General features: G+C 39.1%; 2 protein-coding genes across 2 annotated transcripts; both read left to right on the forward strand.

The window, feature by feature from the left end:
* Nucleotides 1-3786: 3786 nt before the first annotated feature.
* On the forward strand, nucleotides 3787-10536 carry rbm7 (RNA binding motif protein 7). Its single transcript, XM_030744455.1, has 5 exons — nucleotides 3787-3965; nucleotides 4267-4429; nucleotides 6438-6513; nucleotides 9356-9449; nucleotides 9577-10536. Exons 1-5 carry the CDS (start codon nucleotides 3873-3875, stop codon nucleotides 9949-9951), a joined length of 801 nt encoding a protein of 266 aa, XP_030600315.1. The 5' UTR covers nucleotides 3787-3872; the 3' UTR covers nucleotides 9952-10536.
* Nucleotides 10537-13579: 3043 nt separating this feature from the next.
* Nucleotides 13580-24163, forward strand: barx2 (BARX homeobox 2). The gene is made up of 4 exons (XM_030744770.1): nucleotides 13580-13990; nucleotides 18879-19194; nucleotides 21973-22057; nucleotides 22686-24163. The coding sequence occupies exons 1-4, from the start codon at nucleotides 13804-13806 to the stop codon at nucleotides 22971-22973; spliced, it is 876 nt and encodes a 291-aa protein (XP_030600630.1). The 5' UTR covers nucleotides 13580-13803; the 3' UTR covers nucleotides 22974-24163.
* The last annotated feature ends 47249 nt before the right edge of the window (nucleotides 24164-71412 follow it).

Below are 71412 nucleotides of genomic sequence, written 5' to 3' on the forward strand. Positions count from 1 at the left end.
TTTGGCCGAATGCATTCACTGCAGCTTTTCTCCTACTCTAATATGCTCAGACATTTGCTGTAATCCATCAATCTTTGAGTCACCTCCACGGAGGATTATCCACACATAGCACATTTGCATTCTACATGGACTCAGCATCCATAAAGTACAGCACCACTACTATTGTTCTGCACTCCTGAATAATAAAAGACATCTACTGTACCACAAAAGTGGTTCTCCTGCTCTATGGATTTAAGTGTAATTGATCCATATATTGTTACCGGCACTACAGGAACCACACAAACACCACCTCTATCCATTGATTCTGTTAAATCTCAGATCAAGAGGTGTAAAATAAGATTACATATAGGTGGGAACTGCTGCTGGATAAGCTCTGAGTTGCACTTTAAAAAGTAGAAGCCATTAAGCTGTGTGCTGAATCCATTGACTGGGAAGCTGTTATGTGACATCATGCTGCCGAAGAGGGATGGCTCGGCTAAACTTTCATCCGACAAATATTCATGCACATTTAATGATCCAGAATCACTTTATTCCACATGAATTATGAATATTAATGAACAGGAGGGAAGGGCAATGGGAGGGTGTGTTGTGTATATGCTGGAGCCTAAAGGAAAGATTGGTGTTACAGAAGGATGTGTGCGGCAACCAGTCAATCACTTCACAGTCCCACCAAATGCTCCGGGGCAGAGGTCAGAAGTGGAATTAGCCTTGTGTGGCTGAATGGCCTTGAGATTTCACCCATATCTGACCAGACCATGGGTGGTTGCTGGTGGCCTATTTCTGGGATCCTGTCCTGTGACTTTTCCCCCTGGCAAATGCACATTTGGATTTTGTCTTGCCCTTGAGCATTGTTCCCATTTTACCATGTTTTTCCTTCTTCCTCTGTTAATTAAAACAATGCTGTGAAGTCTAACATAAAGGCATCTGGGAGCCTAGTCACATAAAAAAAAGCTGATGCATTAATCTTAATGTTGTTCAAGGGATGAAGTGAGGGGATTTAAGCTAAATTAAATATCATGGTTTCATATTTAGTTTCTAAAGAATTTCTGCTCTAAATCAGGACCTTGCCTTCCTGATTCTGCATTTAACACAGCCTGCCATGTTTTAGTTTATCTGAACATCCTGTCATAGGTACAAACTGGCAAACAAGGTAGTGAATGTTCCTGAAATTTTTGAAAAAGGCTTCAGTGATGGAAATATTGCCCTATTTAGAAATCTTTAATGTTAGAAGAAACCTGAAAGTGGGCTGCAGGCTGAAGGAGAAACATAAAAAGAGAATATTCCTATGACAATAGATTTAAATTCCTCCATGTAAAAAAAAGAGACTCTCACGGCATTGTCCCCCCCCCCCCCCCCCACACACACACACACACACACACAGCAACCCTCTCACATGCCTGCAGAAAAAAAAAAAAAAAGCCTCTACTACCACAGCTCTGCCTAAACAATATGACTGGATCAATGCTGCCATCTGCTGCTACTTTTCACACTCTTCAGCATACAGTTCAGTAAAAGAATTTAACAATGTTGATTTAAAAAAAAAAAGACATCCAATTCAGTTTAAAAAGCAAAAAAATAATTGTGCAATTTGTTTCTAATTAGCTTCTTTTTTTTTTCTTTTTTACAGATTTAATGTGTGTACCTGTTTTATCTTTCACGTCCTCTACCCTTTCCCATCACCCTTGCATACGTTGTCCTGTGCTGTACTTTTGGAATGCTTTCTTGAATTCCTTCCAATAGTTCTGAAGGTGTTGTAGGGGGATTGGGGGGGTGGTAGCATCAGGGAGATGTATGGGGTAATGCAATGTTGGAGCCAAAAATAGATTCAAGGGCTTTAGTCATCAAATAGCACACTGCACAGGTGTAGTTTTATGGTTTCTGCTCTTTTTTTTTTGTTTACTGCTTCCATTGCAACCTTGCAGTATTATAAATCATAAGCATTTTGTGGGAGCGCAGCTATGCAACACAGCACTGATTCCACAAGGCCTGACAGCCAAGATTTTGGTGTTAAATTGCAGTGTTTATTGCCAAATAACAGAAGTGATGGAAACACCACGTTACATGCAGTGTCACACAGACATACTGCAGTCCACAGTTTTCCTATGTATCGTCAAAAAGGAGGGTTAATAAAAGAAAAAGATGCTTGTCCAGTTATTGATGATAAACCATCCCTGTTTCTGCCACTTAAGCTTAATCATATAAGAAACTGTGAAAAGCTTTCCCAGGCATGAAGGGGAGAGTATTATATTTTAAATTGGTCTAAATAATATGGAGGTCTGGTAGTGACTGTAAAATTATCTGATTAAGATGAGAGTAAAGCCTCTCATGCTGCTTGCCAGCATCATATGCACTTGTTTCAGGTGTATGAATAAATGACCCAATCAGAATGAGCCACAAAACAAACAAACAAACAAACAAACAAACAAAAACAGCACACCCTTACATGTGTGCAAAAGAGAAGAACGACTTTATTAGCAAAAGGTTAAAAACAATCACGAGTGGTTGATGCATCTTTAAAGTGCTGCAGATTATTTTTCTTTAGGAAATTAAACCATTCAGTAAACAGAGCAGGTGAAAGTGTACTGTGTGTAAATATAATATTCATCTGTGGGGACTATTTATTTGCATTTGAAGTCCAACTATATTCTTTGTATTCAGCGTTGCCTATTTCACTGACGAAAATGTAATATGTCACAGTATGTCAGTAACTTGATCAGAAAAAATCAGTTTTTCCTACTGTGACACAGGCCTATTAAAAGCACCAGTGCAATTAAATATTTAGCTAATTGAATAAAAAATTTTAATGTCACGCTTTCAAGGTCATTTTGCATGCCGGCTCTCTATTAAAGCTGTAAACACTGTCAGTCAAAAAGTCCACTCAGAAAAAATAGGGCTCAGCAGCACAGCACCCTATCGCTTTTTTAATAATTACTAATCAACTGTTGAATTTAAAAATGTTGGTTTACAATTGGCAAAATATTTTGTCTCATAGAAACATGGATCGAAATGAGACAGCAGACATAAAGCCATGTAGTGTAATAGGCATAGGCAAGTCAAGTACAGCTTTTGATTAACCAGTCAGTCAGCAGTAAATTAACATGCAGCAGTCTGATGATTATGTTTCAGTACTTTATCAACATAATGTATAACATTTCTCTCATCTTTTGATAGGCCTATTTCTTAGGTTTGACTATGAGAACTCATGATAGGAATAGGCATACTAGCAGAAGATAGAAGATAGCTAGAAGATAAGTAAAAGAATAACTGTAGGTGAACATGTACTGATAAAGCACATTTTCAAATAAATTTAGGTTTCTGCGGTATGTAACGTTTCCTGTCCTCTTTAAATTCCCCCAACCAACTTAGTGACGTAGTCAGTGACGCGCGACAATATTGCGGCGACCTAGAAAATTACTATATATAAAAAAAAATCAATTATAATTTAAGAAGTAGCAAATTTATCCAAAGTTGTTCTGTAAAATAAATTACAACACTCTTAATTTTTTATTAAACCTGCTAGAAGTTGCTGTTTCGTGTAAATAGCTGGTTTCCATTTATTCACAGCAGCTCTACTGTTGTGTGTTTTTGCTACTGTAGTAAGAAAAATACCCTATAATGCATTATATTTATAATCAGACTGTGTATAGTAACTTTCAGTGTAGCGGTTTATATATATATAAAAAAGCATCTTGTAAAAGCCCGAAATTTGAAGAACAGACAGATATTTATATGTCGTGAAACAACCGCTGAAAGGATAACGGCATTTCACTTTACGGCAAGGTAGGCCTTCCGTTTTTATGTCGCAGAGCTGTTTTTAGGCTGGACGTTAAAGTGTGTACTGCTAGGAGACTTCCCTGATTTGCTTAAATACAATGGGAATAGAGGAGGAAACGGACCGGACCGTCTTCATAAGAAACCTAGATACAAAAGTGACGGAGGAGCTTTTGTTCGAGTTGTTTTTACAGGTGCCGTTTTCGCTAATGCTACACAGAACTGGAAAGTGTGGCTAGCATAACAGCTAGCTAGTGGGACAGAAAGCACGTACAGATAAGTGCCCAGAATGTGCTAACTAACAGGGAGATGTAGGTTGTGCTGTAACAAATGTGTCTCCTTTACGTATGTCGTGGTGTTTTACACATGCCGTGTTTGTAGTTCTTTCTTTTTTCTCTCTCTCTTTTTAAAATCACAGTTACTAGTTAGCTGTCGTTAAGATTTAGCTGTTGATTACAGACTTTTGTTTACGATATTCGCTGGTGCTTTCTGCAGGCGGGGCCTCTCGTTAAAACAAAAATTCCAAAGGACTTGGATGGGAAACAGAAGACATTTGGTTTTGCCGTATACAAACATGACGTGTCCGTGCCTTACGCCGTGCAGCTGCTCAACGGAACATCGCTGTACGGGAGAAATATCCATGTGCAGTTCAGATCGGGTGAGCTGACTTTGTGTTGTTTTTAGCTGATGAACGGTTTGATAGTGGGTGACGTAAACATGTTAGAGTATTTAGTGCATGTCTGTGTTTACAACATTGAAGGTTTCAATCACAGGTTGACAGTAAAAACACCAAAAAGCACCACTTTATTATTTTTTTTGTAAACATGTTTGCGATCTTCATGTAAACCGCCAGCCACTAACTTGATCATATAAGGAAATGGGCACCTTCGCTGAATACTAAGAATGTCCCGTGTACAGTAATGACACACCCTCCAGCCGTCCGACAGGTACACGTTGGTGTTGTGCACAGTTGTCTGTGTGCATGGCAGGTTAGGAGTAGAACTGAGTCTTAGTAACTTAGTAGCATAAATGCATAACCCCTTCAGTCATAAAATAGGAATTTGGTTGGAAAAATATTCATCTTCTGCCTCCATAATCTTTAGGAAGGAGCTGTTATGAATATTATATAAAAGTGATGTACACAGTTGTTGTACACAATAATCAAAGGGGTTATGTTAGACAAATCTCCAGAAAAACAGAGGTTTGAAGGTGTATTGACTTTTTAATATATATATATATATATATATATATATATATATATATATATATATATATAATTTATGTATTTTATTTTATTTTTTTTAGACAAGATATTACAATGAGATAGTACTGTTCAATAGTGTGACGCTACATTTTGCAAATAGTTTCTTTTTCACTTCATTGCTGACTGACGTTCCACTGTGCCTCTGAAATGCAGCTTGTCTTGTTTGTAAAGTTTTCCCGCAGAAAGTTATTTTTAGTATAATTAAAAAAAAAAACAAACAAAAAAAAAAAAAAAAAAAAAAACAGGAAACCAGGACCGACCCATGCCACAGTTTCACTAGATAATTTTACCCCCTTTAACTTTATGGGTAGCTCCCTCATCTTATCATAAGTTAGCAATAAACATGGTAGCCAACATCACTTGTGGGTATTTCATTAGAATTCAATTAAAGAATATCAATTTACATGGCTTAACCCAGGCAAACTTTAAAGGGAGTCTGGATGTCTGGGGAAAAAAATGTTGCTTCTGCTCTTGTATTGTGTGTAATTTGGTTCTTTTTGAGCACCACAATTCAGAGAAGCCATACATTTTTACAGCAGATATCTTCAAAACTAGGCAACTGCTGCCCAAATTATCTAGATGAATAACTGAAACTACAGCCTGGAGCAAATATTTTGAGGTGACCTGCCCCTTTAACACATTATCATAAACTGAAAATTGCATTTCTTCCTGCCACATAATATTTTCATTGGCAATGTTGAAGAAAAATGATTCCACAACCATTCACCAGAGTGCAACTTAACCAAAGGCCCAATGGCTGAGGACCAGTTTAAAAAAAAAAAAAAAAAAGTTAGCTGGAAGGCCACTACCCCGTTTGGGCCTGCTCCACCAGTTATAACTGCAGCTTCATGTGAAACAAACAGGCTGAAGAAGGCCACACTAACAAATATTTTTTTCTTTCTATTATTCTATTTTCATGTTAAAAGGCTAATGACATAAAGAGACTATTCTTGGTGGCATTTACAATATAAAATTAATTTTAAAGCTTTAGTTACTAAATATTTTACAGGTTTAGACTCTGATGTAAAATGTTTGTTTTTATTATGTTTGTCAGTGTTTAGGGCTATTGTAAATGAGATATTTGTTCTTTTAGTATAATAGTATGAAGTAACTTTTAGAACAGTCCTGCCATTCATATTTTTTTCATTTCATGGGTAGATATAAGAAATTATGCTACTGACTTTTAAGATATTGCTAGATATGACTTAATATTACCGTCATCCAAGAACTGAACTGTAACATTATAGGAAATGCAATAATTACAACAACCATTTGTAACAATGTTTATTTTTTTTTTTATAAAACATGCTAGTGAGTGTTTGTCTTTAATTATTAAGTGTGCCTCAAGCAGCTGTGTTGTTTTTCTCCTTTTAAATATGAATGTTGTTTGGCTCATTCATAGGCAGCAGTCATGGCACCAGTCCAGGGAACTCACAGAATTCAAGTCCTGCAAGCACCCCAAATCCCCACAGCCAGAGGTAAGAAAGTCTCATTAAGCTAGTCACACAACATCAAAACGACCGTCATTGAGTTTAGTTTATGACCGAAAATTAGCAAATTGTATGAGTGGATCAATGTAGCTAATAGAGTAAAAAAACATCTGTGTTCAGGCTCAGATGATGAAAGTGGATTTCTTTTTTTTTTTTAATTATGAATTTAAACAAGTTAAAATAGTGTAGTCTGTTCAGATCTGGCTGACCGGTGCTCTGTGAGTGGATGCTACTGTGGTCAAAACGTTCCTGTAACAGACCATAGAATTCTAAAATGTTGTTTAATCATGAGTGTGTATAAGATTTATGACCTTTATGTTTTGGTGTAAACAGTGTGCTTGTAAAATGGAATTAATAATAGTGGGTGAAACATATCTTGCTTGGTAGTGACACGCTGACTAGAAAGATGAAGCGTGCTAGTTTGGTGAAAGCTGTAAACTTTTGGTTAAAAAGTGAAGTGAAAATTTATTCAAGTTCATTTTTTTGGTCCCTAGCTTTTTGGATATGTGAGTCACTAGCTAATTTCTAATGTCTTAGTTATTCTTACTTCCACAGTTGTGGAGAACCAAGTGCCTAGATAAAAATGTCTTCAACATAAAGGTCATATTTCTGTGCTAAATTAGTTAAACTCAGTTTATTCCATGTGACACATGTCATCGTAAGCACAGGTCTGTCAAAGTGCAGCCAGAGCTGTTTACAGATGTAAACACATTGAAACCACAAACTGGCCTCTAGTCATTTCCATTACAACATCTCAGGAGAACATATTTAGAAGTAGAGAATAAAAACGAGACAATCACAAAAACAGTGTAATTGCCAAAAAAAGTTTATTATTAAAATGATTTTGTCACATTACGCTCTGTATACTCTTAGCCCCGATTTATGCTGCAGCGTTGAGTCTTTACGACCCTACAATGTAATTTACATAAATGACCAGAGGGTGTTTATGCTTGTGCAGGTGCATTATGTGTTAATTATCGAGCGGGAAATCTATGCTGTAACCTGACCTGCGCCTCCTGAAAAATATCAAATAATGTCCGTTATGTCCCTACCAATCACGGGGCATGATTAGCAAGGGACGGTAGGGAGCTGTCGCTACCAGTATTTGCTTCGTGGGTGTAATAGCACCGCATCAGACCACGATTTGTCACCGAGCCCGCCCTGTAAACTGACGTGACTCACGATCGCTAATTTATTTGGTTTAAGTAACTTGGTCCTATTTCTTCCTAGTATTATTGATCATTATAACTGGCACTGCCTTTCTATTTATTTATTTATTATTTGTATTTAATTTATAATGTATTTATTCATATTGCAATTTGTTTATATGTTGTTATATTTTATTTATATATTCTGTATTTTATTTTCAATCTAGTATTTATTTATTTTCAAGAGATTGTGGAAGTACACTAGATTTCAAGGTATTCACTTTTCTTTAAGTGCAATAAATGCAGTTTTTACAAAATCAAAGAGTAACCATGTTAATTATTCAGTGATTTCAATATTGACCAAAATAATCTTGATTATGATTAGTTTTAATTTTTTTTTTAACCTCATCCACCAGGTTGTGTTCAGTTTTAAATTTTTTCTGAGTGTTGTTAATTTCAAATTAGTCGACTAGAAAGATTTTCACTCCCTGGCCTTGTCAAGTAAATTGAGTATCTACCTGAGTTGAGAGTAATCATGCATTTGTAATGTTGCTGGGGAAGGCCAGCAACATTTCTAAAATATTGGTGCTGTTTTTTTTCAGCAGAATACTGAGCCAGTTATTTTATTTGAAAATTACAGTGTATTGTTCATTTTTTTTGTTAGTGCTAGACTTTTGTGATTCGCTCTTATAATGTTAGTTTGTCAGTGACATACTCACAAAAACTTTAGGCTCATCTTGCAAAACTAATTATACATAATTCTAATAATAAAAGTTGTGGACCATAACTTGTCATGCTGTCGTCAGTTTTGTCCTCTAGCCTTGCTGTCCCTTTTGGTTTGTTGTCAGCATAGTAACTTTATTGGACCAGGGATCTAGCCAGAATAAATTCACAGCCTGGCAGTATCAGAGGATCAGACGACCGGAGGTTGGGGTCCCCCCCTGGGTATTGGACAACTGCTTTTCTAGTGCTAATAGCTGCGCCCGTTTGCTAATTGTCGTAATGGCAAACAGTTCAGATGACTAATGATGACATTTTCAGCGCAGCGCAAGGTGATCAACTGCTGGCTAGAGCCCTTTAGACTCTTCAACTCTTCTAAATTTATTTAGAATCAGGAAATAAGAATCATAATACTTAAGTACATTTATTTTTTTATTTATTCATTGATTCCCCCTTGGTCATCCTCCCCTTCCCTTACAATATGTAAGTTGTTGGGGCGGCTGTGGTTCAGGAGGAAGAAGTGGGTTGTCTGCCAATCAGGAGGCCTGTGGTTCAATCCGCGGCTACTCCATTCTGCTTGTTGAAGTATCATTGGGCGAGATACTGAACCCTCTGTTGCCCCCAGTGTATCCATCAGAGTGCGAGTGTCTCTCCATGAAAGTTAGACACACTTAGGTATAGAAAAAACACTTGTAAGAATGTGTGTGATTTGGTGAATGAGGCTTGTAGTAAAAAGCGCTTTGAGTGCTCAGGGTAGAAAAGCACAATATATTTACCATTTATTTCCCTCTGTATTAGTGCTTTGCTTGCTTTACTGATTGTGGATGTTTGGTCTTTAAGAGAGGGGAAATATACCAAAAAAATTAAATCCTTAAATGTTGAGCTGAATTGAAGATCTTTATACATTGTTCTTGTGTTTTTATGGCATACAATATTTGACAACTGTTTGCACACTCTTACAGGACCCCAGTCCATTTCAGTTCCCCACCATATACTCCTCCACCCCAGATGCAGAGATCCTTCAGTTCTCCTGATAATCTGCAGAAACATGTCACGGTAACATTGTTTTATACTGTATTACCCCACCACTGCACAGCCACAACAGACCAGATTTCTGAGTGTGCTTCTGTTACTGTGTGAGCCATGTATAACACAGATCCTTTAATTTTTCCTCCACCTCTAGATGAACAACATGATGTGGCAGACCAACATGAAGCAACTGGAGCAGTTAAATGGAGTCTTCACCAAACCTCCGCAGCGGCAGACATTTGCAGGTGGAAAGTCCGGCAGTGGTGACTTCAGGCATCATGACAGTTCCCCCTATCGGCATCACACGTCCCAAAATAACAGCAGTGGCAGAAGCCAGCGCTATGCGGACGAGTCAGGCTCGGGCCGTCATCAGCAACAAAGCCACAGCCGAGAGAGCCATTATCACCATCATCACCACCAGAGCAACAGGAGTGGCAACCGTCACTTTGACAGCAGAGGCGGCAATAAACACTATGATGATAGGGGTAGCAACCGTGGCTATCAAGAGAGTAGATGGCAACGATACTGAGACGTAAAGGATTTCTGTACAGACTTAAGTTCTTCAGATCTGCAGACAATTTTCTAAAAGTATGTCGAGAAAATTATTGTGTATACTCAGGTTGTTTGTAAAGATCCTACCAATTTTAAGATTTAATTAATAACTCATGCCTTAGAGCCAGTTTTGGTTTTTTTGTTTACTTTGAAGGCGTTTTTAAATTTGTACTCTTCCTTCGTGTGAGTTTTTCGTCACAGATGTCGCAGATATTTTGAGGGGTGTAAACATTGTCACAAAAGCAAGGACAACAATAAGACCTGATTAGTAGTTATTTTTAGAATCCAAGAAAGAAAAAAAATTATGTATTTAAAAAAGATATTGGCCTGTTTTTATGTTATGCAAATATTTAAATGGTGCTGTCATGATTTCAGAAATTCTTCAGGTACTTTGCAAAGAAAGAACAACTTTCAGCTAAAGATTCCACCAGCACCAATTACTGGAACAGAGCACTGACTTTTTCTGATTGTAACGTCCTAACCTTGCTCTTTTCCAGAATATCTTTTTTTTTTTTTTTAAATTCTGATCTGTAAGACCATTTTAAAATGAACATTTTCATTATTATAAAGCTCTTTTCATTTGATTGTTGCATTGTCTTTTGTCTGGCTATAACACAAATAGTAGGGTCTTGGCTGTACACCGCGAACCTATTTATGTTGAGTAAGTTAACTAAGTAGGCTATTGTATGTTGATGGTGCATGCTGTAATGCATGCACACGAGGCCTTATCTGCGCCTATAAATGGACCGCGTGTAACTAATACGCTTGTGCAGTGGGTTATGAAGTAATCTACAGGTGGCGCCACGCGCAACCTTTTATTGAATCAATTAAGGCGGTAAATATAACTCCGCCACATGATCAGCTTCTATTTGACCTTTTAGGTTTATGATATTTTCAAGTCTATACATAGATTTGACACATTCGGTGTGCTTGACTACATCCGATTAGGTGCACTTCTTACTAATTAGAATTCAGCAAAGCTTCGGCTTGTTCTTCCAGCAGAGGAGGTTTCACACTTAGCGAGTGGCACTGGGTTTGGTGACTTTACAGAAATGAAAGGTAGGCTGCTGTTCCATCTCACAATTAGCAGCACTTTGATCCCTAATGTCTCATGTTGCGATGATCATTGTGTCCCAGTCTGTTTCCCTGTGCAGCGTTCATGAGATCCCCTAATGTTTGTATAGAGGTCATAATCTACCCTTCCGAAAGCGCTTATGCCACTAACAGCGGTGTTCCTCAGTAAATCTCCCAGAGTCCAAAAGTGGAGCTGTATTTGCACCATCTGAACCAAGCTCTGTCTTGCTTGTAATCTACCTAGCATCTGGTTGCATCCTGATGCTCCCAAATCGCTCTAATAGAGAGTATCCTCTGTTCGGTGTCAGTACTAGGAAGGCCTTTATTATGCTTCTGGCTGCGGCATAACTCTTCTAATTGGTTGATCTGCCTGGCGTCTCTAGCCCTGGAGCGGGCGGATTAGAGAGGCCACTCGGTAGCCGCTGCTGTGTGGACTTATATAGAAGCGTGCCTCCTGAAATGATCCGCTTCCAAACACCAAGGGACCCTGCCTCCCCTGTAGCTGTGCCCCGCAATGCAAACCCCCAATTTGACAAGATGCCTGCAGCCGTGACTCCAGGAGTTTGGCAGCACCTCAGGTTGTTGGGTTCACCGGGGCCTAAATCATCCACCACGGTCTATTGGTTTTATTCAGTCTCAGCTGATTTTAAAACGGAGCAAAATTATTGCCGTGATTTGCAATCGGGAGTGAAGTTAAATACAATTATTTTCTCGGTTTCTTTCAATTTATGTCACCAGATAAGAGCTTTTTTTTTTTCCTTTTTTTTTTTTTTAGAAAAGTTTTTTCTTTTCTTTTTTTTTATTTCTTTCTTTCTGCACCAACTACTTAAAAGTAAAACATGCACCGCAGCCAGCTCAGCAGTTGTTTTCACCTCCTCTTTGATCAAGCCATCAATCCTCTAAAAAGAAAGCTGAGTTTCCCATGCAGAGCTCCCATATTTCCTCCTCCGTAATCCTTCACACTTTGAACACGGAGGCTCTGGAGGTGCAAGTCGCCACTGAGTTAAATGTATTTCCAGTTGTGATCATAATTGCCCCCCCACCCCACCCACGCGCGTTCAGACACCGACTTTTCAAAGTTTACAGACTGCTTGAAACTCCGTCTGCAGCAGCTTTCTCCAGAAGCAGTCTGCTGTTCGTTTTATTGCAATCATAACGTATTAGAAATAAAAATCAAATAATGCAGAAAGCACTCTTAAACGTATTTATTCGTTAGTGGGCTTACAAAAAGTTGTAACCACCCTTATATCAGGACAGACTAATAGAAAAACAGAACATTGAGAAAGACACAAAAGATCTCTGTCGGGAGAAAATATGTAGAGATTATGCTGCGCGAGCTGGACGTGCCGGTAGCCTTCTACCCATTAATGTCAGAGTTGTCAGCTCGTGGCTGACACTCGTCCTGCATTTATTTGAGCTTACTGACAGATACTTTTCTTAAAATAGATTTCACCGTTGAACCAAACGAATTCTGTGCCAAGCAGGAACAAGTAGAGAGAAAGGAGCGTACAGGTGTTATTATTCCGCGGGAGTGGATTTTATTGGAAACTTGCTGTTAGTAAAACTTTTGTGTATTTCCCTGGCATGACTTGTAACAAATTGCACCTGCCGCAGCTTGTTCGGGACATTAATAATGACAGTTTAACTGACGGGGCCTTTAACGGCACAGTTTTGGGGTCCTTTATTTCCTTTAACTCTGCTTACCGTTTTATTTTACGCCTTTGTGATGATGATGAATATTTTATTATTGTTATTATTACTGTTATTATTGTTGTTAAAAGTGACAATTATTTTGTTGTGTGGGTATATAAATAATTAACTAGCTTTTAATAAATAAATAAATTATATAAAACTTAGAATGTCGAAAGAAAGAAGTATCCCCACACTCCGCTCCACCTACAGTATTAAGCTTAATGTTTTATTTCTCTGAGGTTATAGCTTATAACACAGTAAAAGAAAATATCTAATAATATAGTAGAATGCACTGCATATTGTGTTTCTCCGACAATTTGAATAAATACTTAGACAGTCGGTCTAGAGCTAAAGACAAATTACAAATCATTTCACAAAAGGCAAGAAGCGCCACCGATTTTACTTAATGTATAACTCAAGGATAAGATGTCTTATACTTGACCTGGAACACTACTAATAATACTAAATGTACTGGTATAATAGTATATTAAAAATAGTTTAATAGTACAACTTTAATGATTATAGTAGTTTCTATTCTGAAAATACAATTTTATTCTAGGGCTATAAGTGGACTAGTGTGTAAAATGCGAAAGAGAAACGAAGTTTATAAGCGGGCAGGAGGCGTTGTATGTACGTGAGTGTATTTATTTGTGTGTGTGTGTGTGTGTGTGTGTGTGTGTGTGTGTGTGCGTGTGTGTGTGTGTGTGTGTATGTGACGCACACTCATACAGAGAGAGAGAAAAAGAGAGAGAGGGGGAGTAAGTGGAGCAGCAGCGTTGTGTTAAGGGATGGTTTATATAGCAGTGGGTGTGAGCACAGATTGTAGTGAGTTCATTACCACTGTCGCGCGCTGCGCAGCTCAAGTTGAAGGCTACTGATCTTCAGCAGGAGACTTCAGGGAAAGCTAAACTTCTTCTTCTTCTTTTTTTTTAGTACAAACAATGAGTTGTTTTAGCGCATGAACTCCAATAGTCGGCTTTCAAGACGGTTGAAGCTGCATATGCTTAGAAATTACTGAACACATTGTGCAGGGACGATTGCGCACGGCGCACAGGGACAGATCATGCACTGTCAAGCCGAGTTGAGGCTCTCCTCCCCTGGGCAGCTGAAGGCTGCCAGGCGGCGCTACAAGACTTTCATGATTGACGAGATCCTCTCCAAAGAGACATGTGATTATTTTGAGAAGCTTTCTCTCTACTCGGTGTGCCCTTCACTCATTGTTCGACCAAAGCCTCTTCATTCGTGTTCGGGTAAGACGTTTCTTCCGACTGCTTAAGAAAGAAAAAAAAAACGTACATTTAAAAAATATATATATGAGACACACTCATTAATAGGTTGCAGATACTTTTACGCATTAAAATTCTAACACCTACGCAGTATCTCAGTATTATAATTGCTTTTATTTAAACGATCCATTTTAAAGCCGCATGATTGGTGAAATCTTATTTGTTGTGCATAAGTTGGTGGGTATATTAGACAGGTTAAACTGTACGTATACACTGAACAATGTTGAGGGTTATGCCTCTGTGTTGACAAAATAATGTGTTACCGTATAGCGTTCATTTGTTCAGTTTATTTATTTTTTTAATAATTATCATTTCCTGCGCGTACAACATTGCAAATGAATATCAGCATGACTGCACGCACGGTTTGCCTGATTTCGTATCCTTTTGAAGGCTTCTATAATTGTTTTATGGTGTAGGTTAATTACAGTTAATCTGGACTTTTTCTTATAGCTGTGACTTCATCTTCATCACTCTACATCTTTCATGATAAATCATATCATATCAGCTAAGCGTTTGATGTTGAAACCTAAATACATTCATCTTTGAACTTCAGTGATGCTTAAGGGCTTTTTTTTAATGAGCGGAGGATGATAAATGATTGAACTAATAAGTCTAGGAAGAGTACAATAGATAAAGGAAATGATAAAGGAAAATCTAACTCCAGAAACAGGTGGTTACTCAGCGGTAAGCTTCAGTCTAATTTATCTCATTTGTTTCGATGAATATGAGTTTTCTGGTAAGTCAAATGCTGTCCTTAATGTCCCTAATGTGCTGGATATTTACAGATTAAATGATTATGTGCTGCTAGACACATAGATGTGCAGAACAAAACAAAGCTGTAGGAACACAGAATGCTGATAAAAGAATAATAATAATAGTGTATTGATGTGTCTTGACTGATACTGAAGGAATTATGAAGCCAAAACACATTACTTAAATCAATAAGCCTTAACATTATGGCTCTTTTTGAGGTTAATCCGTTTCTTTTTGTATTTTAGTATTAAACACTCATGTCGTTAAAATCAGATAGATCGATAGGTCATTTATTCAGCGTTGAAAGCAGCCCTTTAAATGTGTCTTGTTGTGTTGCTGAAAGTTCCCAAAGTATAGTGTGACAAAGCTCGGAAGCTACAGCATGTTGCATCTTACATAAACAAAACTTTTCGCTTGACTTTACAGTTGTAATTTCAAATGAATCCTAACAAATCAAAGGCTACTGCACACTGGTAACCATTAGGATAATTGCTCTAAAGTCTGAAATAATAGCTACTGCAATTTGATGATGACAGCGATGGGGGGTGGGAAGTTGGAGGGGGGATAAAAATAGGGGGAACGATTCCCTCATCCCTCTGATATGGTTGGTGTATGCTAGAGGGCACTATGACTGGGCTTTGGCACCCCTCTGTTCGGATGGATAGTGTAACCCGCCCTGCATATCAGAACACTGTGCCCACTACTTATTTGTAGCTGCAGGGGTGTTAGACACAGTATATTCTCCAACATCAATGGCTTTTAGAGCTTGATATAGATGCTGGCAGGCTCATAGGTCCTGGGCCAAAAAGAGGTGGCTGGCCCCTGCACGGCCCCCTAACAGTGAAAGTTGACTTCTTCATTCTGTGAAGGAAAGGATGTTATAGCCTCCTGCTGCCAGTTGAGGCCGCTGAAAGACAGTGATGCCACCAACGTTGGCTGCAGGATGACAAATGAAATGTTAGTTTAGTCTGATTTTTTTTTTTTTTTTTAATTGCTCCTGTGTTAGTCAAACTTACCAGCTTAATGTTCTCACTGCATTTTGTTCTGTGGAACTTTTTTTTTTTTTTTTGTGTGTGTAAATCTTTTTTCCCCCCAGTGTCAAATGAAATCAAGATCTTAATTGTGTACAGTACTCATAGAATTTGTTCCATGTCAGTTACAGCGGGATCTGAGATAATAAACCCTGACCGGGTGCTGAGCAGTGAACAGCAGAATGGCAGCTTACAATATTTCATTTGGCTTTCCATCTCTCAGCAGGACCTAGGGTAGGGCTTTTAGTGGTGTTTTCTGGAAGAGGTGAGAGAGATTAAGATCAACTGTGTTGTAATCTCACCTGACAACATAATGAAAAAAAAAAAAAAATAGGAGTGTGTGAAGCCTGAGGGCTGCTGCATACTGGTTTAGTACTGGCTGAGGGCTTATAGGAGAAATCCAAGTGAGCAAAAGGTTTTTCGTCCCATCTTAAAACCTAATCCGCTGAAGACAATAAAGTCTCCCATTAAGTATAAAGTTGAGTTAAGAAGTATGAGTACACCCATGTCGACACACACAGGCAAGTATGCGTGCACACAAAGAGAAAACACACGTACGTCTTCCATCTTCCGTTAAGGATGATAGTTGACAGCTTGTCATCTCCTTGTCATTCCTGCATAGCCATCAGATTTTTCTGTTTCTAAAAAGGATAAGTAATACATTGTCTCTAAAAGTAGTGTATGCTACAGGCTAATTTCTGCTGCCACCTCTGTGGATCAGGTTTCAGGTTAAATCCTTAACACGCTTAACGTGATGCTTTTTTTGATAGATGGGCCGACTCTGTTAGAGCAAATACTTTTACACAGTTACACTCGACAAGACACTGTTGACACATTTCTTCTGTCGCATTGCATGACGTGCCATTAAATTCACGTAATCTGTCAGGTTTTGATAGATCACTGGAGCAGCGAGCGATGAAAAATAAAGGAACGACATCGTGTTGCACCAGGAACGTTTAACTTGTTCTCACATAGCAGGGGCAAAAGCAGGAAATCCATTTAATTGAACAATTTTCTAGTTGTCATCAGATAACGCATATGCAAAACATGGCAAATGCTCACGTACACTTGTCATAGCAAAGCAATGAATCATCCATACTTCCTCACCATTGAAAAAAAAAAAAAAAGAGTGACAGAAGGAGTGTAGATGTTATGATAGGCATCAATTGGTTCCGGGTTGTGACATTAAAGTTGCGGCATTAAAACTATTTTCCATGCACTTCTAAAAATAACACCCCACTCTTCACTTATTAATTAAATGATTGCAAATATGCTTTCCTTTTTCAGTGTTATGTCATAAAAAAAAAGATGTTATCAATAGAGAAAACAGCTGGTATTAAAAGCAGTGCTTAACAAACTGCTCTTCTTGATCTATTCTTAGCAGGTATGTCTTCTGTAATGGTTACTACAAGCATTTGTACCAGTGCCTACATTCCTACTGTGATTATCAACAGTATCAGTGTGCTTTTGCGTGGAGCTGAGCTGAGCTCTTGCAACTACTCAAACAGTTTATTTGTAGACTATTGACAGGACACTGGCACTTGTCAACAACATGTCAGAGGGATGGCTTTGCTGTCAGTGGAAAGTCACCATGAGGGCTGACATTCTCTGCTCTCTCTCTCCTTATCTTTCTTTGTTTTTCGTACTCCCTCTGGGGGACTGTCGGAAGACACCTTAAAGCTTTGTTGACACAAGATTTCCTGACAGTTGCGAAGACAAACAGGAGTGAGTTCTTTTGTCAGAATGCCATGACTGGCACGGCCCCCTTTTCCTGTAAATTACAGTTTAATAAATATTTACGCACGATTCTTTGTTTTTCGGATGCATTCGTCATTTCTGATGATTCATTAAATCAAAAATACAGATATGAAGCAGAGTGAAAGACAGAAACAGCGTAAATGGAAAGATATGAATATATGGCAGGCTCATACAAGAGGAGAAGAGAGGTCTTGTCTAGACTTGTTGCAATACCAGCAATCTAACATTGGAGGATTAGTGATGACCTCAGTGCCTTACCATGATGTCATGATGAGCCCAAGGCAGTGTCATGTATGTATGTATGTGCCTTTATATGTTAGCAGGGCAACAGTGGTTACGTGTATGTGCATTTGAACATGCATGCTTGCTATGAAGTTACTTGAATTTGCACAGTTTTTATACTTTAAGTCTCTTAGCTCTGGCATGTGTATATCACCGTGTCTGGGTTGTCTGTTGGAAGATGAGGAGTTCAAGAAGTCAAATCTGCCACAGACAACCAGAAACACATATGCTGGGTGTTTCTGTGCACGATTTCTCTCCTTACCAGTGGAGCATTTTATCCCCCTCCATATCATCCTCATCTACTCCCATAATACCTCTTGTGTCCTCTCCACTGTTCCTTATCAGCCCATGTATCACAGCCTGTACCATTCTGGGATCCAGTGTAAATTTTGGCTTTACTCTTTGAAGCTGTGAAGATTTTTTTTATGGCAGATATTATATTTACTCTACGTGACCCGCCGCATCCTCCGTGCCAACCTCCAGGTCTCCATCTCTCCCCCATAGGCTCCAGACAAGTGCTGCTTTTATCGATTCTGGCGTCTGCTGCTTCTGTCTTCTATGATAGAGAGTAAAAACATGTGTGTCTCTGTGTGTGTGCGTGCATAGTCTGCAAGAGTGGGAGAGAATGTAAGAGAGGGAAAAAGTTTATTATTTGAGTGGTGTCTGATTTAGTTTTTTAGATTTTATTACAGCTTATTGTACTTGCACTTGTCTGTGTATGTGTGTGTGTGTGCATGCAGTGGTTTTGTGTTGGAAAGCAGTTAGTGCTTAACAACCCCTGAAAAATAATCAGTCATTTGAGCAGTTCAGAGGATCAGTGTAAAACACAGCCTGCGTCATTGGGTTCACAGCCCTCTACGTGAGGAAGGTCACAAGCAAAACACTTTTCACGGCAAACATCGGTCAATTAAAAATGAACCTGTCTAAGCAATTACAGGTGGTCGATAATGGTATAACCAAGCTGCAGTGATTCAGGATATCTATTCTAACCACTGGACTTTAATGCATTTCTCTATTTTTCTGTCCAGGCTCTTCATCACTACATGCCTACCCGCTCCTCTCAGTGATCACACGGCAGCCGTCCAACCTGCCGGCCCACGTCCCGCAGCCGTCCTCCCCGGGCGCTGCCCATTCGCACCTGCCGTTGCTCTCCCCGCAGCATCCGCGAGGCTCCGAGCCGTCACCCAGCCAGACGCCCCTCAGCATTAGCAGCGAGTCGGAGACTGAGCGCAGCACGCCCCGCCTGAAGAAGCCACGTCGCAGCCGCACTATTTTTACTGAGCTGCAGCTGATGGGCCTGGAGAAGAAGTTCCAGAAGCAGAAGTACTTGTCCACACCTGATAGGTCAGTATAGTTCAGACACTTAAATCTGATTAGGTAGATTGAGTTGGAGAACTGAAACAACACAACAACAAAGAAATCAAAGATAACCAATGCACAGTTACCGGCGATGCACCAGCAGCGAGTGCGACGTAAGTGCCACTTAACCGTAATATTTTGACAACCTACATAACTTGCATGAAGCTAAATTTGAAAGTCCGTAACGCGCACACTCTCCAGCACATTCACAAAGCCGCAGATGCAATTATCAAGCAGCGGTTAACCCAGCATCATAATTTTTGATTTATCCTGTGGGGCATGTCCCATGTAATGTGAATTTGTTCAAGCCAGAGCATTACCTCAGCATTCCAGTTGAGACACGAGTAACGTTTTAACCCTGAGCTCTAGAACAGCAAAAGGCCCCAACAACGAAACACTGCCTTATTCAGTGAAACAGGGACAGTGGCCAACAAAAGCAAACACAAATGTATTACACTGATTTACTGCCAATCATTTCACACATCTGCAGGTGTATATAAAGTACATTAAATTTTCTACAATAAGATGAAGTAATCTATATGGTAATATCTGTCTTAAGTTCCATTCTGTGGGCCATTTTTGGGACCATATTTTCCAGTTAAAATTGTAGACCTTGCTTTTATATTTGGCCTGCAGGCTGCTTTTCCATTATAACCCTGAACAGCATTGAGCCATAAATGTTGTCAAAAGCGCTCCAAAAAAGCTTCACATGTGCAGCAGGAATTTTAAACTGCTTGTGAACCTTCAAGTAGAGATTTTGTGCACCTCATGTCCCATTATTTATTTTTTAATAAGCAATTGTAGGTATAGAGAGTAAATCACCGGTGATTAAAAGCATAAATAACTGGTGCAATATGTTCAAGTGTTTGCACGCTCAAATAGCTGCTCTTTTCAGGTAGATGCTGCAAACATTCTGTCCTCATTGCAATGTAATCGCGTGCTACATGCAATCTAAAAATGCATTAGCATATTTGGATTAAAGTAGATTTATTTGTCATTCCATTTACATCCTATCCTTGGGGGAAACTCCCACGATGCATTATTTAATATATCACATCTTGGCTTGCCTGGAGCTACTGGAAAGGTGCCATGCCTCATCTTAAAGCAGAAGCCCCGAGGCATAGTACAACTCAGTGATCAAAACCAACTACCCGTATGAATAACTGTGCCAAAATACTGTGTCCTGTCAAAATATCTGATTCTGACACTGTGTTGAAAATTAATTAAACACCCAGCTGGTGGAAAAACATCAACAGAGAAAATCCCCTTTTAAAACCCCACATCAAAAGTGTGGCATGTTCCTCACTTTGGTTTGTTATGATCCAAAGACAACTTAGCTTCCCTCTTCCTTTTTCTTGGCTTTGAACCTCTGCGGTTGTGAACTGAGAGTGTGTGTGGGGGCGGATGGAATCTAAACCAAAAATATTCCTGAAAAAAAGACTTTTGAGTATTTATATCACAGAGCGGGTAATGATTTTACGCAGTTCCCAAGTATTTCCATAAGTGTTTTAATGATTGTCATCTTTATCATCATGAACATCATTAAGAGGGATTCAGTTTCACCCAAGAGCCTCATGTGCGAGAAAAGAACAAAATGGCGGCCGAGTAGTGGCCTCGAGGGAGTGACTCAGATATTGTTTGTACTGATGTAAGTGTGTGGGTTTTTTCTTTTTTTTTTTGCCATTGAAAACTAATGACTGTAAATAATTGGCGAGGTTTGCTTTTCTGCAATTACTTTCTCCAGCCTCCAGTTTTTCCCCTACTCCTATAGAAATCTGATGGACAGCTCAGTTGCCCTTATGTCTTGTGTTTTTAGACATACATGCACGCACGCACACACACACACACTGCTTTTTGTATGGTGTAAAGTTATGTAGACAGATCCATAAAACTCAGGGATTTTTTTGTAGCTCTGTTTTTTAGATTTTGTTCACTGTTTTTGTGTGTGTGTGTGTTCCTGTCTTGGCTTTCACTGTCACCATCAAATGAAAGTCAGTTCCTATCCCTGGGGGATCCTGGTCTTGAAAAATCCTTCATCTGGCTGTTAAAGACCTTGAGAAGATCAGGGAAGAAAAGAAAAGAAAAAAAAAAAAAAGAAAACTCTGTTGCTTTGTTAATGGATGCCTTGTTCACTTTATCTGGCCCTTCCTGAGGTTTTATATTACACACCAACAAATAGCCCTATTAGTCATGGATCACCACATGTGGTGGATGCATTCGGAATTTTCTCCAATGGCTTCAATTATCCAGCTACAAGTGCTATGATGGGATTACTGATCTCATAGACGCTTCAAGCACTGTTTTCGTAGCTGCAGGTGTACAGTGTCAAAGTGGAGTTCCTGACATATAATCTCGGGCTTGAGATGTAGAGACAGAGTTAGTGGTACAAATCTAATACTGTATTTAAGTGTTGGTAACCTGTAGGAATAAAATTGTATTATATAACTGATTTTATAGTCTGTAATTCAGAGAGCACAATTTTCATGTTCTCATGAAGAGAAACTGATGTTTAAAGCATGCCAGCTACATCATATATACATGTATATATCTTTAGAGGGTTCCAGAAAAGTACTGCAACAAGTACACAAAAAAAAAAAAAAAAAAAAAAAAAAAAATATATATATATATATATATATATATATATATATATATATATATATATATATATATATATATATATATATATATATACACCACACACACACATATATATAAATATATAAAAGTAATATAAGTAAGTAAGTTTTGTTTGTGCTTCCGCAGGTTAGACCTGGCGCAGTCACTTGGTCTCACACAGCTTCAGGTGAAGACATGGTACCAAAACAGGCGTATGAAGTGGAAGAAAATGGTAAGTTCTAACGTAAAGCCTGGGATGTGTGGGAAAAATGGGCAATATGTTCACATTCTGCCCCTACCACTCTTACTTTTTTAGCATTTTTGAAAACTCTTTTTTATTTTATTTTCAGCAAACATTCTTAACCGGAAATGTAAAATTATTTGGTTTATGTGAAAAGGGTTCATCTGTATTTCAAAGTATTTCTTTTTAAAATCACCTGCACATGCCATTCAAGAATGAATGTGTTATTATGACTGCTTCCTGCATAGGCTCCAATAATGTTTGGAAAGAGGGAGAGGGAAAAATCTTTTTGTTTTTTTTCATTGCACACCAAAGCACTGCTACTGTTTTATGCTACTATAATGAGTAAATATAGCAACACGGAGGGAAGTGCAGGGTGTGGAAAGGTAGAGTGCAGTCTGACTGATGATGACGGCAGTGAGAGCAAACACTTTTTGTAGAAGGGTCGACAACTGAGAGAACAAAAAGACCTGAAATCGTTAAAGATAAATGAGTGCACAAGGTGGAGCCAGTAGCGATATGTCTTCGCTTAATTACTATAATAGCAAGCATCGCCTTTGACATCTGCTGCCATTTATCACCAGAGGAGGCCACTAAGACTGCCTATGTGTTATTCTAGGTGCTCAAAGGAGGTCACGAGGCTCCGACTAAGCCCAAGGGAAGACCCAAGAAGAACTCCATTCCCACCACTGAGGAAATAGAGGCTGAAGAGCGGAGACTGAAAATAGAAGAAGAGGAGAGGATGAGGAGGTTGGCAGAGGAAGCAGGGGTGGCGCAGAGTGGAGGAGAAGCACCTCAACTCGAACCTGAAGATCTCAGTTCAGAAAGTCACAATCCAGCCGGAGCAGTGGAGGGATCTGAGCGAGATCTGCCACTCCTTATGTCAGAAACTCACACAGCCAGCTAAGCAAGAACAAACCAACCAAAGACTAATGCCAACCTGAAAACAAATAGTGCCTCAGGATCACTGTAAAAAGCCTGTGTGGTGTTAAGAGCCAGATGCTTTAGCTATATCACTGGCTTCACGTTAGTGGCCTACAGTTTTTACCCAGTGTAGCATTGTGTTTTTGTTTGTGCACTGGAAATTGTGCCATACTGAGAGCAAATCTCCATAAATACTAATTGCACTGGTAAACCTTCTGCCTTTGGTCTGCAGTATAATGAGTAGATATCCAAAAAGGTCTGTCAGGCCTTAACATGTATCACAGCTCCTATCAATGGTGCCAAAATAGCAAGCATTGCCTTATTAAAGGGTGTCTATGAATCTTTGTATTATACATTACTTCACTGCCAAACTCTGTAATATGAAATTGTTACAGTGCCTTGTTGGTCTCAGAGGAAAGCTTTTTAAGTGTTGATAAAATAATATCAAATGCAGTATATTTTTTATAGTCATTTCTAATTATAAGTGCCATATTTCGAGACAGATTTGTAAAGTTTAAACTACAAGACCTCTATTTTTAGTTTGGAGTCAGACTGTAGAGCTTTTTAGGCACACCTGTGTTCATTATTTGCTTGTTTAAGCTTGCATTTTTATTTTTCTTCTTTCAAAAGATAAAAATAAATAATTCTGCCAAGCCATTCACTGTATCATACTGTAGAAACATGTACAAAATATATGGCCTTTTGGATAGAAACATATATAAAACAGAATTTTAATTAAAATCATTTCTATATATAACGTTTCAGCTGTTCCTGATCTTTTTTTGTTTTTTTTTTTCATCTCTCATGGAAGTCAAGATGACTTTCAGCCACAAGGACACCAAAAACTCTAAAGCAGTTGAGATTCACGGAGGTACACCCCTAACGTTGAACTTATAAACTCTCAAAGATGTTTTCAGCCTGCAGGCTCTGTATGACTACCCCAATTGGTACGTTAGACCTGAATTAAAATGACAGTTTTTAACTGCCTGTCAGTGACTTTGCCGTGTGCTTCAAACTCTGCTCTCTGTCCTGTTAAAGATCTCTAATTTTTAAGAGTTTCGACTGTTGAATTTTGCAGATTTACCTTTATTTGTCATTGTTTAATATGAAAAGTGCAGTATTTTTCCGATGTAAATAATGCTTGTTTGGTAAACTTGTTTTTTTGTTGGTTTTTTTTTTTTTAGGTTTGTGTAAAATTATTTTTACTATATACAAGTGTGTGTTTATGTACGTAAATACACTTAATAAAATAGCTACAGTTGAAGCTGTCATGGTCTTATTGGAGTGCTTTGAGGTTTGGTCTGTGCAGCTTTTTTTTAACTTTATATTTTACTCCTGAATTAAACCTTTAACTCAGAAGTCCAAAACAGCACGCTGTGACACACTTCCCAAGACTTTATTGTATTTACTTATTTGCACATGTAACCACAAACCAGTTTTGCTGTTTGCTCTGGTGCATCTCTTCATACATGAAATGAAACAAATTAAAGTCACACATGGGATCCATTTTCCAAATGTGCTGTCGCGTCATGCTAAGTATGTGTAAATCAAGCAGTTACAGTAGCTTTGTCAGGCTGAAGTTCAGGCAGATCCATTACTGATGGAGCTTATGAAGATGTATTAAATGCAGTCAAAGTTCCTCGTAAATCACATTCAGGAGAACAAAGCATTTAAACGCGCTGTGTTGTGACTTTTATCATCGTTTATCTGTACAGAGAACAAGGTGGCCTGCAGTGCACCTAAAAGCTCCTCTGTGTCGCTGGGCAAGTGAGGAGCAGTCTTAAGTGTATTTTTAGTGCCTGATACCGGACATGGATGATTTCTTATGCAAACAGCACAACTTGGCACTGAGTAATGTGTACTGTGTTTTAACGCCTTGTGTAAACACTCTTAAGTATGGTTCATATAGTATGTTAACCTATAGAAGCCCCCAAGCTGTTTCTGCTGGTTATCAGTTAAGCACAGAGGTCATTTCCATTCCTCTTTTCTTTTTTTTTTTTTGTATTCTCTTTCATTTCCTTGGCTTATTCTTTTAATTTTAAAAGTCATTACTGATCACTTCTTTATTTCCTTTTTGGCCGAATGAGCAGAACAACAAATGAATCTGATTAAACAATGTGTGAGAGAAATAGGGACAATTAAACCCACTGCCAAGTGTAATGGGAAATGTTTTCCAGATACTCTTTATTATTATTTTTTTAAGAGTACAACTAAATGTATTAGAGATCAATATTGGTGAAACTGGATTGGACATGTTAACTATTTATTACCCTTTGTTTCCCCCGCCATTTCTTATTTTTGACTAAACAAGTCCAGCTGCATGGTTGAGGTAACCAGTCTTGAACTAAAACTATCACAGTTAATGAACTGAAAGCAACTGCTTGTGTACACAATAGTCATTTGTTCAGAATGTCTTAAACATGGCTCATTCAGAATTTGTCATACCAGTTTCCAGGCCTATGTCGAATGGGCTGTGACTCAAGCTTCTCCACCTGGTTATATTACGGCTAAAATATAAAAGCACTTGGAATAGGTACAGTGTATCTGCGTTAATTGTAGCGTATGAGTGCAAACATTTTCCTCTTAAATATCCCTGTGAAAGCAGAAGCCCTGGCGGGCAGGCAGGGATGCAGGTCTCCACAGGCTGGAGAGCTCCTCCGGGCTAATTGTTGTGTGGCGAGGTAAGAAAGACTTCTAGAAAGAAACCCTGAGGTGAGACACTTTCGGCCTAATTGGAGAACCTGTTATTTTCTCACAGGTCCAAGTTCAGCTGTAGGTCACTGGAGTGGAGTGGCGTCAACCTTAATCAGCCCCTTTCCCCCACACACTAAGACATCCATCGCACACCTTCACCTGTCAGCTCAGCGTATGCTCAGGTAATTAACAGGAGTGGACAGAGATTTTTTTTTTTTTTTTGTTTTGACAGAGGAAGTCATCTCTAAACGCAGAGTGCAGGAGCGACAGCGAGGCTTAACCAAGTCAATAAAGGCGGATGCTTTTTATGACATGCACAATGCTCCCCATTGTCTTCCATAACTGTTGAAGAGAACCAGTCATCATGTGCGGCGGAGGAGGACACCTCCTTCCTCTCTAAGGTGCACATGGGAGACTGCTGTAGCTGCTGCTATGATTCATATGTTGAGTAACAGTGTGCAAGAAACATTTGCATTTATGGACCAAATTACTTCAGAACACAAACATAAAGCGTAATTGTTTTAATGGTGTAATTTTCAAAGTCTTGTTATCACTTTCAATACAGACCAGCCCAATATGAAGATGACATGCTGTACAATCATTTTATTTGTTAGATCTATGAACTTGAAGGCTGATCAAACACCAAAATACTACTTGGGAGATTGTACTAATATTAAAGTTGTATCTATGTCAGTGATTTTGCTTTTGGTCTTAAAATAACTGGTGATGGGTGCCAGGTTAGCTCACGGCAGCCTCAGGGCTGAAAGTCAGCGGCCCGGGCAAGACCCCGTCTTCCCTCGCTCTTTCTCCTACTTTCCTGTCTACTCTTCACTGTCACTATCAAACAAGAAGGCCAAAAAAAAAAAGATAACTGGTGATATGAATACTTTTTAATTCATAAGTAATGATTTAGAACAAAGCAAAGTGTTCTCTGCCTGTCTTAAACGCAAAGCATTTGAAACCAAAACTGGGAAACAACCCAAAGAAGCTTTCACAAGTTGTCAGGGCCTCGTGAGTCAGATTTTTCTTTGAATCACTTTTGTTATTTGCACAATCACCCTTAGCAAAGATGTTAGAAGGATAAATGCCCAAATCATTTCTCAATGCATCCCCTGTTGATGTACTGTGGGATCTTTCAGCCTAATGTATTTAGTGAGTTAATTACAGTGCTGCCCGCCTCCCTGTCTTTTCAATAGCTCATGCTCTGGTCAACATGTCTGGGGGACGACACGCTGCCTCCCACCTCCAGGCTCTCAAGCCAATAAATCAGGCACTGAGCATGTGTGTATATGTGTTTTGCTCCAAGGATATCGAAAGGCCTGTTATAGAAGTCATAATCACTCGCTCAGTGTTGTATATCCGCCTACTGAGGAAATAGATGATAATAGAACTGTCAGATTTGCCCAGGAGCTGCAAACTAGCACTGGGAATGGTCTAGAAATGTGTGGACTTGGGGGACTCCGCTAGTGAGTTTTCAGGTTTTTGCAACAGTTTTTTTAAGTTTATGCAACAGGTTAACTCAAAGAAACCTGAGTTAACCTGTGGCCAGTTTTCAAAGGCACATTTACATTGTTTTTTTGACATGCACTTTTCTTTCATTTAAACTAAAGACAGTTTGGCTCAAAAGTTCACCTACTAATGATACAGCGCTTTCAACCCAACCCATTATCCCAAGAGGTTGTGTTGAAATATTGTGCACTTCTTGGTTTACATCCAGTATAGCATGCCTGTGCAGGAAGTGTGTTCTTTGTGCAGCAAAAATAAAGGTTGTGGTAAGTAGATGGTGGTTAATGGCCCAGTAGCAAAAAAGCAAACTTTCTGTACTTAAGCCAAGCTAAAGCCACATCTTAGCTATATTGCCAATGCAGTGTCCACACATGACAGACTTATAAAATCCTTTGGATTACACACTGTCACTGTATGCTATTTATTATTTTGCAGAATTGTTCATCAAGCACTAGAGCCATTTTGACACATGCACTGCTGCCCTGAACCTTTGTAAAGACTGCCCGACTCAGGTGCATGAAAATGCGGTTGCGCAACACAAACGCTAACGGTCTTCACTCACACAGTACAAACTCTGTGTGATGTCGAATTGTGCCTAATAGAGCAAGTAATAGTCAGATGAACTCACTGTGACATGTTTCCTGCCTCTTGAACAATCTATTCAAGCAGCCCCCTAAACCAAAAGAAGTGAGCTGTCTCCTATATATGTGAGAACCGGCAACTTTGGATAAAGTCCCAACCTGATTCTGCTAGTGTGGTCTGTGAAAACGGCCTTAAGTCACACAGCATATATTTTGTTTCTTCAGATTAATGCAATAATAATAACAACAACAACAACAATAAAAATAGTAATAATAATAATAATAACAGTTTAGATAACAGTCAAATTGCCCCAGATATTTGTCACCACCCAACCACATGTTGTTTTTGTACTGTTGTTGTAGTTGCTGCTTTCCAGATATCAGCAATAAACCGTACTTACAGTATGTGTCTCTCTATTTTTTTCATGATAAGATATAAGCAAACATCAAAAGCTGAACAGAAACAAAACAAAACAAAAACAAAAGTGAGGGCCATGTGGGTGGTGGGTACTGTCAGAGTTTCTCACTGTGATCATAACTCATTCTCAGGGACAGCTGAGAACATGGGAGTCATCCATACAAAATCCAGCAAAGCCTGCTGCTCTGTTTTTTTTCTCTCCTTTTTTCCACTGTGACCTGGTCTGGCCTTTGAGCGATATACTCTCATTTGCCATTTAGACAGGGGATTTTATGGTGCTGTTCCTTACTTTGCTTTACAGCAACAAATCAGACCTATCAGATAAAAAAAAAAAGGCTTAGAGGAGAGACTGTTAGCAGCTGGGAGCAAGTCAGGTGGTGACAAGATGCTGAATATGAGGTTTTTGTTCCATACTTCTCGGATGTAATGGTCACTTTAAAGTTGAAGCTATCCTGAATAAAGTTTAATAACAAGATTTTACTTGTCCGATATGTTGCGTTTGCACAAACAATGACGTGAGAGTATGTAATGGTGAATATTTCAGACCTTTTAGAATCACTATATTTGAGTAAAGACATCTTGATCAAAAAGATAATTTCCTACTTATTCCTGTCTTTCTCTTACATTTCTCCCCCATTCTCCCCTCTAGTTCTATGCTCAGGGTGTCCCCCTATTCATAAAAAGCAGCATTTAATGCACTTAATCTAGGCTACATAACAAACTGATCTCAGTATGCTTATAATCCACATTTTACACCAAGACTTGAGTTTATGAAGGAAGCCGCTCTGGAAGCCAAGGAAATGTCAACGAGAGTTGGGGGGGAAAAGTGCAACAGTGCTCGCTGTGTAATGTGGGATCAACAGAGCCGCAGAATGACTGAGCAATTACGTATTTGCTGAAAGCTCATTTCATAGGCCTGTGCCCGACCAGAGCAAAATGAAGTCAACCAAGGAAATGTGTGTGTCTGCTTGTCTCTCTGTGTTTGTGTGTTTGTGTGTGTGTGTGAGCGTGCGCAGTTGGTTTCTTGTTTTCTCAAAGACAACGTGTGACACTGTTTATTTAGCTGATGTTTTTTTCTTCCCTGTCAGAGCAAAGAAAACTTCCTCCTTGTTAAAATTTCTTTAAGACTTTTTTTTTTTTTCTAACACAAATCCATGCTGCACAAGGACGCTTTCCTGTGCTGACAGAATCAGATTTTCTTCTTTTTCCAAGGGCGCACATTTAGATCCTTTTTCAGCAGAGAAACGTGTGTGTGTGTGTGTGTGTGTTTGTAAAAGGACTTAGTGTCACTTTAGTTGAGCTGTGTTGGACAGCAGGCAATAAGCTCAGGTGAGGGATCTGTTCTCTCGTCAAATATTTCCACTTGGGGGGAAAAAAATAGCGCAAGAAAGAAATGATGGGTATTGGTGATTGGCATGCTGCGAGGAGCTGCTATTTTCTCAATATGTTTAGCTTCCCCTCTGTCAGCCTCTCTGACAGCAAAGCATGTCAGTGATGCTGTGAAGTGGCTCTCTGCTTTTTTGCCTTGGCTGATGTCAGGGAGCAGATAGGGGTCAGCCGTCAACTCTAGGGGTGGAGCCGTCCCCCCCAGTCGCTCTGTTAAAGTGGCACCCTTTTGCTAACTGCTACTGAATCCGAAAGGTGGCTTTATGAACGAAATAAAAACTAATTTCATAACATCTACATGTTAATTATCGGTTATTTTCAGTCAAGGTAATTGCGCAGCTGTCCTAAGACGTTCCAAAACATCTGTGCTCATGGCAAGGCGCATACACGCCGCTACTTGTAAGGCAGAAGCGAGCATGACTAATCTGTGGGTTATTCAAAGAGAAATAATACCGCATATTACTCACGACTGTCACAAATGACAAGTGCAAATTACAAATCATGATTAGTTTAGTAAAAAAAAAAAAAAAAAATTCACACTTCGATGTTTTCATAACTTCCATAATAAGAGTTATTTCTTCAAAAAGTAACTCTAAGTAACAAGCGGCAAATAAGAAGGAAAAGGCAGAAATAACAATGGAAATGATGTAATAATAACAGTAACATACAATTTGTTTAACAAGGTGTAGTTTGAAACATAAATATAAGCTTGCAGACACAAATTATACCTAAGTAATGTGAGAGTATGCATTTAGGCAAGTTTATTGTGCACATTCAGTTCTCTCTCTCTCTCTCTCTGCTGCAGACAAAACCCCCTTTATGTGTGCCACACTCAAGTGAGTCAGTTCCTCTTGACTTGCTGTCATAAGCCATCAGAAACCACAGTTCCATGAAGAGCAAGACCTGCCAGCCTGCCAAAGGTTCATCCCTCTCCACCTGTTGTGGCACTGGTTGCTATAAACATTTGAGTAATTTGAATTGAGTATGCAATACTGTAATTTCTTCGAGATGCTATCTGTTTGAATCTGGCATTGTGCCATGCACTCAGGTTTGTAAGCACAAGCTGAAACCCATACACACTTAATCATACACACACACACACACACACACACACAGAGAAATGCACATTCAAAAGTTAGAAATGTGCATAGGAAGGTGGAGGGAAAGATGGAAAATAAGGAGGGGAGCGCAGCATGGATGAGGAGGTGGTATCTCTGCCCTTGGCTATGACAAGGTCAGCTCTTTTTCCCCCCCAGGACCGACTGAACAAACAACATTGGCGGCTGGTGAAGCAAAGGGAACAGGCTCTGAGCCATCCCTGAATATAGATAATTTCTTAAGCACTTAAAGGTGATGAAACATGAGGGCATGGTAGTTTGAAAAGAGACACACACACATGGGTGTAACTGACATAAAGACAGACACACTTTATCATGGCGTCAACTCGTGCCAAAAGGAAAGGCAAGTGAAAGAAAAACTTAAACAATGCCCAACACATCTCCAAACAATGCGTCTTTTGTTTTTTTCTAATGTTGGTCTAATCTCTGTTTAGTGCTTCAGCTTTGTTTGTTTTTTGACAGTCTGATACGGGCTGACACAGTGCTGTATTGGGTTGTGATTTGATCTTCTGCTCAGCAGTCATTCATTCATAGTTTCTACTTGCTTAATCCTTTTGTTCATTCATTTTTTTTTCTGTCAGTCCCCTTAATCCACCATTAGAGATGAGGCCCATTGCAGCATGCACTGGGTAGACAGAACAAAAACACAAGTCACAGGTCCAAGACTTGTCTTTGACAGCCACTTTAGAATCAACAGTGGACCCCTAGAGGGGCTGAGTAGCCCTAAAGTTGCCTCAAGTGAATTTTCGCTCACATGTCTGTTGCATATATTCTGGTTAATCTTGCTTTACACCAGACAAAGCCGCAGCACTGCTCCCAGGAGTCACACCTCATCAAAATACTCTAGTAATTGGTGCTAATTTCATTTAGTAGATGTGATGATGGGCCTGTTAATACAAGAGTTTCATCTGTATTCAGTTTTTCTAATGCAAGGTAGACAGAGAGCAGTGTTACATAATAAGTGACACTGAATTTTCCAACCATTCCAACTATGACATTAAAAAAAAAAGCTAGAAAAAAAAATACTTTTCAATAACATCAAAAATATTGATACATTTTATAATATGTCCCAAGACTAAGGGTGTAATTCCTCTAGAATTAAATGGAATTTCCAGGTATATTACCTGAAATTACAACACAATGATAATTACCTACAAATACTAGAATTATACTGTAAGTAATGTGCGTAGTGTGTAGTTAATTTTAAGTGTGCATAACTTCCGGGTATTATACAGGAAAGGAGACACAAATTAGGCTGTAAATAATTTTAAGTGGTGCGTAACTTCCAGCTATTTTAGCAGATAAACAAAATTTCCACATCTAACACTGTGAATATGGTGCACTTTTAGGGGCAGTAGCGGCTTAACCTTGTCTTTTTATTATGCATGATACTGGTGTACATCACGTATGCTCCACTATTCAGCCTCTCTATTATAAGTCAATTATATTTCATATAAAAATGTGATAAGGGCTGCTCTTCCTTTATCTTTTCCTTTTTCACTGAGCGGTAGTGAAACTGTTAATGTGACAAGTTAAAATAACAAGTTAAAATAACAAGAAATTCATGTTTTTTAGTAGTTTAAAATTCCGTGAGAGCTAAAAAGATAACAAATTTACAAGAGATCATTTATAAGGAGTGTTTAAAAAAAAAACACAAGAAAAAACAAAACTAAATCCTATTTTTTTAAAAAAAGGTTAATTCCATTTAATCGCACCCTTGGTTTTGGGCTGTGTTATAAAGATTTACAAAAAAAATAATTGCTCTTGCTGGTTTATTGTTTTTTTTTTAAAGTTAGGTTTACACAATAAAATTAAATTTAGACACTGAGTTTTTAGCTATCTTACAGGGAACTGAAAGTAGGTAATAACATCTGCTTGGCACAGTGACCATTTCAGATGGCAAAATTAACTGCTGCTGGTCAGAAGTGCAGAATCTTACTTTGTCAGGCAGCTAATGTTTAAAGAATTAAGAGGCATGCATCCATTTATAAATGTCAGTATTTGCTGCTGGAGAAACAAAAGCACAAAGAAAGACAAACATCTGTGAATATAAAATCTATACGATCAAATGAGCTTCAAATGATGAGGCATAAAAAGCAAATTTATATCCTATGAAACATTCTTTTAGTTTTCATATGTTTGGAAGGGTCTAATATTATGCAGAGATTTCCCTGTTAACTGTTATGATTGGATTAAATGCTGGAAAAAGTTCAAAGGTCAAATCACAAGCCAGCTTGTTTGAAGAAGATCAAAGCATTATCATTAAACCCTCACATCTGTTATAATGCATAATGGCAATAACTATAAATGCAGTCACAAAATGCATTAGGCAATGATGATGTTTTTCTTTCCTGTGGTGTGGGTGGTAATGATTCAATTTACATGATAAATAGGGACTAAGTGCTTCCTGATTAGTGAGCAAACTGGAGGGGGAAAAGAGGGAAAAAGAAATTAAGAAATAATGAAAATGGACTTACTATTAGGTTTGAGAATGAGGAAGCCAAGGCAGAACCAGGCTTGTTGATCAACAAGCCGATCAAAAAATGAAAAACAAAAAAATGTGTGAAAGAGAGAGAGAGAGAGAGAGAGAGAGAGAAAGTCACTCCACTATTTTTCTTCTACCAAGGGAACATGGCAACAGAGCCTCAGGAGGGATTTTCCTTGCAGTTGAGAGGCTTATTTGAATTGGATCTGCTGTTGATTGAAATGCATCGGCCCAATATCACAACTCCTTATAACTCGATCCTGGGCACAGATGGACGAGTCATCTGAGAGGACACTTTCTCTAATCCTCAGTCCTCTCATGTGCTACGGCATTCTGGGATGTCGGAAAGGGAAGAAAGAGGACTGCAGACACCGATGACCCTTCAGGCCCTCAAGAGTCTACGCACAAATCTTTAAACACACACACACACACTTGCTTATAGTCGCACACACAGCAATTCATCTAAGAGACATTTGTGACTCTTGGCTCTGGAGCAAACTGATTTCATGCTGGACTGAAGAATGAGATCAAAAATAACAGAAAGGTGTAGAGGAGAGTGTTTTCTTAGGTTTACTTCTCATCCAGCAGTTGGAGTTACAGGGTGCTGAAGTCAAAGGTCAGCTTGTCACTTGTAGTTGTCTAAATGTGGCGTTGACCCTTCTTCACCTCTACTGTGCTTGTTTTTCTTTCATTGTGAAAATAAACACCTATTTTTTGATTTTGATGGATGGATTTGCAACTTTTGAGGCTTATCCAAAGGAAAAAGAAAAAAATAATTGCATTAAAATCCCCACAGCTTCTCTTCTTCTTTTTTTTTTTTTTTTTGTTTTTTAAATTTTGGAACTAATTTCTTTTGGAACAACCCCTGGTATGTGAATCTTTTTGCTTCCCACTCCCTGCTGTTTAGTCAACCTTGTGCTGTCAGCACCACAGTTTCTGGGGCTCACACCCATTCATCCACATAAGCAGAGTTACTGATACATGATAAAGATAATGAGACAAAAAAACTGTAAATTTCTATACTGACTGCTAATGCATTGGGACCAGTGAAACATGCACAATCATTATCAGTTAAGCACATATAAGAAAAGAACTTCAGATGACAATCATTATTCTTAGCAATCCTCATCTATGGCACTCCTTTATATGCGTTATAGAGATCAAATATAAAATAATTTTAATTAGTAATTAAAGTCATTAAAATAATCCTAACACTGGGTGGAAGTTAACAGTTGTAAAGAACAACAGCCGCTGCAATAAAAGTATGCCGCATTCTGCAAACATGGATTTATGCACATTATAATACTGTAACTGTATGCTGCAGGCGGTCTGGGCTAGAAGTCAGAAATATGCTTTTGGATTTATTGGTATAATGTAATGTTTATTTTATCTTGTTGTAAGATGTTCAAACAAATTTAGCATTAATGTTGTCAGTCATGATGCATCACTTCATTTAGCTCTCATGATGACACAATGGAGACTATTGTTCAAAGATGGCCTTGGATACAGACTGGTGGTTGCTATTTTTTTTTTATCAACAATACCTCAAAACACAACTGGTAAGTTTCTGTTAGCTTGAGTGGCCATGCACAAAGACAGGCAGTGTTCTGTGTTGACTGACAAAATCTGCAAGACGTAAATGATTTACTTTGCCTTAAATACCAGGGCAGGGCACCCCTAGTTATGCAGTGTAACAAACTAACAAACAATTCAGGTCAGTAACCTGTTCATTCAGACAACTGAAAAATCAAAGGGAAAACTGGAACCCTGAACCACCCTGTTACTGCTGCCATTGTTGCAGGGTCCAGGTGACACAGTGGTGCTCCATCTGACCAGCTGTTTGGCCCCAGATGACCCATCCACAAGGCCTGAGGGATCACTGAATGGATTGATGAGTATGTCAGTCATACGCTGGCCATCATAGTCACAAGATCTTAACCCAATTCCACATGCGCAGCATGCTCTCCACCACTGTCATCATAATGCCAAATGATGAAATATTTTTGGAAGAATGGTGCTCCATCACTTGAATACAGTTTGAGAGACTTTGAGAATCAGTGCCAAGGTGTACCGAAGCTAGTCTCATGTTATGTGGTGGCCCAAATTCTTACAAACAACTTGTACTGTGGGCCAGATCAGCACAAAGCCCTCTTTTGGTGTCAAAATAATTTACTGTCTGAAGACAGGGTGACATCTCATTGACTGAAATGTGTGGACAGAATTATTTTTACAGCTGGCCTTATTGCAGAGGCATGTTTAGGAGTTTTCCTTTAGAGGATAAAATTTGGGACCACGAGTATTTTAATCAATCATGCAAATATTATTTTACTATGTTTTGGACTGAGAGTGCATAATAGGCATAGGTGAATTGCTTAAAGCTTTGACTGATTCTATGCTGTAGTTCATTATTGAGTCATCATCCTGAATGTTTAGAGCAGAGCCCCACGTATTTCTGGTCCTGCATACTGGTTTACAGTATTTGCACTGATAACGTTATGACCACCTGACCTCCTCTTAATCTTTGAATTCAAGTGTCAGTGGGACTGAGAAAACACTTACAATTTCATCCATCCATTTTCTTCTGCTTATCCTTTTCAGGAAGCGGGGCTGGAGTCTGTCTGAGATGGCATGGGGCAAGAGGCAGGGTACACCTTGGACAAGTTGTAATTATGCATACTGGTCCATGATGTAGTTTCAAGTAAGCTGTAAAGTAATAAGTTGCCACTGTTGTAACAAGTAGGTTTGTGAATTTTCTTCCCTCCTACATATTCTACGATCAAATATAAATGGTATTACTGCAATGTGGAAGCATTTAGTAACCACAGCAACTCAGCCATGAAGCGGCAGGCCATGTAAAGTTACAGAGCATGGTTGTATCAAGTCCTGAGGTGCACAGTGTGTAAACGTTGCCAGCGCGCTGCTGAGTTCCAACCTTCCTCTGATTTCAACATTAGCACAGAAACTGTGTGCTGGGAGCTTTGTGACATGAGTTTTCATAGCAAACCCTTTAGGTTTAACCTTTTGACTGGCCACACCCCGTCACGCCCTGTGTATATGTAGTGTTTACATTTACTTTTTTTTTTTAGATATACCATTTATTTATTTTGGATGTGTGGGGGAATCACTGAAAATGGACTGGGTGCGCCAGTTAACAAGTTAATGCAGAGATGCTGCTGAGACAATCCAGCAAATAACAGCAGGGTGCAAGATGCTAGCAGGCAGGGCATGCATGGAACACCATAATCAAGTGTGGCTGGCATAGTATACAGGAACATCTGTGCCGAGGACGGCCTGGAAGTCCCGAGGTCAAAATGGGACATGTCCCCAAGGGTGACTGAGAATGACCGAGCTAAGATCTTGTGGGACTTCCAGTATACATGTGAGCAGACTGATTTTTGTGCTTTCACATTAGTCTGATCAACAGACCTTTAAAGACATACATACGCATAAACAAGCACATGCTTGTTACTCTTGTAACAAGCAGAGATAATGCACAGATAATGCACATGCACAAGCATTACGCATACTTGGTATTACAACTTTATAGAGAAGGTGTGCATGTCATTGCAGGTCTTTGTCCATGTGCAGGGGTTACACAAACAGAGTGGCAGCCAAGAAATACAGTGCAAAACACCTGACTCCTCTGTGTTTTCCAGCTGTCATCTTGACACTCAAAACTTTCCACACACTGAGCACTTTTCTGTCTAGATTTAAATACACAAAGATGGTAAAAGTACAGACATTCTTTACTTATGTAGAAGTACAGATACTTGTGTTGTTGAAGTTGAAGCTCTAATTCAACTTCTTTACTCAAGTAAAAGTGAAAAAGTAGAGGCTCTGGAAGGTACTCAAAGTAGGAAAATAAATGTAACTCACTGGAGGACATTTCTTTCAATTTTTATACACAGCTAACTGAATCTTGTGAATTATTAATGAGTAATGAGTATAATTGGGGTTAAAGTGGGATTTGGCAGGTGGGGAACCCTAAAATAGTTTGTAGTAGCACTGCGTGGGGAAAAGAATCACAACTTCCTATTGTGAGCTCCAGTAGATTTTTTTGTGTGTGTGCAGGCTGTGATCAGCTGCCCTGTGCTGCTGCTGCTGCTCTGAGGTTTACTGCTCTTTGTGGATGAACTGAATTCAACGAGCTGAATCTAAGCATCATCAGCTTAAATTCAAATTCATCTCTACTACACAGAGCTTAACCACAGTACCTGTTTATCCTGCACTAAACTGCGGAGAATTTTCATGCAACTTTGGAATAACACATGGTATACAGAGGTTTGTTTTGCAGGATGTTTCACAATATGAAAAAAAGCATAGCTTCACATCATGCACAGGGCCAATATCTGAATTAAAAATGACAACATGTAAGCTTCAAATTTCCAGTTTTTCAAACGCCACTGAGCAGTCCTCACCTTTAATTATAACCTCTCTTTTTCCTCTCCTGCCCTGTCTTTCTGCCCATCTTTCTCCATCTCTGAGTGAAGTTATTTCTCATTCTGGGAAATACAGCAGCTGTTCCTTTAGCTAGCCGACACACTGTGTGACAAAATGCACACAAACAGTTTGTGTGTTTGCTGATAGAAATATTGCGATGGAAATTACCAGCGATTGAAATTACCTGCCAAAATGCATTGCTCCATTACTGCTGGATCCTATTCAGTCTAACTAGATGCTGAAGTACCACGACCACAACTTACAGACATCTGCACTCATTTCGACCCACTTTAACCCTCGAGTATAGCACTAAAAATGATACATCAATTATATGGTTCTGTTTCATCTCTTTGTACGCAGTAAGATTGATGGATATACCAGTAGGAATGTCTTTTATTGTATATTGTTCTCTCCTTTTCATCTCAAACCGGTTTGATGCTTGAAGGAGCGCAGTGATATGAAATAACACCCCTCAAATGCCAAGAGCCTAAACTAAAAAGTTGTCATAAAAATAAATACTCAAATAAAGTACAGGTACCTGAAAAATCTACTTAAGCACAGTAACAAAGTATTTGGACTTTGTTACTCCCCATCTCTGTAAATATATATGAATGTCTTGAATTCCTCATTGTATCTGCACTGAGTTGTCTTTAGATTTGTGCCACAATTCTAAAACTAAATGCTATGTTGGGTTTCTTAAGTGTTATTTTTTTTTTTCCTTTTCAGCAGTTCAATCAGTAAAGATTTATAGAAGAAGTATTAGGCTTGACTTATTGAGAACAAAGGTCTTGCAGACTTTTCTGGTACAATGCACACATAAATCATTGTGTTCTTAATTGGATTAAAACCTCAAAGTGAGTTTGGAGACCTCCCACATCCAAGCAATGGAAAAAGCAAGCTGTATCATTGTAGATTTCCATCTCTTAAGGTCTTCAGTTTCTCAATAGCTATTAGACAGGGATCTTTGTTACAAATTCTTTATTTTATTGAAGCAGTAAATCTATCATCTCTACAATACAGAAGGGAATACAAGCCTTTTTCCTTTCGCTCGTTTCCCCTCCGTAAAGATGTTCCATATAAATAAACAAATGGTATCTTCCCCATCATCTTCTGTAATTTTTTTTATCCTCCTTCTCCTCCCCTATCCTTTCCCAGGTGAAACGAGAATGTTGGCACATGTTCAAGGATTGCTCAGTCATGATGTATGAACCTCTCTGACAGTAATCCGGGCTGATCTCTGTGTTTGTGTGTGTACCTAGGTGTGTGCATTTGCTGTATGTTTGTGTTTGCTAGTATGAAATTAACTTAGGCACCTGTGTGCTGACAGCAACCTGCTGGGTGAGCTTTTGTGCTCAAAAGGAGTTGAACTGATGACACTGTGACACATGTCAGCAGAAAGCATCCGGTTCAGTCAGCATTCATATATAACTACTTACTGGTACATGATCAGGAAGTTGAACAAATATTTGAAATGACAAAGATTTTTGTTGCAAAAATAAACATGCATTTTTACACCAAATATCTAAAAATGAAGTTGATTTATCATAGTGATAAAAATGTTAATGAAATAATAATAATAATGCGAATATTAGCTGTACGTATCAAGGCCTGTAACTCACTCAACCATGAAAAAGAAGAAAAAGAAAACAGTAGCAACAAGTAGCAACAATACAACAGCAGTTGACACCTAAAGTCCCACATGTGGATTTTGGGTGAGCATGATTAAAATAGATTATGAAAATTATACAGACGTGAATGAAAAAAAGAAAAAAAAAAACGTGTGCCAGGTTTTCCTTTGAGCTCAGTTTAGACGTTTTCAGCTCTCACACACAGGCAAAGGTTTCCACTTGCTCATCTGAAGAACCCAATACTCTCTGAATTATAGGGAGATTAGGCCTGGATTATGCCGCCTCTAGAATCCCAGCCAGAGAGCAGCTATCATATCCATCAGTGGAGACACTGGGCCGCACCTGTTGCCCAACAGCCGCATGGAAAGGGACAGTTTAGGTCCCATTTTTTTTAGAAATACTGTGGACATTTTAAAGTAAGAAAACCTCAATTTATTATTCATACAATAAAATTTTGTGTTGCTTTAACCTTTTATATTTCCTCTCCAAAGGAGCAATTGTACTTTAATGCGCTGTATGTGAAACGTGTTTTGAATTTTATAACATTACTTCATACCCTGGCAAAAGATGCCTCCAAGAGTATGTGAATGTGTGCATGGCCCAAGAGGTTCTTTATCGTCCCTGCAAGCACTTTACAACCAGCTGTATGTGCAGTAATTCACTTGAATGCAATTATCTTGAAAAAGAGGACCATAAAAAAGGCAATTTCAAGAAAATGGTGTCAAGAAAAGTTAATAAAAATAGGAGTTATTTACATGGATAACGACTGCTAATGCTGCTGTAATGGAAGGGAGGAGGTGGCAAGCACTCACAATTAACTACTTCTCTTAAAAGTGCAGCTGACTTGCAGGTGTAACACGCAAAGGACTGTAAATGCAAGCTTTTGGGGGATTTGTTTTTTTCAATTACATATTATTGTGTACTTGAGTTAGTTGATCTTGTACCACCCACCAAGCACGACACGGCCATAGATGTTGGTCAGTCAGTCACGGCCTTTAAAAAGACAAGTGAAAGTTTATTAGATGTCTACCTCACACCTCACTGTTGTTTTCTATGTATTTTTTTTTCAATATGACCTTTGATTGACATTTTATTTGGCTGTGATCAGTCCACAGCCAATATCCACTCTGGCTACACAGACACAGATGACATTTTAAAACTATATAGCTGGCAGTGGCAGAGTTGAAGATACTAAGCTTTTCATTGGGAGCGATCGGGATGGACAAGATTAGAAATGACTGGATCAGAGGGACAGCTCAGGTTGGAGACAAAGTCAGAGAGGCAAGGCTGAGATTGTTTTGACATTTGCAAAGAAGGAATACACATACTGGACAAAGAATGCTGAAGATGAAACTGCCAGAGATAGGGTCAGATGATCTACTATGGCGACCTCTAAAGGGAGCAGCTGAAAGAAGAAGAAGAAGATATAACTCATTTATGTGTATGTGTACATTTACATTATGTTTCTCATTGTGCAGGGCTTGTTGTGTGTTGCACGGTGAGCTTATTTGTACAGGCCTCTGCATAATCAAAACTGTGTTACAACCACCTTTCACTTTTTAATTACACGAGCGGTCTTCAACATCTTTACAGTTTCATTTCAACTCCTTTTCAACAGCTTCCTGCCGGCAGGTTATCTGTGACACAGGCGCTTATGCTTTAAAGCAAACATAGCTCACCGGACTCACGTTGCGCTTGCTGACTGAGAACTCATTGAAGACAGGATAATTAATGGCAGGAATAAAAAATTAGATTTAGTGATTAAATAACAAGATAATAGGAGTATTAAAGGATCCAAAAGGAAAGCCTCTGAACACACCCTCATGCATTTTCTGCTCTACAACACAGATTTCACAACCTTAGAATGACCGCACCTAACTAGCAAAAACTTTACTCTGCAAAGAAAGTATTTACATGGACAATGGAAACAGTTAAGTCATGCCAAGATGAATTGTGCAAGCATGTAATGGTTTAACACAAAAGCACTGCGGCTGAATCGGTGAGCCCCACGGCCTGTCAATCAGAGCACTGCTGTGCTTTTTGCACTGTTTTGATACGAAGAAATAAAGTGACATGAGACAGCTATTTCAGTGTTAAAGCTTATAAAAACACAAAATTACAAGGTATATGTTAACCGAAATACTGCAATTACCCCAAATCAAACAACTACTGAAATGGGAGTGCACTTGTAATGTGTTTACAGTGTTTAGAAAGGGTGTTTTAAACTGTTTGCGAGAGATGGTCTGAGTGCAGGCACACAAAAGCTCGTTCTTCACCAAGATGCAACCAGTCGTCCTCTGCGCACATACAACAACGACATTGGGCAATAAATAAGATGAAGCATTCCACCTTGCTTGTCAAAAGACAAACAGGACAGGTAATAGTACATACTGAAAACAACCTGAAGTTGCTAAGGAACTGGCAAACAAACAGAGCAAAGTCAAGAGGTGGTTGGGTGTAAATCAGCCTGAAGGGACAAGAGCCCAGTCACCGAAGCAGTGAGCCAGTTTCAAGGAAAGCCTAGCTCAGTATTCCTTCCTGTTTCTTTCACCCATGTTGTTTTTCTTGATAGCCATCAGTCTCTTTGTCATTCTTCTAATGAATTAGAGCAAGAGCACCTAATCATTTCTACAAGTTTTTCTGTGTTTGCAAGTTTCTTTAATTTGGCATTTTTAAAATGTGGTTCATAGAAAACTGTCCTTAATCACTTTCAGTAACCCCACCCCATGCCCCCCGATGCTGGCTTAAGGGTGCAAACTTTAAATAGTTTATCAGTGACAAAGATTTGCTGTGCCGTTTATGATGAGCCTGTGCAATTAAGGTTTGCTTCTAAACATAGTCAGTGTCTGCAGTTATTTCCTAGCAATAATCTTTCTTCAAGAAACGTGGCAGCTTGAAATTAGCCCATCACATTTTAATCATAAATCTTAATTATTGCTCACTTAGCCCGTTCTGGGTCATTTAAAAGCAAAACCATTTCACTTTGGCACACGGAAAGTTAACAATTTCATTTGACCCCTTCAAGCTCCTGCATGATATGCTTTTTACATTTCAGAACAGCCTTGTAGCAGAACACGTGAACTTTGCACGAGGCATCAGCCCTTATCGTACAGCATGTAATTTTCTTTTCGCTTAAGTTGCTCCAGCAGTTGACAGAAGAGCTAAACGGGTAAAATGAAAAGCATGTAAGATGTAGGTATCTGCTCCTAACCTCTCGGTATCGCTGCTCAGCTTAAGTGATACTTGTTCTCCAGTTTCGCTGGAGAGTTCGGCTCGACTGGATGGACTGGGGACATTCCTCAAATGAACAGGGCACTCTTAAAAATACTTGCACACACCCCTGTCACAAGTTTAATTTATATGCACAGAGACAGTGACATCTTGTAATGTGTTTCTCTTCTTGACATGCTAAACTGTGAAATGTGCGTGAATAGATCGTTAAGGCTTCAGTAAAGCTTAGTTTTTGCAGTACCTACGGATCATCTCAGCGCGACAGGCATCCGTAAATGACCACACGCACCATTTGCAACATTTGCATTCCAAAGCGAAGCATTTATTGACCGCTACCTCGGTCAAGCAGATTGTTATGCAATGTCAGTAAAAGAAGCTTAGATTTCACATACATTCATATTTACATTCATTCAACTGGATCAGTCTTAATTGTAAACAAAAAACAAACAAACTTTGTTCTCTAATTTTGTATCTGCATGGTACATTCTCAGATAAAACTTCAAACAAGTTCACTCCCAGATTCCCACCTAAAGCAAAGTTCTAGTGATCTCAAAAATATGCTTACCATTAACCTGTTCTATTTATAGACTGGGAGGTAAAACATTTTTTTTAGCAAAGTTGGCATGCGGGAAATGCTAAAGAAAAACTCTGCCCAGGCGTGAACATGTGCTTGTTTATCAATTACAAGCCACACTTTAGTTTCTCTGTGTTTCACCCAAGAAAAGGAAATCTGCTGGTTGCTTTTCTTTCCATATCACTCCTAACCTCATGTGAGCTGGATGTTGTTAACCCGTGCTGTTAACCCAGCTGCTGGCAATATCACTCTGCACCAGCAGCATGGTGCCGCGCTGCGAAGTGAGCTAATGGGCCCCGAGTTACTTCATCGCACTTCTAAGTGTTGCTCCATTTAAGCGATGCCGGAATGACTGCAGAGGCACTAATAAAGCCATTCAGAAGAGAGAGTGTCCCTTGAGATTTCATGGCTCTACTTGAAAGTCGTTGACAAGTCTTTCCTAAAGGCCCAGGTGTATCCTCGAAATGGAGCTTTCACTTTTCTGCTGCTCGCTGAGATGCTCTGCAAAGGCCTTGAAGGGTCTCTAGCAGATGCAACTGCTCAGCTGAGTGTAGTAACTTCAGGTGCAGATTTTCTACTTGTTTCTTAAGTAGATTTGTTTCTTTTTTTTTTTCAGTTCTCTAAAGATTAAATCAGATTTCATCAGAATTTGCCAAACACACAAATACATGCTGTGTTGGCTTTAATCGTCAAAATGCAGTTATTTTAATCAAAAAAGTAAATTAAATTACAATTCAATCCAGTTACTTTCTGTTGTAATGCAACTATTTAAGCTGAAAGCTGAGCAAATATAAGATTGAGTGTTGCAAGAATATATATGTGGTATTATTTTCTTGCCTCCAGGTAGCTTCCCCATAGCTATACATAAGTAAGCGAGTGTGTTGGGACCTGGGACAAATTCTTTAAGCACCGCAAACCATAAAAAATGTAAAAATGACATAATCATGGAAATTGATACACCTGTCCTCAATGTAATGTGATATTTATTTATTTTACATGAACAGGAGCATCAGTCATCCCCATCTGGGGTGAATACGTGCAAAGTGTCACGCGACCCACGCACAAAACCCCCTGTCACTTTTGTCTGCAGCGAGCTCCTCGCAGCCTGCTTTTGCAGCTCGAGCTTTGCCTCTGAGGCATCGCATGTCTATAAATTAAATAACAAGTATACGACTGGTTGACAAAACACAGGGTTTGTGCATCTGTGTGAAGCTTGACATTTTGGCATGGCTGTCAACACATCGTGCTGGGTGTGAGCAGCAGTTTGTAAATCATCCTCTCTGCAGAGAGAGAGAGGTGTATTGCTCACGGCAGAGCTTTGCCTCATGATACCTACAAAATATCAGCACAAATGAACTCCAAGTGTCATTTTTTTTCCTTCTTTGCAGTTACAGTAGCCTTTTAATTGATCTCATATCAATAAAGATTATCAAAGGGGAACAAGAAACTGTGCTTGTCTTGATTTTGGATGGAACATCTTATGGCAGCTATTATCAAGTATAAACTGTTTTCCACAAGCTTGATCAGACTGGTGAGATCACCGCATTGGCATTGATACTCAGGACTGGACACGCTCAGTTCTTTTCTCACCAGGTGAATTAGAGGTTGTCTTTATTTTACAAGAGGGGTATACTGTGTCTTTTTCCACTGATCCGTGTTATTTTTCACTGTTACCGTGATGTCAATTTTCCAAGTGCATTCACAGGATCCCATCCTTCCCTGTTAATGCCCATCACTCATGTTTTTTTGTTTTTTATTTTGACAGAAAGACTGATGGGATTTTAGGAGTAATTGCTAAGAAATGATGCATAAGAATTATTTCCACTCACAGCCATCAGCCATTGTTTTACTTGACAAGTTAAGAAAACTCACAAATATGAATGACGTGAGGATGGGGAAAAAAAAAAAAATCAGAGTCTTGTCTAAACAGTGAATAGTACTTGCCTTGTACAGATATGCATAGTTGAGAATAACTAGAACCTTCTGATACTAGTGCAGGTAGACTTAAAGGATATTTTACAGTAAGTTTCAATAATCCATTGAGGACAGATTTGTTCTTAGGCAAATATAATACAGTAAAGACCTTGCTGCAATCAGCAGTGACATTTATCATCACATAGGTTTATAATAGGACGTGACATTAGCAAAGACAGAATAACTTATAATGGTTGTTAGAATAAATAAAAGTCATTGGATAACACCAGATGCAATAAAAAAAAAGCACAGCAGCTATGAAATAAATACATGTTATTGCTTATTACTGTAAAGATTTAATAGTATTTTTTTTTTAATGTAAATGTAAATGGTTCAGTGATAGACTTTCCCATACCTTACTGGTTCAGGTAGAAGGAAACTTACATTATTGAGACCCTTGAATGCTTCTTTATACCTACACCACACTGCTCATTGAGGAAAATATGCGTTTTACTCCACTGGGAACTTTAGTTACTTTGAAGGTTCAGATTTGACTAAATCAGTCAAATGAATCCTGTGACATCAGGATCATTAGACTGGTAAATGTCATTCTGCTACATTAATAAAGGCAACAGAGTGGTGCGGTGGTTAGCACTGTCACCACACAGCAGTGACGTGCGGTGAGGGTCGTGACTGGTGAGGCACTGACGTCATCTAATCAGATTTACAAACATATAGCTTATTCACCATTTGATTGGCAACAGTTGTTTTGTTTAACATTAACATAGTCTGAAGCAAACCTTTTAGCTCCGGTGTTGGTCTTCCTTTAATTATTATCTTCTGCTTCGATTGAAAGTCCAGTTTAGAAAATTCTTTCAGTTGAGTTATGTAATCTTCCATGTTGAACATAAGGCCAAGCAACAGGAAAAACTAACTGGCCTTGCTAACTGTTTATGGTAGCTTGCCACCGAGGAGTCGTAGAGTCCCTGGGATCACCAGCGCCCCCTACCATGAGGCACGAGAACTGCGTGCCTCACCTAGTGTCTCTTCGCAGCAGTTTCATGATCACTCAACACAAGAATGCATTACACACATACAGTTGTTAATGAAAAAAACAACAAAAAAAAACTGTGCATTATATACACCAGCTAAAATATAGAAATTTAGTTCATATAGTAAAAGTGTTAGAACATTTTAATAGCCACATGCAAAGGGAAAGTAATCCGGTCTCACTGCATAGCATGCCAGCACAGTTAGTAGTCATTGGCAATGACTATACTGAGCCGCACCACGGATTGCGCAATCCGTGGTGCGGCTCGCCGGGCTGGTGCCTCACCGTTCGTCTCTTAGTATTTGACCGGCAAATGCAAAAATTCAGCGATTTTGAAAAAACTAATCTAAAAATGGTGTAGTTAAATGGAAAAGAACTTTAAAATACAAATCACTGAATGAATATAACCATTTAATTTATTTTTTAATTTTATATTTCCACAATGACAGGTGAGGCCGTGCCTCACCTGCCTCCCCTGACTGCACGTCACTGCCACACAGCAAGAACTTCTTGCTTTAAATCCACTAACTGGCTGGGGCCCTTCCTCAAAATATTAACGTTAGTTTAATTGGTGATTTGAAAATGGCCATTCATGTTAATGTCAATGGTTGGCTGTCTCTATATAGTAGCCCTGTCACAGACTAGTGACCTGTCCAATCTGTACCCCACCCTTTGCCCAGTGACAGTTGGGTTAGGTTACAGACAAGCCCAATTTATCTGATAACTTCAGTAATATTTGTAATGCAGGACTGTTTTAAGTTACTCTTTGTAGTTGTTTAGGTAGTGACTATGTCATACGCAGAAAAGTGCCTCACACATGTGGATATATGAAATATTACCACTGTAATTTTTGGCTTTTGCTGTGGTATTACTCCTTTTATTTCTGAAAGGGTTGGATCTGTCTGAAAGAATCTATGAATTCACTTTATATGCTGAGCCAGTTATTAAACCTGCAAAACTTTACAGATAAGCTTTCTGGTAGCTTTTTTTTTTCATGTTTGCAGCTGAAAGTCAAAAGCAGCACTGGAGTCAGAAGACCTTCAAAGTGAACATTTCAGGGGGTGACTTTGCACTAAATCAGCTTTTGCAGAATTTATAAGATTTGTAAAAATAACAAAAACTTTAATATTTGAGTGCTTAGTGTCTCCTACCAAGTTCCACACAGGTTTATTTTTAGGAGTTCTGTTGAGGTCAACAGACAGAGATTTAAGGCAGCTGCATTGAGGAAAAGGGTTGTGAGAAAATGAAAACTAGAAGAACACCTATGCCTACCTGTTAAAGAAAAAAAAAAACAGCTTTCCTGCAGGCCTTAGCTGCTGATAGACTTAATGCCCATTGACTGATAAGGTGGTGGAAATCTTTCAGTATGCATTCTCCTGTGGGGCTTACTCAGAGAAACATACTATTCACCAGGAGAATCTGCTATTACACACATCCATCTGTCTCTCGTGGCGTACATGAGGTGAGCAGTGGCATAAATAAAATAAAACCTGTCAACCTTGCCAGGAGGACCGAACAGCTGTCAGCAACTAAGAGTGAAATGCTGTGCACATTGAGCATTAAAAAGCATAAGGAATATAAGAAAAAAACTAAAAGAAATGTTTTCATCCTGTGTGCAGTGCTGGGGAAAAAAAAAAAAAAAAAAAAGAGAGAATTGATGAAAAAACTTTAGCTTGGCTCTGAGCCAAGATTTGTCGGGCGCACATCCAGTTGGAATGATGTAATAGTAGTTCGGCAAGCTGTAGGAGTTGGAGAGAAGCTTTGTGTTTTTTGAGGAGGGTGACTTTGCAGCAGGTGAAATATAACAACCGCTTGATTCCTCTCCTATTTTCCCTCAAAAGGGGACAAAGCCTATATCTGTTGGCCCAAAGCTGTCTTTGCTTCCTTTCTATCCATGTCTCCCAGGCCCACGTCCCAGATTCAGTTGGTTGTGTTGGATGTCTCAGATAGTAACTTGTGCAGTCTGTTCAAGACCCACTGTCCTTGTCATCCAAGATTCAGACTCTTGACCATTAATCAGTCTGACTGATTGCTTGACCTCAGATGTATAGCATAGAGAACATTGCTATATCCCCCACTGAATTGCCTGCATAAGTGAAACCCTTGACAGAAACAAGCAAAATAAAAACCCTGCAAAAACATTACTCACTACCGTCAATAAACCCATTCAAAAGGCTAACCAGTGCTTCATTCATTTGCTCATTCATTCAATCAATCAATCCGTCATCTAAACAATAACTCAGTACACACCTCACAAATTATACACCTTTGTGTCAACCATGCGAGCATGCATTCTCTATAACCCCTAAATAACAAATGTGATTGTTGGTGCATGCAGGCCTGGAGAAAATGAAAAGAGGCAAGGTGGGGTATTATGAGAGTGAAAAAAGCTTCCACCTTCTGTTTTTGTCCTTATTAATTTTATTTTGCAGTTATGACGATAATGCATCCGGCTCTGTCATAAAAGGCGGTTAGCATTGTTTTAAAGTATGGCTACACCAAACCTGAACTGCACGGTACAAATCAAGTGAGTCACAGATGTGAAATGGAAGTGTTTATACAGTAAGCAGGTATGCTGATTGCAGGGTGCAATCAGAACAGGAATCTTTACAAGTTGCATGATGTAAGAGATGAAGCACCACAGATATGAAAAGGTTAAATTGTTTTGCTGTGCGTGCTGTTTATTGCTTCGGGAAGTTGAAAAAACAAACAGGCAAAAAAAACAAAACAAAAAAAAACCAGTTTGTCACCTAACAACGCACAATCAAGATAATCCACACACACAATCACATGCAATCAAGATAATGATAATAGTTAAATCTGCGAGCAGAGATATCTGTGATGCAGGCAATATTTAAATATGCATGAGACAAGATTACCAAGGTGGACGATTTGCTTACTTTTTCATTTAAGAATGGCTTTTGGCATCTTGGGATAAATAAATTAAGCTACTCTGTGCAAAATGTATCACCTGATGTTACGTGTCCGACAAAGTATGCTCCACGAGAAACACAATAAATGTACAGTGCTAATATTTGATTGGTTTTGCTCATCAGTGGTCTGACTCCTGGTCAGCGGGCTCAGAGTTCTAAAACCTTATGAGAGGATGCATGTAGCATAGTTGTTAACCAATGCAGCCTTACTCTATCAATACCGTGTCTCTATGAATGCTGGTAATTCAAAGGCAGTTCTAGTCAGTTATGTTAGCAAACAGTCAGTGTTACCAGGGAAACATTTAAAATGACTGTATAAAAGATTGAATAATAAATAGAATTTAATGTCAACTGCCAGAGGTGCCAGGTAGCCCAATATGACTTGTTGGTCAGAGCCTCTGCAGTATTTAAAGCCATTGATATTAATGGCGGTGGAGGGAAACATTATCCTTAAGTCCCATGGTTGAATTGAGCAGAGACCAAAGGGTCTGCCAATACATATGCAGCTAACCCAGTCTAATATCCAAATTACATTATGGCACACTCAATCAGCCTGTGGGCTATTACTGGTCACAGGAGAGGACACAGGCACATTTGCGGAGAATGGTTTCATTTATGAAGCAGGTCGTAAAAAGTTGGTTCTGGGGGTGGTGGAGCAGGGTATTAAAAATATCTGAACAGGGGGACATGTCATTGCTGTTGCAGCACTAACTTAGCCTTTTAATCTGCATTGAAGTATGTTTACTTTTCAATTATGCTGAAGTAATGGGCTTCAGTAGATCAGAGTTGGATATTAAAATTATGAGTCATGTGCTATTTAAGAAAAATACTGAACAGACTTTTGACAGCTTCAGTGCGGAAAGAAAAAAAAAAAAAGAAAGAAGATGCAAAAAGCTCCAGAAAGTGAAATGAAAGTCTATCATATATCTTTGCTAACATTTGAAATTTTCTTGGCTGCAGTAAAAGCATTACCTCGGTGTATTTTTCCTGGTGGCGTAGAGGCTTTACAGCTTTCCTACAGTGGACGCATTGCAAACCTCAGAATGATCTCCAACAACAACAGAGACAGTCCAAATTACTTCGGCTTCTACTTGTCTTTAATTTGAAAATAAATATTTAAGATCTCAAAAACTAAGTCACATTCAGTACACCCAAGACATCTGAATGCAGTTTTCAGTGCGGGTTAAATTTATTAAACCAATCCCTTTGCAGTGATGATTAAGTTACCCTAATTACATGCCCAACACACAAATGACTTTTAATTCAGAGGCCTTTTAACAATCGCAAAACAAAAGGTATTCACAGGTGGATATTCACGGACAAAGCTGCGACATCCTTTTTTTCTTTGCTAATATTACATGAATCAGTTTGAAAGGCTCATTGACCTCAAAAGCCAAAGTTCTATTTCAAATGAGCGTAGCATGAGTGCCGGCATTAGTCCCCTGCTTTAAAATTCAAGTCCTTTTTTCTTTTACAATGAAGAGAGGATTTGCAGCGTATTAAGCCATTTTGCTTCACTGTCATTTAGCAATTACATGTCTGCTGAGGGGAAATAGGAACGGAAATCCTCGCTAGGGAGATGAAAGGCCGGCTCTGCATCAGAGGGACTGAACTGAAACCCATGACTTGCACCTCTTTTCTCCTCATTCATTTTTCTCTTACAGCCCCCCTCCCCTCCCCTCCCCTCCTAGACTCTCACTTTTTCTCAACAGCGTTTGCCAGAAGTGGATACCCTCTTGAACCCTCCCACCCCCTCAGCTCTCTCCTGCAGCCCTCTCTGCGGACTGTCAGCAAGTGGCCACCTTTGAGCATGGCACTGAGCTGCTGTGATCTAACAGCTATAAAATGCCAAATAAAACTTATGGACAGCAATTGCCAGAGAGCAGAAGCCTATACACCACAATGGATCATTGTTATGGAATGGGTGATGTCATGACTGTGCTGCTCTGTGAGCTGCTCTTCTTCATTTTCCCCCTCTCTGTTCTATCTCTATGTATCTTTGATGATGTCATGTCTGATGTTCATGAAAGCTTTCCACACGTGTGTGACTGATGAAGAAACCGTTCAAATACAAAAATAAGAAAATTGATACGGTCAAGAAATAGGAAATATTCAACACTCTTGAAGAATAAGTTCCCTGCTGCTTATTGATATTATAAATATGCTGACATACACATTTATAACCTGACAATCAGTGAACTATTATTTTGTACTTGTTTAATTTACTTTAATTTGGAAACATTTAAAGTATTGTGTCTTTCGTGCCCTGAGTGCAATTTTTATGTTTTAATTTTTGAAGTCAGATTTTGTGAAAGCAAACAAACATCTAAAACAGTATCTAAAAAAGTGGCAAAAACCAAACAGCGGAGCCAAAATCCAAAGCTGGATAAAGCAAACTGGCCCTGAATTACAGTCTCAGTTTGGTGAGCCTTCACATTTGGTGTACACTTATGTATTTGTTATGTGGTGAGCAATTTTATAATACAACACTGGCTTTAAAAAATAAAATAATTGCATACTTCCCTGCCAGCATCCTCACTGCAGCAAATCATAGCAGTCTTGTTGTCACTGCTCATTTTGCAAGCTAAGTAATAATTTGATGTGTTGGCCTGATATGTCAATGTCTGCATAATAAGTCACTTGAGGAATCATTGGGCAGGTAGTAATTAAGTAGATCAGCCATAAATCTTTCCTCTGAAATTCAAGTTCGAGGCATCCTGCAACAAAGGTTAAAAAAGGTTTTCCGTTTTCTGTCCTTGCTGAATGCTATAAATTATTTTGGAGAAGTGCATGTTCCAAACGTTGCTGGGTGAAATGTAAAGGTGTTTATTATACACTGCTCCTAGCTGAACAAAGAGCCCTTTACTGTTCACACACACACACACACACACACACACACACACACACACACACACACACACACACACACACACACACACACACACACACACACACACACACACACAAAAAGACTCTGGCTTGAGCTTTATGCTCGTGTGCAATCAGCTTGTCAAGAACAAATGCAAGTGCTTTACTGTGAAAATAATATCCCGAGTACAGCTCGGGATATTATTTTCACAACTACAGTACATTCACCCATGCTCACAGTACAGCTTGGATTATGTTTAACTGTGTTCACTGGCAAGTTTTAAAGAAGAATAAGGATGGATTTGAATGGAATTAAACAGCTCTGATGCACCTCTATTCTTTGTTCAAAAATAATTTTGTATCTATGAAATTGGTGTATAAAAGGCTGCATTAACTGTGCATCCATATGAGTTTGTATCGTAATTCTGAGTGCCTCCTGCCCTGCTTGTGCCTGTGTGTATGTGTGTGTGGGGCACGGTGGCCTGGGAGGGGAGGGGCGGGGGTGTGGGGTGTGGGGTGGGATAACCAGACAGCACAACAGCATATGCAGGACATACAACCACTGTAACATCCTTAGTGGTCCCCAATGTTCAATCCACAAGCCCACCAGCAGGACCAGTCGAGCCGTCCACCCTTCAGCCATCCTGCGCTCCGTCACCCTGGCGTCGCATGACATTCTTTCCCACAGGCAGCCACATAGTTCCAGCGTCTCCTCATGCGAGGGGGCCTGGGACCCTGCAACAGGCGGGGAGCACTTCAAAGGCTGGCCGGCCCACAGCTGCAGCCTGTCGCTCCAGCAGCCAGCTCCAGTTTGTAATCATTATTAAAGGCTTGACCTCAGAGGCATCTCTGCCGCTGTTCACACCCCCTTCCCACCCCTGATAACGCTGCACTGGGCTCCTCTCAAGGCGACTCCAGTTACCCATCAGTTGAGTGCACTGAAAGGGATGTGGCATCGGTATTGTTTCTTGCTGTTGTGATGGAGTTGATGCTTTTATTCTTTAAGAACCCTTTAAGTGTGAGCGTCACTGGTGCTGTTGCCTTGCTGGAGTCTTAACATGTCTGATGAGGGTTTATGCGTCACATTATGACTTTGCACTGAAAAACTGACTCATTCTGCTCACCTCACATTCACATCACAGTGTAGACTTAAATACAGCACAGCATGTTATGCTTGCTTTTCCTTATGAGGGTCCAGAATTCCTAATAAAGTCTAAGGAAAGGCAACATGTAAGGAGAACCAACCCAAGGCAGTTCTGTTATTTTGTTGTCTGGCTTAAAGCTACACTTTCAAGGCAACAAATGTAACACTGAGCCTTACCTGTACACCTGTGATATAGGCTCACCCGGCTGCCCCCCCTGCCCTGGTCACAAAGTGGTTATTAGCTTGTTAGCCCTTGTGTGATGAAGGAGGAATTTGTGCAATTTGCAGCCTATGCCATGCAGTCCTAAAGATGTCAGACCCTGATTCATTCAGTAAAAGTTTAGTCCCGCCTTAAGCAGCTTTATTTGTATTTTTCCCCATTTCAAAAGCTTGTTAATTTTTAGTTAGATTGGTCACAACCAGAAAAAAAGGTTTTAGCCACGAAGAAAGTCATGGCAAAAAGAGGGCAACATTCATGACACATATCCTCATCGCTCAACAGGTCAGCTCTCAACAGCTGCCCATGTAGATTGTAAACAACACTGTAAAAAAGAGGAAAAAGAAATCGGTTGTCTATGTCCGTAATTACGCGTGTCATTTGCGCTGATAACAATCATCAGAAGTACACTGTGCTCTCATGCTTTGGTAATTCCTCAAATCTGCAGCCAGATGTTAATGTGTCAGCAACTGGGACGGCATCCTTTCCTTTTCTCATTAATTCATCATGCTCTTTATTGGCGAAATGTACTTGAGTCACTCCAAAACAAGAACAACAGCAGGTGTCCAGTAATGGCAGGCCTGCAAAATGAGTAGGAGGGATCTTTACCAGGTGTGCTCCATTGGTAACAAACACTGATAACCCTTTATTAAAGATTCCATAGCATGTACGGCACCTGACCTGAAACTATAATCAATCCTCACGATAAATCCCTGGTTTTATTGGGGCTTTTTTGTTGTTGTAAAAAGGGTTTGGGTGTTTTAAAAACTGACATTCTATATCCAAGTTTATGGCTCTGTTAACAAGCAATAAATCTTCCGTGACAAGTTTGTGTCAAGCTTTAGAAATCATGCAGTTAATTAGCTGAATCATTCTTTCATAGCAAAGCTCGATGAAAGAGACCAAAAAAAAAAAAAAAAGAAAAACTTTACCGACACCTCATTTAAAAACTTTTAAATAATGTTGTTATTAATGCACAAATGGCAGATATACTTTATCCCCTTTTTGCTCGTAGTGCTGGGTTGTGTTCAACAAAGTTTTAATGGAATATCAAATGTCAAGTCATCCATCAGCGGGAGATTAAAGAGGCAAACTTTATGCTGCGAGTGCTTGAGCTGAAACCTCATAACGGATGGGTCTTTTAACTAAAGTCTTAATCCTGACCACCTCTGACCTCCTGGTATATCTAAAAAAAAAAAAAACATCTGAAAAAAACTGACCTTTGAAAAAAAGAGCAGTAAATCTAAATCTATTTTATTTCCTCAAGCACTTATTTCTGCATAATGAGAGGCATAAAACTTGTGAAACGTTTTCTTTGGAAGAATTCTAGTACCCTGCTGACTACAGCCGATTCATTGAGATTCGTCTAAACTATTCTCTCTTTCCATGGATACAGTCATAACAGTGCAGCAACACATCCACTGATGCCATCAAAACATTTAGATTGATCTCATGGGATAGAATCATTTCATTAACAGAGATAAAGAATAGATACTACAAAGAAAAGTCAAAACAGAGATGAAACGCTAAGCTGTGTTTACATTAAACATTGTCGTATCAGTAATCATATTTATCATTAAATTCAACGTGCCAGGAGACGGTATTGATCTCCATAGCAGATTAGTTATGTCCGGTTTCGCTGTGCTTGAACAGACAGGTTTTTATGAAAGTCTATTGAAGTTAAATAAGACGGCTCTGAAACAATGGGACCTTCTGATGCATAACATGCTGTGCAAAACATTACGCAGAAATTTGCTGTTAGGTTCTACGTCAGACATTTACTGTTTTTTTTTTATTTTAATTTTAAAAAGTCGCTTCACTGGTGCATCATATTTTAGTTATGAAAATAGTTGTGACTGTGATCTGACGCACCCTGTGCTGTCTTGTGTATTTTGGATCATCATAGTACTGAAACAGCATGCTAGGTTTTTTTTTTTTTTTCTTGACGGTCCTGTACGCAGCGTGCGTGGGTAAGCGGCGGTGAGTGGATCCATTCAAAAGGCCAAAGGCTGACGGCTCCAAACAGATGGAAAAGCCTGTCTGTCCCATGCTGCCTACTCTCTTTGTCTGCCTTTCTCCTTTTGTTTTGTTGATTTGTTTATTTTTGGTTTCCATACAATCAAGAGACTGTTGAGCTCCGAGCACAGAGAAGCCTAGACATAATATGACTGTGCCAATAGATGAGTGGGACAGTATGGGATAGGACCCCCCAGGCGTGCTGCAGGGGGCCTACTCAAGCAGGATGCCAGGAATGGCTCAGGGGTCCCAGCGGCACGAGCCTCTGACACTTAACAAGCGCCTTGCAGTTGTCCCCAGCCTTGACCCTGTCTCGTCTTAAGACACATATGGAGCTTAGGCAGCATAGAGCCTTTGGGACAAGATCAATTACACTGTCATTTTATAAAAATATCCCCAATAGGAATATTTTTTAATCAGGTTTTCCATTACTTATTGTTGAGGACGGCTTGGCACGTATGAAGTGTGTGGCATTTCTCACTGATTAATTCAGATGAGAGATGAATCAGACTGAATCAGAAGGTTAGCGGTCATATAATTGTTTTAACCTGTTTGAAAGAATAATTATTTATGAGAAAAGATGAGAAAAACTAATGGCAATGCTGTGACTTCAGGAAATAAGACACCACTCTTAATACAAATAGTAACATCACACTCCTGTTTAAATTCTGCCCTTTTACTCTTGCTGCCCCTTCCCTTGAGAAAGACTGGGGATTTCTGACAGCCATGGCAGTAGATGTCTCAGCTCAGGGCTTCTTGTTACAAGACCATAAAAGACTTTGCTTGGTGAGTAACAAGGACACATTCCCTGGCTCATTGCATGTCCTCTGGGAGGCTTTGGATCACGTACAGGAATCAGTAGGCAGGTATGTAGGCTGCAAGAAAAAAAAAACAAAAAAAAAAGAAGGCTTTATCTGTAATATGGGAGGTCATATTCAACACAATCACGCAGAGCGCAAAAACGCATTAGACTAATGGCATGGGGTCCCTTCGATTCTACTTGAAGCAAAGCTAGCTGTTTGCCAGTGCTGCGCACATTGCGTGACACTGATGAGGGATGACTAACGCTACTGTTTTTATTTTAAAATGCTTTAGAAGCTATAAAACACCAAGCTGACTCAAGCCCAAGCCTGACAGTTTTACTGTCTTATATTTCATCAGTCAAAAACAAGGAAGATGCAAGACTAATGTTTTATACCTCAGTTTTATGGCTTGCCAAAAAAAAAATAAAAATGATAAGGTGTCATTTTTTAACGCTGTAGATGGAATCAGAAAGTCTAAAAATACTAATATAAATTTAATAGAATTTAGCTCAACAGAAAGCATAAAAAGTGATGAGCCACACGTGACAACAGCTGTCTCGGCTCAGTGCAGATCGAGAACTTGTAGTTTTAAGTATGTTGCATGCTTTAAACAAACAGTATCAGAAATTATGTGGAAGACATAATTCCCATTAATGTGATGCATGTTTTTAACATGGATGACTTCATATCCAAATACCAACTACACAGCCATTCCTAAAAGCTGAACCATTAAGAATCAACACTTCATATACCAGGCAGTTAAAGCAGTGGAAATTTGCCAAGTGTGGATTCCATGCAAACTGATCTGCCCTGTGTCCTCTGTTGGACTGGGAATACACAAAATGCCCCACATGCATTATGTGACACTGAATTGTGCTTTGGAAAACGTGCCTTTTAATGTTTCCCTAATTGGGGGGCATTAATCAATTGTGCTCCATCAGCAGAGGCTAAGAGGGCCTTTAAGCATCTGCCCACCATCCAGCTCTCTGACCCAAGACCAGCTGGCTCTCAACCCACGCTCTGCTGCAAGAAATCACTTTTGACTCCATCCATCAAAGCTACATTAATATTCTGTCTTAAGCAGCCCACTACTTGGACTGCATTCATGCTCTTAATTACCTTAGGCCTTGCCAGAAGAAGGTGACCACAGAGGGCAGAGCAACTGTATCAGCTCTCCCTCCTTGTCAGTTACTATACATTTATACTCCATCAGGGACCGGTCACTCTTTCAGGCTTGTCCGCTTTGGCTCGTACATACCGAGTACAAAGGACATGGGGGTGGGTTGGGTATCACAAATTGGGGACAATGGCAACAACTGCACATCTAATTTAGCTCCTTGTTTATCACAAGTTTGTAATCAGATCCTCTGCACAATGCAGGGGAGCACAAAGGAATGGTGATCAGGGAGCTATTGTTTTTCAAGCTAATTAGGCCCCAGCCATACCTCTGAATCCTCTGAGGTGTACAACCCTAGGGTTAAATGTGGCTAAAAGTGGCACACATCCCTGGTACCTTTAAAAAGAGCCTTACAAGTCCATGGTATTTGGAGATGTAATGCATGATGGCCTACTTATCTGCTTATTACATTGCTCATTTCAACATTGTGCAGTACTCTGGGAGCCCAAAAGCCACATAACAGTTGCTTTTGCTCTAATGTTTTCTATTTATCTGTTATGCTGCAGAGTATCACATTGTCCTGGCCACAATTCCCACTCTAGCTAAGCTCAAGGATAAACATGACACACTGGGTGGTGTGACAACATTAAACATTTCCAATAACATGTATTTTTCAGTGATGATATTCTGTATCACAGAGCTCATACTGTAGCAAAACAATACCTAGAGTAAAGTTTGACTACTTAGACAGCATATTCGGCTGCCCACACACTCTCCAGTTAAGTGCATCTCATTGATTGGTCTCAACTGTTGATTTAAACATTCAGCACTAAGAATGTGAACTGTTACTGCCAGAGAAGGCATGAGTTCCAAATCAGCCTTGTGGAATCAGCTTTTGACCTTAAGGCATTAACCTCTGACCTGCAACAGGTGGAGACAGTGTCTTTCCAGCCAATCGTACCAAGTGCCATGGGTTTTCTAGCATCTACTCTCAGCTCTTTGGCCAAATATTATCATTTTGAAGAGGACCACTCAAAAAAAAACATGGTGTGGACTACATGTGAGGTCTAAGAGCACATGTTATTGTGGGTGTAAATGCTGTGTCTAGGACTAGTAGGGGTTTCAGCAAGGTGGCCGAATGTGAAAACAACCCAAACACCTGTTTTGCACTAACTAGCGCTCCACAATACTGGGAATCTGATTTTGAAAAATGAGGGCAAACGCAGAGATAAAGGAGAACTTTCTCAGGGACAATAGTTTAGTTTATTTTGTGGAAAGACAGTTACACAAAATATATTGTGCATATGATTAAAATGACCAGTTTAATCACTTCAACTTCAGCCCTTCCACTTTTGCAAAGAAAAAGTGCATTTAAATCAATTAAATCTTAGTTGCTACGCTTCAATCTTTAAATCTCTGATCTGTTTTTGTGTGCAGAACAAACTAAGAAGTAACAGTAATCCTAAATGTAACATTCAGCAATTCTGTATAAGGTTTAACAATTATTCCTTTCAAAATCTTTTTGGCTTTTCTTCTATCAGACACCCTGCTGTTTAAGAGCTTATGGTTATTAGTAATGGGGCAAGAAGGCAGAGAGTGCTCTCTTGGCTGCCTACCAAATGGACAATCTTTGATCTGCAACTGCATGGTTCTTGGGGCCAGGCAGCTTATGAGCCTACTGAGAGGAAGAGGCAGGCGAAGCTTCCCCAATAGGTGTTGGCAATCTCCCTCGGGTCTGTCCTCATCGTGGGGAGAATGCACGCAAGTGGCCCTCAGAGACTCTCCCCCAACGTGGCGCTCAGTGGCAAACGAGTTTTAGTGGAGAGGTCAGGGAGAGTTCCTGACCAATGGAGCCAAGGGCCAGGTGGCACATCACAGCAGCCCTGTGTGCAGCTATCCCCAGAATGCGACACGGTGGCGTCGGCAAGTTTGCCTCTGATCAACAAGGGGAGGGCTGGGCACGATAGCATCGCCAAATGCTGTGGAGACTGTGGTACACTCTGTGCCAGCTCTTGGTCATGTCATTCTGTTTTCTTATCAAACTGCCAAACAGAAATAATTAGATGCATCACACACGGTTGTCATTTCTTTCCATTTTTAAAAAGGGCAGAAAAAAAACATTTAAATACTTGTTTAGAGGGAAAGCGGGTGCAATAGTAATTGTTGTCAAAATGGTACATGGAACACACCACACATGCCTAACCTGTTTAAAATCTTCAATCAACAGAAAACCTGGCATCATTCTTAACTGGACACTCTTGTTTTGTAATCTTGCCTGTGTTGCTTGTTTAAACATTTCCAGTGTAAGGATAAAGTAGAGGAAAACACAGCTTTAATCAAGTGGATGTTTTGCCAAAAAAAAAAAATTCTTGGGTGCTTCTCAGCCAAAGTTTTTCTCTAATGACTCTAAACTGGCTCTAATAAAATGTCCTCACCCACAGCACTGACACCACATAGTATTGGATCCATCAGTATACTGCATGTCATCATAATAGTCACAGGTATTTGGGCATTTACTGCAAAATAGTGTCCGCTTTTTTTTAATATGAACTGCAATTTTGCTTCATATTTTAGATATTTCTGAGACATAAGTTCACGTTTGTGCCTGAGGAATAGCGATCGCCCCTCTACTTCCATAAAAGAAACATGCTTTTAGTTGCAGTTTGAACGGCATGAGCAAACTTCTTTAGGAGCGCTGTCAGTAGGATCTGAATCAAACACTTGTGCATGCTTCTGTGGCTGTTGTCACGATTCTGTTATGCCATCTACTGGCTGCACGTCACTCCTTTTGTGGAACATGCAGACCTATAGAAAACCCATAAACACAAATATCAGTCTTCAATACATTTTCTTCTAATATAGTCAAACCTGTCCTCTAATTAGAATCCATCTTAATCAGTAAAGACTTCACGTGTCTATCTTTCAGTCATTTACCGCCGCCCCTCCTGAAGAGAAGGACTAATTATGCTGCGTATGGCCCACAAAGTGGCTCTGTCATCCAGTGGCCACTGACGAGAACAAACACTCCCTTGCCACTCACAGCTGTTCAAAGATATTAGAATAACATTTTGAAACACCAGCTGTCTTGCGGATTTCAGTACACAATCCTCTAAAACCACAAGCCTTGTAGTATAGCAGCATGTCTATACTAGAAGGCCTGCCTCTAGTCAGAATATAGAGGGCTTTTTGTGTGTGTATGTATGTGTGTGTGTGTGTGTATGTGTGTGTACACAACTCAACACAACGCTTTGAGGATGACAGCATCCACTTTAATGTGCATCAGCATAACTCATTAATGACCAGTTAAGAGAACTAATCTTTTCTAATTCAGAGCACGAAGGCCTTTGCTCAACACATTTTAACACAACAAAAGAGGCACACACACACACACACACACACACACACACACTTACGTATTCAGCTACTTCTAATGTACTGTTAATACTTCATTTGCAGCTGATAATTAAAGTGTATGTAAATGTATGAAGCTGTATGAAGGGAGGCGACGTCCTCACAAATATTGATTCAGGATTTCTCTGTAACATGTTGACAAAGCAGCCGAGGTGAAACGAGATTTCAGAAAGCTGGTGAATGTGCCAAAACTAATCACACTAAGTGCAAAAAAGAAAACAGACAAACAAACAAAAAACCCTGCAGTAGAATAAGAACAGCGCACCAAATCGAGTGTACCTCATTTGTACTTTCTCTTTATCAACTGCTTCAGTTAAAACACACACCAACCTTTGCTTTCTATTACATTCTGTAATTACATCTTCAAACACTGGATGCACTATTATGCAGACAAGCTGCTTCTTTTTAAAAATACACTGGAAAATGCAAATGTAAATCTTGGTTTACACATCTGTGTACACATTATTCCTGTGATTTAGAGGCTGCAATCTTTTTTTTTTTTTTTTTCCTGCAAAAAGCACAACATATTTAGCTCTTCACTGTAGAATAATAATTAGCGGAAAAGACAGTGCTGGATACACAAACCCTACCTGATTTGCATTGAGTAAACATTTGTAATTTGTGTAAACAGATGTGCAGCCTAGTTTTACACCTGCACCCTTTAATTAGAAATTCACTCCTCCCTACAGGCTAATTCTGTTATTTGTCTATTTTGAGGTGGAATGCTCACTTGTGTCTTGTGTCTCAGCAGTGTGTGTGTGTGTGTGTGTGTGTGTATGCAAATAAATTATTTTCCTTTAAAAAAAATGTAGATATCATCTAGACTGCTCCAAAGCACAATTACAGCTCATAAAAGCAATGAATTTATTTGAGACCAACACACACACACACACACACACAATATACCTAGACACTTACAAATGTGTATCATAAAATAGTACTGGTTATATGTTGTCATGAGGGACATTGGCTATACAGGTGCTGGTCATAAAATTAGAATATCATGAATAAGTTGATTTATTTCAGTAATTCCATTTGAAATGTGAAACTTGTGTATTATATTCATTCATTACACACAGACTGATATATTTCATATGTTTCTTTTAATTTTGATGATTATAACTGACAACTAATGAAAACCCCAAATTCAGTATCTCAGAAAATTAGAATATTGTGAAAAGGGTCAATATTGAAGACACCTGGTGCCACCACGCTAATCAGCTAATTAACTCAAAACACCTGCAAAGGTCTTTAAATGGTCTCTCAGTCTAGTTCTGTAGGCTAAACAATCATGGGGAAGACTGCTGACTTGACAGTTGTCCAAAAGACGACCTTTGACACCTTGCACAAGGAGGGCAAGACACGAAAGGTCATTGCTAAAGAGGCTGGCTGTTCACAGAGCTCTGTGTCCAAGTACATTAATAGACAGACGAAGGGAAGGAAAAGATGTGGTAGAAAAAAAAGTGTCCAAGCAATAGGGATAACTGCACCCTGGAGAGGATTGTGGAACAAAACCCATTCAAAAATGTGTGGGAGATTCATAAAGAGTGGACTGCAGCTGGAGTCAGTGCTTCAAGAACCACCACGCATGCTGGAGGAAGAGAGGAGAGGCACAGAATCCACATTGCTTGAGGTTCAGTGTAAAGTTTCCACAGTCAGTGATGGTTTGGGGCACCATGTCATCTGCTGCTGTTGGTCCACTGTGTTTTCTGAGGTCCAAGGTCAACGCAGCCGTCTACCAGGAGGTTTTAGAGCACTTCATGCTTCCTGCTGCTGACCAACTTGATGGAGATGCAGATTTCATTTTCCAACACAACTTGGCACCTGCACACAGTGTCAAAGCTACCAGTACCTGATTTAAGGACCATGGTATCCCTGTTCTTAATTGGCCAGCAAACTTGCTACATTGCTGCAGTAATCCAGGCAAAATGAGCCCCAACTAAGTATTGAGTGCTGTACATGCTCATACTTTTCAGTTGGCCAACATTTCTAAAAATCTTTTTTTTTGTATTGGTCTTAAGTAATATTCTAATTTTCTGAGATACTGAATTTGGGGTTTTCATTAGTTGTCAGTTATAATCATCAAAATTAAAAGAAATGAAAATTTGAAATATATCAGTCTGTGTGTAATGAATAAATATAATAAAGAAGTTTCACTTTTGAATGGAATTACTGAAACGTTTTCATGATATTCTAATTTTATGACCAGCACCTGTATACAGTATATGAATAAATATACAGAACCCCCCCTAAAAAAAAACAACCCCCCCCTTTAATGCCAGGTATGTTCAAATGAAGCACCAGCATGTACTGCAGTTATGAGAATCTCGATGTGAAATCATCAGTTATAGAAAAAAGCACATGGGAACTCTTGGCATTCATATTACATCTGTGTAAAAAGGGTTCTTTCCAACTGTAACACAATAAAATATCTAACCTTGATATTCTCTTCGGCAGTGCTTTAAGCTCAGATAAAGTGAAGATCAAATGTAAGCTGCACAGACAGCCACTTGCCACCCTCCAGTAAAAGTGATAGGTACTGAATTATGATAAAGGAAAACACTTAAGAAATAAGGAGTTCTAGCTAAAGCCTTTCATTTACCTCGATAGGGCAACTGCTGGTTGAAAATAAGATCTAATGTCATACTCAAGTGCCATGTTCAGCAATATTACTAATATTAAAAAAAATGTATATTAATAACTACTTGTGATAATAATTTAACAATTTTCAAAATTTAACTCAAATTAAAAGAAAAAAAAAAAACATGACTGCACAGTCAATAGCTCCAGAAAAGGGAGGTTAAAAAAAAAAAAAAAGGCTCACATGAAAAAGAAAAGAAAAAGACACAACCTTTACACAACTGGGCATATCAAGTATAAAACATGAAGGACTGTGTACATCACCACTGGAACAACAGTGTACCAGCCCCAGCGGTGATTGATCAAATTCATAGCAGATCACTCTTCCTTCCATATATCATTCATCACAAGCTCTGCTGGGCGATAATGTGGCCTTCTGCTGTTGTTCCAACAGATGGCGCTAGTGCTGCACTGCTGAGCTTCTGCCTTTGAAACAGCTTCTTCCCAGAAAGACAAAGTGAGCCTTCTCTGCCAGCATGGATGTGAGATATGTGTATGATCATTTTCTCTCTGTGTGTGTATGTGTATACAGTATGTATAGATGTGTGATCTGCATTGAGATGTGTGGGTAACGACCTCCCTCACCAACAAGTGCTTTTTCTGTACACATTGCAGCATCTTGTCATTTGATTCCTTGCATGCCATCCTCACAAAAGTTTGCTGTGTAATACCCCTCTTCCCTTTAATCCACTCTACATTGGCAGCACATTGCTGTTAACTCAGTGGCTCACAGCATATAGCACTGCTGCATCAGTAGCTTTAAGCTGATTATTGTGGAAAGAATATTCAAAAGTGTAAATGCTGTTTATAATTGTCTTCGAGGTGCAGCATTTAGATGATGATGATGATGATGAGCTGATGAAGAGAAATGATGAGAAATTCAGTGTGTTGTTTCTTTACTTTACTCGGCAATATGTCTGTGATTTGTTTTCATCATGACATTTATGTTGTTTTTTTTTTTTTGGTTTTTTTTCCGCATCTTACACTGACTCATGGTCTGTCAGACACGTAAAAAAAAGCACACACAGACCAGAAACACAATGACACAAGCTCAAATAAATAAAATTCTCCACCACACAGACATGCAGTGCACCACCTGAAAAAGGGCACACATTAAAAAAAACAAGAAAAAAGACTCTTAATAACTCAATTTGGTGATGTATTCACTGAACCACACAAAGATGCACTCAAGTACGGCGCACACACGCATGAATAAAATCTGATTGTGATTCTCACTCTGCTTCATATTCTGGCAGTCCTGACAGCTGGGTATTGCTCGGGCCAGAATAATCCAGTCAAATCTGACGCACAACATCATTTGAATGTTGAACAGCTACACCTCCCCCATTATAGTATAGATTCTCCTCCTTGGATGACAACAAAAACTTTCCTGTATGTGCACTTGAGAAAGGTAGAACCGCTACCCGCTGTGAGCTGCCTCGTTCCTAGTTGAACATAGCTGCTAAGAGCAATTTTTCACAAGTATAAACCCATTTCTCGCCTTGTCCTTATTCAGTATCATACACTGGAGCAGAGACATCATAATAAATCCCTGGAGTGTGGGAGTAATCGAGCTCACCCTCTTTTAAAGTGCATTATCGTCTACATAACACATCAATGAGCCAAAATACAGCGACAAAACAATGATAACATGCATGGGCTGTGAAATACCGTGTGGCTGTTCTCCCCATTTTAACACGTTACACAGTAAGAATAATTAAAAAAAAAAAAGATCTGTTGACGTTTATCCCCATTTTGCTTCTAAATGAAGCCAAGTGACCGAAGTTTTGCTTGCTGATGCTGTACCACACACGATTTCAAGTTTAAGTGTGACCTTATTTCTTCTTTTCAGCGGTTCCTCCTTTGCTCAGCATACTTTCCTTCGTCGTGCCTACATTTAAGTACCAACTAAAATATGATGGTGGCCCCTGGCAATTTAAGAAGACTGAGAAAGCTTCATTGCAGCCGTGGATTAGGGCTGTTTAGCATGGCGAGATAAAGAACCACATCCGATACAAAAGAGGAGAACTGAGCATGAGTGTGCTTGAAAAAAGTAGCTTATGACAGCTGATGTGCCTGTACTATGCATAGTTTTATATAACAGAAACAATAAAGCCAAAGAAGCTTTGTGACAACCCCACAAAGACTAGCTTTGGTGATTTTCCCTACACATTAGTACTGATACAAAATGTGACATTCTTTGTCTTGCACCATTTGCCTGTACAGCAAAAGGACAAAGCCTTCAGAATGTGGCTGAAAAGACTTGTTTTCTGCATTTTTCAATTACCTCTCGCTCGATGCAAAGCCCCGACTCCAAGACGGTGTGCCAGTCCAAGCATGGAGAGAGGAAGGCAGTGGAGGTGGGGGTACATTCTGTTAAAACAAATAAGAGATGACATACTTCATACATTCATGACATTCCTGAGTCAATCAAATTGAATGCCAAGGCTCTCTCTCTCTCAGTTGCAGTTCAGATATTTTTGTCGAGTGGCTGTTGTGTCCTTGTACTGGCAAGTAATAGCACTAATGATAAAAGTTTAACCCAGTTTCCTAAATGAGTTCAAAAGCAAAACTCCCTGTTGTACTTCCCCACTTGCAAGGAGCATATACAGTATGCAGTAATTAATGCAAGAGAATTGGAGGCAAAAACACTCTCGGCTGGTCTATTTTGCATCTATGGCCTCGATGGAAACAGATACTAAATGTGTCCTTGGAGTGCAGGAATATGGTTTGCAGAAGCTACTGATGTTAGCCATTGATATGCACAGCAGTGTTTTTTTTTTTTTTTCTTTTTGTCTTCCCACACCAGAGACCTCGACTTCTGCTTTTAAAATGAACCGCCCACCTCAATCAATGAGTTAATTAACATATTCCAGGCTCGCTCGGAGTAGTGTTGACGAAACTTAACACCAATCTTCGGCTGCAGTCAGTTACCCAGCGGAATGAAGACAGTTCCCAAGGTCGTACTAATCATACAGCTGATTAAAATTATATTCTGCCTAAAGGGCTCCATAGAAGCAACAGTAGACACAGTCCACTACCAATGAATGCTTAAAGAGAGAAAAGATGCTGCGTTCACACACTGATGCGCTTGTCATGTTTGTCAAACCAAGCTGCTCTGGGGCACTTGATTCTCTTAAAATGTCATGGCGTAAATCGTGCACAGCTTTGTTTAGTTTGCAATAAAATGTGCGTAGCTTTAGTCTTACTCCTCCGAGTGTGCAGTGCGGGGTTATTCTTTTTCAGTAGAGCTTGCAGAAATTGTTACATTATAAGTTGTTTGCAGGACAAAAGTCAAGGGAATAAGTTACCAATCATGCTTTGAAGTGCTTCTCAGCCTCTTCTTTCTTGCCCATGTCATGCTGCCCTCTGTCAGACTGAATTGCTCTTTTCTCTTAATAACCTCACTGACGAGTTCTTTCTCTACCTCTTGCTCTCTCTCTCTCTCTCCCTGTCTCTCGTTTTTTTTTTTTTTTTTTTTTTTATCTGTTTCTTGCTCTCTATTCCTCTGTCACTAATGCTTACGCTTTAGGAGAGTTTTCTTTGCATCATCTGACAACCCTCTTAGTGTTCGAGTGTAATAGAGGTATGGGAAACTCATAGGCTTACACTTGCCCTGACAAGCATTCAGATCAAATATTTAACTGATGAAATGTTCTCTTTCGTGAGGGATTTTCTTAGCCTTAGGGAAGGTAGGTGTTAGGGTCAGACTTTGGGTTAGATGGGGCATTACTTTTCTGGTTTCTATACAGTTTTTAAATAACTGCTCATGTCTTCAAAATTCTGTGGGATAAGTTTGGTTTCCAAGTCTAGAAAGGTGTAGCTAAATGTCTTGAAAAGCTATTTGTCTTGTTTGTACGGATGTTGCTTTTTTTTTTTTTCTTTTTTTTTTTTTAGGCTGCTGTGACAACTGGCATCTGATTTCTTTGTGAAAGAACCTTGAATCAGTGTGTGAAACACCAACAACTAAGATACACGAAGAAGTATATGCCTTTATCAAGAACAGACATGCTGTTGTTTGCAGATATGAGGAATAAAGACTGAATTGACAGCAAACATGACCAAACAACACGTGCAATTAAAAGGTGGCTGTAAGGATACGAAACTAGGGATACAACATAAACTTTAACTGCAGATTATTTTGCAGTGGGATCACTCAAGCTCCAGCACTTGTTGACATTCTTGCCCACAAGTGTCTTTACTACGTCTTTTAATGGCTATGTAATTCCTGAGTAGTGGGACTCACCGCACTCAGCTTCCAACGTGACCTTGAGTTTGATCTCAGTTCCACACCTGTAAAGTTTGACTGCCTGTATCATATTTGATTTTTATACATTCTCAGTGCTGTCCTCAGATTTAGAAACACTCGCCGGAATACTTGAAGCCAACTTTGCAGTAGTTTCTGCAACAGTACTGTATGCGTCTCCAGACACAAAGACAGATTGAGAAGGTGAAAGATTTCCCAGCCCCATATTGCAGCTAGTAATTAGTAGTAAACTCATGCATGATGTTCATCTACAGTGTCAGTTAGCTGTCATTTATTTAGATTAAAGAGATATTCCAGTGAGCTGGTATGAGTGTATCTTGTGCAGTTCTTTCTGAAGATGTTTCTGAAGGAAACACCTGGAAACAATGTAGCAGGTGTTTGCAAATCCCTGCAAAATGTAAATCCAAACTATTTCCTATCCCTTAAAGTCTGAATAAAAGTATATGATTTACCTCCAAAAATGCAGAACTTTCCAGAAGTTACGAAGCATAAATATTCAAATTAGATACCAATTTCATAGTGGTTTAATTTTCCTTTTAAAAATATGTTGTTGATGGGCATGTTATGGAAACTTTATAATAATACCTTAGAAATTAGTGTGGCAAAATTTGGGGGAGTTTTATGAGTTGCCCCAGGATTGTGGGCTGGTGATGTTTCATTTTCATGTTATCAAGAAGGTATGTGGAGAGAAGTAAATCCTCTGGGCCATGTCATAAAAATGCCAAGGCTGAAAACTCTCAGCAAGTAGAAAAATAAAAACCTTTGTTCTTTATAATGTCATCCAGTGCCATAAGGTTTCAGCAAATACCTTCCCTTACTTTTATTAAGCCTTCAATCTTCTATTTTTTTTGTGTGCTTGTACTACCCAAACATAACTTAGACCATAAGGTGCATTATGTGGAATGTGTAGTTGTTTATCCTTTCAGTACATTGCTGTTTAATTAATTGCCACTAAAGGTGAAATAAGCTGTGTTGAATGAAATTACTGGGTAGTCTGCACCCAACAGAGACCACTAGAACTAGCTAGTTTTGTATGATTTCTTGACATCCCCTGTCCTCTTGGATTTTCATGCACTACCGACAGGCTCACCTCAACCTTGAGATTGAGATGCAGCCAGTTTGCCAGTAATCTTGTGTCTCAGAGATGATGATTGGAGAAAATACATTTTTGTAGAAAAAAGGAAAATACCCTAAAACTGGCTTCTATTCATACCTTTGCGCACATCATCTTTCCACTGGACAATTAACACTTTAAATAGCTTATTGGAAATCATGGGTGTCGCTAAATTATTCAAGTGTAAAGAGTTGAAATAAGATATCATCTGCAGTCACCTGATTTTTATTTAGAGCAGAGCAGTAATCCAAAGGCAATAATAACTAAAATAATGTTTTCTGAAACGTCACAAAGAACGCCAAACATGTCTGCATCTTATAACCACACAATCACAACTGGATTAACATTAAAAGTTGAACACATTAGACACATTAAACATGAATATATGTATCAACAAAATTATATTTCCCATCCTGTTGTGTCAACTTATTCATTAAATGCTCTATTAGCATTTCATGAATTGTGGGGGTCAATATATATATATATATATATATATATATATATATATGCATTTGGTGTATGATAACAGCCATTCCTTGTATAGAAAGTAAACACTTTATTCTGTCCGTGTACTTTACTTCACGTGAAAAGATATTTTGTTCATCCATATTCAGAATGTATTTTATCCATGGTAGCAGTATTTACTTGCTGCCAGAAAAATGCTGCTTGCATAATGAACATTGATTAGACTTTAATTTTTTGCATGACATAACTTTAATTATTTTATTTTATTTTATTTTATTTTATTTAATATATATATATATATATATATATATATATGTTTTTCATTAAAATGCAGTTAGTGTATGATAACAGCCATTCCTTGTATAGAAAGTAAACACTTTATTCTGTCCATGTACTTTACTTCACGTGAAAAGATATTTTGCTCATCCATATTCAGAATGTATTTTATCCATGGTAGCAGTATTTACTTGCTGCCAGAAAAATGCTGCTTGCATAATAAAAGTTGATTAGACTTATAGGCTCTAATTGTGCTGAAGAAATCCCTTTATATTTCAATTTTCAAATAATTAAAGATCATGCATGGTGTCATAGGCTGGACCATGTGTATGCATACACACCATGCAAAATACATTTCGAGATGTGTGACCTTTCAGCCAGTCAAAACCTTGCAGACATGTTTGGAAACAGGGAGCAAATGGCCTTTGTGAGTCACAAATACTGTGTGTGCATGCCCCAGCTGAAATTGGCTAATTCCACATAATAATTTGATTTGAAAATAGCTGCAGGACTAGAAACATCATCCCCCAAAAAACTGTTATTATTGCATCAGAATCTCCCCCCTCCTAAACAGGGATTAAATGAAATATACACAGAAGAGACCTTGTTTGCAGCTCGCAGATTCTAATGCAAGCAATAGAAACAGGGGCTATTTTTAAGTAGATAACAGGTCCAGTGAAAACTGGACAAAGGATATTCCCTGAATATGGACTGCCCATTGTAACAAAGACATTGCTTGTGGAAAGTGATGTTGCACTTAAGTTTTTAAAGTGTTTTTTTTTTTTTTTAACTAAGAAGCTGCATTCCTTCTAAATGTCACTGTATTGCTGAAATGTTGCTGTCAGAATCATCCCTTATATCTGTGTACTTTTTGTACTTTTTGATAATCTGGATAAAGTAATATTGTAAATTAATTTGAATGTCTTGTTGTAAAATTATGAATTCCCAAAGGACAGCAATTAAATGCCTAAACTTTTTTTATTTATTTATTTATTTTTATGGTGGTTATAATAATGTAGACCATCTATCTTCTATTTATGTAGATACTGCCCTGGGTCCTTTATCATAAATTAGGTATGATAACTGTTCAGCTTAAGGCAACATGGAAGGGAACCCTGAAATTGCTGGTAAGGATTAATGTAGCTTTTGTAAAATAATAATTCACATCCGCAGTGATGACACCTGTAACACGTACAGGAAAATATATAAATGGATAGGCTCTGAATAATTAACCTACTTGCTGGACCAGGTTCTAGGCTCCTAGGAGGGTTAGGGCAGTGAGTGACATGCACAGAATGAATGGAGTCACGGATAGTGAACACAACAACTGTATTAATAACAATGAAAAAACACAATAGAAAAATATGTACAACACTGTAATAACCCAATAATAGATTGTTCTTGACTCTTTGAGTTCAATTTAGTTCAGTTCAGTTCGGCCGGCAATAATTAGTTAAGTCAGTAGGGTAAGTCAGTCAAGTCACTTGCTCCGTGCCAGGAGGCAATGTCTTAGGGCAGTAGCACGGCAATTGTCCTACCGCACAGTTGAGAGCTGATAGTGTGAAAGAACAACCCGTTCTTTGTAGGCCAAGGGTTGGGCCGCTCAGTTCCAGAATCTCAATGGGTGGCTCGCCATCCCCCTCGTCAGGGAGAAATCCATCGGATCCAGTCCAAGTTTCACGATGTCTAAAAAACCTAGCCTGTATAAATACAGGACCATCACAATAAGAATTCACTTTAGCTCAATATAGCTCAAGTATTTCTTAACTCAGTTTCTCATATCTTAACTGTACAGTTCAACCATGGAATATATTTCAAATCCAATTTCACTTCACATTCAGGCATACTACTTAAAATGTACAGGAATGTAATCAAGCAGTATGATGAACCATATAATTCAATAACATTAAATTCCAACTTAAAACCTAAGAGGAATAATCACAAATCAAATAGAAATGCATAAAAGTACATTTCCCCGGTGCAGCATTAGCTTATTTGCAATAAGACTTTGATGGTAACACACGCGTCCTGTATCACAGCTTAACACGGTTACAATAAATAAAATAAATGTTCAGCTTTAGCTATGCTTGAAACATGGCTTCAATAAAATAAACATTACAAAATA

The sequence above is a fragment of the Archocentrus centrarchus genome, chromosome 13 (genome assembly GCF_007364275.1).
Source record: "Archocentrus centrarchus isolate MPI-CPG fArcCen1 chromosome 13, fArcCen1, whole genome shotgun sequence".
Taxonomy (NCBI): Eukaryota; Metazoa; Chordata; class Actinopteri; order Cichliformes; family Cichlidae; genus Archocentrus; species Archocentrus centrarchus.

Excerpts from the sequence above, each read along its gene's own strand:
- rbm7 (XM_030744455.1), top strand. The coding sequence starts at position 3,873 with ATGGGAATAGAGGAGGAAACGGACCGGACCGTCTTCATAAGAAACCTA. Across the intron at positions 6,514-9,355 it reads CCAAATCCCCACAGCCAGAG|GACCCCAGTCCATTTCAGTT; the intron begins GTAAGAAAGTCT and ends ACACTCTTACAG. Across the intron at positions 9,450-9,576 it reads ATCTGCAGAAACATGTCACG|ATGAACAACATGATGTGGCA; the intron begins GTAACATTGTTT and ends CTCCACCTCTAG.
- barx2 (XM_030744770.1), top strand. The coding sequence starts at position 13,804 with ATGCACTGTCAAGCCGAGTTGAGGCTCTCCTCCCCTGGGCAGCTGAAG. Across the intron at positions 19,195-21,972 it reads TACTTGTCCACACCTGATAG|GTTAGACCTGGCGCAGTCAC; the intron begins GTCAGTATAGTT and ends GTGCTTCCGCAG. Across the intron at positions 22,058-22,685 it reads GTATGAAGTGGAAGAAAATG|GTGCTCAAAGGAGGTCACGA; the intron begins GTAAGTTCTAAC and ends GTGTTATTCTAG.